This window comes from Staurois parvus, unplaced genomic scaffold, assembly GCF_062004578.1.
Source record: "Staurois parvus isolate SC_StPar_1 unplaced genomic scaffold, SC_StPar_1.0 ptg001328l, whole genome shotgun sequence".
NCBI classification, from domain to species: domain Eukaryota; kingdom Metazoa; phylum Chordata; class Amphibia; order Anura; family Ranidae; genus Staurois; species Staurois parvus.
Window position 1 is genome coordinate 4,205,814 of NW_028319124.1, and position 72,089 is coordinate 4,277,902.

A 72,089-nucleotide genomic window follows, 5' to 3' on the forward strand; every position below is an offset into this window, starting at 1 on the left:
GATTAAATACCACCAAAAGAAAGCTCTATTTGTGTGAAAAAAAATTATAAAAATTTCATATAGGTACAATATTGCATAACCGTGTGATTGTCATTCAAATAAGGAAAGCGCTGAAAGCTGAAAATTGGCCTGGGCACGAAAGGGGTATAAGTGCCTGGTAGGCAAGAAGTTAAAATGTCTGGTGCAATGTTCTTTGATTTTTTCTCTCCCAAATTAATTATATATGAATGCACAAGGAAAACCAATATATGAATTATCTCCATAATTTTTTATTGGGTGTTGTCCCTGAACAGGTTGTATAGCTATACACGCCTATAGCCTAAATTATAGGTTAGCCCAGGGAATGTCCTCGCCAGGTTACAGGGTGTAAATTTCATGGTGGCGGTTACTATAAAAAAGGACTTGTCTCCGTAGCTGTACGGATTGCTCTCTGCTGTGGGAGGTAAGCAAAAGGGATGAGGGAAAATATAGATATTTGTTTTATGTTATGTTATATTATATTCCCTTGATATTTCTTTTTCTAATGAGCTTAGACAGAAACAGTCCCCAAAATTAAAATCAGTTTAAAGGCTTGCATACACCATCAGTCAGAGCCTTTTCATGAAGAGCCGCCCAGACTCATACGTTTGAATGCAAAATGCAGGAAGACAACGCTTGTGTACACAAGCACTTACACAGTCTTCTTACTAGACGTGCAATTCGTTTTGTTGCAAATCAAAATTAGGACTACATTTTCATTATTCAGAGATTTGGATGTACCCAAATTTCTGAATCACAATAGTAACGAACTTTAACAAATCCAAAGCAAATAAAATTATAACTAAACAAATTATCCGAATTCTAAAATTATGTTGAATTCCAAAATAAATTTGAATTCGAAATGGAAACACATTGCAATAAATACAGCAAGGAAAAAAAGTGAAATAAGATGATTCCTACTTAGGCTGCTTAATAAAATAGAATAGAAAAGAATAGAATAGACTAGAATAGAATAAAATAGAATAGATTAAAACAGAATAAAAAAGAATAGCTTATAAAAGAATAGAATAGAAAAACTAGAATAGAATAGAAGATAAAATAGAATAAAATAGAAGAACAGAATAGAAGTTAATAGAATATTCAAATTCCGAAATTTAAACTTCAAATAAATGCAAATTTGAATTGATTAAAAAATAACAAATATACAAACAAATTCTGAAAACAAATCATTCTAACATATCGAATATGACAAAACAATATTATTAACCTAATGAACGAATCCAAATTGAAACAAATTTTTCAGTTGTGCACATCTCTGCTTCTCAGGGTTCGGTATCCTAGGCCATCTTGATGGAGCAGGTGGGATGACATATCTGCATGCACAACTCAGTGCACATTCTAAGGAAGTTTGCAAGCAGGCAGGTACAAACCTTTATTGCTGAGGAGACTTAGGCTGGCCATACATTATACAATTATCTTCCAATTTTCTGCCCAATTTCCTTTAGATTTACCTTCAACTGTGTAGTGCAAGGGCCTGCCTAATTGGATACAACTGAAAGTGTTGTTTAGGTTTGTCCTCCTATTATATGGTTTTTGGTAAATCTAAGCCAAAAATCTGCAGATAATTGTATAATGTATGGCCAGCAATAGTCAGTCCCTTCTTCAATAAAAAAAAACCCTCACTGCTAGCAACTTTTTAAAGCCAAATTTCCAGTTTAAGATGTGTATAGTTCCATTCAATAATATATGGCAATGGTTGCTGTTGAACTGAATTCTTATGATTGCAGAGCTACTGCATGGCAACCCATACATTCATCTTTTTTTTTCATTCAACTAGCGGGTTGAACGAAAATAAGTATCCAGTTCCCCCATCCACATATTTGAGGTGGATGGGGGAATCCAACCGCTGTGCTATTGTGTTCTGACAGCAGAAACAGCCTTCCCCACTGTCAGAACACACATATCAGTGCTGCTGGCTATCGATCAGGAAAAATCCGACAGGCTGGTTGTACAGAAGTCAATCAGTAGATCGACTTCTGTACAACCAAGGTGCCCATACATGGCTATAAATGTGGCCTCGGTCCAGCGCTGTTCTCACCATGGCTGGTTTCACCTGCTATCTTCTCTCCCTGGCGCCGGCATCTTCAGCCGGGTGCCCACTGCGCATGCGTGAGAAGCGCTGTGCTTTGTGAATGGTCCCGTAGTCTTCTGGGACCTGTCACGTGTCCCAGAAGACTATGGGGAGGGAGGGGGGAGGACAACGTCTGCATCTGATCGCCTAGGCGATTGCAGCGGAAGTGGGAGCGGGTACCTATCAAATTCTGGTACCCGCTCCCCAAAGGTGCTAATCCTTAACGGGGAGCAGTGGACAAAGGCTTAAAGCGGAACTTCCCCTTTTGGGTGGCGCTCCGCTTTAAGTCTACAATTTGCATTAGCAAAAAAAGCACTGTCAGTAAGATGTGTTTGTGTACAGTATTTATGAGAAAAATAAATGTTTATCTTCAATTAGAAGATAAAAAATGGACAATGGGAATGGTTAAAAGCCATTTCAAATTTTATTTTCTGTATGTGTCAGATTTCCCTTCACTTTCTGTGCCATAGACAAAACAGGAAGAAAAGGGATGAATCCGCTCTTAGCTGTCTCTGGAACAAGTGTCCCCAATTGATAGATTTCACCTTTATTCCTGTTCAATTAATTATCAGAAAATGTTGGATTTTCTCATTGCCATCAGTATTTGGGGACACAGACAGCCCTTGAACCTACTCTAATTTTTCCATTACTCATATTTGACCATATGAAGATATGATGGTTAAATTAAAGGCAAAATATGGCCAAAGCTATTTTGGCCATACTTCTCCGGTGGGTCATTGGAGTGCACTTAGTTCTGCACTTCTGTGACCCAGCTCGCTAAAGCCCGCTGTTGGTTGATATCACATAGCTGGTCCAGGCTCTGCAGGCATTGTAACAATAATATCGGGATCTGCTCAGATGCCTGACTGGCAGCTGGCTCAGCCTTTTAGAGTGCCGTTGAGAGCCAGCCGCTCCTGCTCTCTCGATAGTCTGGCACTCCAGCGAGCACTAGAGGGGTGGAGCACAGACAGTCACCAATCTCTGCTCACTGAAGACTGAGAACTCGGCAAACAGAGGTCATGTGATCACTCAGTTCTCGGTGTTCATCCACCTAGGTAAGTATGTATGTTTGGTTTTTTGGAACAACCCAAAACCCTAGTGCCCTAGTGCAATACATTTTTATTAAGAGCAACTATAAAACCTTTACCCAATACACTCAAACGGGAGACACCTCCAAGAGGCTAGCTGTCAGCCTGAAATGACAGGAACCACCGTGATTAGATGCTAGCATGCCCTTGCTACTGCGCATGCGCTCGATCCAGCCAGCGCCACGCTCCATTGAGAGAGACCTGCAACACAGAGAAGAACAGGGAGATGAAGACACACATCAAGGTTGCTATGATTATGTGTTTTGGAGGCATGGCCTCCTTTATCAAGTCACTCCCACTCCTCATGTATCATGTGTTAACCAGATCTTAAAGGGACCGCACCAGGAGAAGCTAACTGATACAAAATATAGATAGTGGGACAACAGTAACATTATCATTCTCATTGTTACAATATATCATTAGGAATTTCATTCAGATTATTATTATGATTAATAATAATAGCAAATGCTACATGATAATAGTTACAAAATCTGTTTTCACTGCATAATAAGATTAATAATAATAATCAGTAAATGGAATTAAAATTAAATTGAATAAAATCAAAATGGGGACAGCCAAGCTGACATTATTGTCATCCGCTGTGCAATTAATGGAGATGAAGATCAATCTCCTACAAAAAAATTGTTAAAAATTTTTATATAAGATATTGCTTTTTTCATTGAAATGTAAGATCATAACATACTGATTGAAGTACAGTAGCCAATAAGTTACCGAAAAATAATAAAACACCCTAATAGAAGGGAAATATATTTATTAAATTAAAGTATTAATTTCCAGTTCCTCGTTTGATTAATCAGGGACCTATAATGTCTCCCGTGCACACAATCTGGAAGACCTCTCCCCTGGAACAGACATTGGTATAGCTTCGATACCAAAAAAGCTCTAAGCCCTCTATACTTCCACCATGTACCTGAGAAAAGTGTCGGGGAACACTATGTCTATCCTATGTTTATCCCGGTGCTCCACAAATTTTATGTGCATAGTGCGCACCATCCATCCCACATAGTACAGCCCACAAGGACACCTCAATCTGTACACCACCACAATCTGAGTACCACAATGTATAAATTGTTTTATATGGAATACCCTTCCATCTATTCTTGAAATTTTCTTTTTTCAGTAGAGAGCTGCAGTAACGCTTAGATAACCATACTTCTCTTTTAAATCCGACATTTATATGAAACCACCAGCATTCTTTAACCCCTTGGCGCCGGTGCCTCCCGGCCCTTTAAGGGTTTCAGAAGCCAGGAAGCGGGGCGGGGTTTTAGGGTCATGTTACCGCCGTGATTCGCCGTCAGGGCGGTCACATGGTCGGGAAAGGTCCCAATCGAAAGAGAAGATCGGGACCTTTCCGTGAGTATCGGACATGCGTGCTGGGAGCACGCAGGGCGCGCGATCTCAGTACATATGTTTTTCTTAATTGCAAACAAATGTGCGGCCACTCGGTGTCTAAGCCCAGACGCTGGGAGGCCGCACATTTGTGTGTGGCCGGCGTGAAGAGGTTAAATTCCAAGAATGTTGATTATTCCAGCAAAAGGCACATCTTTGCATACAAATTTAATTACAAGTTTGATTTTTAGCATAACTAATGGCAGGGGTTATAACCCTCAATTACTGTTTAATTACAATAACATTGCACCATATGAGTTAAATAATGATCTTTGCCTTGGCTGATATTCTATGTCACTCAATAAATTTAGGACCACATTTTGTCCAGAGAGTCCTTTTTTTATTTTTGACAAGACGTCTATCAATTATTTATTGCAAATGCTAAACCTGGTGTTTTGGGACAAGATGCCTGTAGGCAGGGTGGCAGAACAGCTCAACACGAATAAAGGTCAGCACAGTGGAAAGGTCAGCACAGTGGCTAAATGATTAGCACTTCCGCCTGGCAGTACTAGGGTCGCTGGTTCAAATCCCAACCCCAGCACCACCTGCCTAGAGTTTGCATATTCTCCCTGTGCCTGCGTGGGTTTCCTCCCACTCTCCAAAGACATGCTGGAAGGTTCATTGGCTCCTTTCTAAATTGGCCCTAGTATGTGTATGTATGAATGTGAGTTAGGGACATTAGATTGTATGCTCCTTGAGGGTTAGGGACTGATGTGAATGTACAATATATATATGTAAAGCGCTGTGTAAATTGACAACAGTATATAAGTACCGGAAATAAATAAGGTTTGTAAAAGTCTTGAAGGTGAAGAAGGTTTTTAAGATACAAGAGGAATATGGAACAAGCTTCACGGGTGTCAAACTGGCGGCCCTCCTACTGTTGACAAACTACAAGTCCCATGAAGCATTGCAAGATTGACAGTTACAAGCATGACTCCCAAAGGCAGAGGCATGATGGGACTTGTAGTTTCGCAACAGCTGGAGGGCGGCCAGTTTGACACCCCTGAGCTAGGTAATAGGAACTCAGTATAGAACACTCAGGCTGGTGAATGCTGCAAGGTAACAGCTCTGCACAAGTATCACACTGAAGTCTAGTACACACTATGAGAAAATTGGACGAACAATCATCTGATTTTCCACGAAACTGCATATCATGATGTAGTTGGAATGGTATTGACTAAGGCCAACAAAGGAAAAAGTAAAAGAAAAAGTGTAAGACCTACTTCTATGTAGCGTACATGCATAGTAGAAGAGGAAGTGTAGGCTCGTTCTATACTTCTGCTCATACACGTTTTTTCTCTGTTCGATTTCCATACGATTACTGTACACATTAGATGAAAATCAGATGTTTTGGTTGCACCCTTGGTATTTGCCGTCTGAAAAGTCAGATTCGGCTGTCAAAAGACATACTCTGTTTACAAAAAAAAAACAAATGGCAAGGTGCTGCATGGCAAAGGTACCAGGAGACATGACTCCATATGAAATCATTCATCATTTTGGTTGCATTTACAGCTATGTGTATGTGATATTTGAAGCAATGGCTCACATGCGCCCATTTTTCTCCTATGGGTCTTTAACAGGCTTCTATGTACCAAAAACCAAGAAATGAATGGGGACATATGCTGAAGTGCATTGGGGCAAAAGAGGTACTAATGCACGCATTGGTGAGAAACTGCCTTAAAAAAGGCACTCCAGATCCTCAGAAAATGCTGTTAAGGTTTCAAGTATCCAAGGAGGTTCAAGTCACTAGTGCACAGGGGCTCTGTATGATTTCTTTCTGCTCATCAGTATTACTGCAGATAACTGTATATTTCAAATGGAAATGGGATTCATCGATTTTTTTTTTTTTCACTCTTGCAGAAACATGGCATCGTTAACACTGTTCGTTTGTTGCCTGTTAGTGGCATCCACATGTAAGTACCAGGAATATTGCATAGCATATACTACTTTTACCTTACATGATAGATAATAGTTTTTGACAATGGGCTGCCTGTTAATACTTATCTGTCCCACTGTCCCAAATCCGATCTTCTTTTCTAGAAACAATGGCCAAAGAATCTTTTGCATCCTACATTTCACTGCATAAAGCCCCAAACACATGATGAGAATATTGGACGAATGATCCATCCATTTTTTTTTTGCATGCTAGTCTCATATCAAAAGTGAAGAGGTTACTAAAGTTCGGAAAATTGTTGTATGACAGAAAGAAAATTCGGAAGTGATGTGCCCGTTGCAGGCCTCTCTCATCTTTTTGGGTGGGAGAACTTGCACAATTGGTGGCTGACTAGATACTTTTTTGCCCCACTGTATGGCTCTGCTATGTGGAGCCGTACGAAGCAGTGTGTAGGAGCTGACAGGGGAGAGATCTGCGTTGTTTATACACAGGTCTTTCCCCCATTGGAGATACTTGGCGATCAATGGGTGTCGGTGAGTAATCACCGGTCGGGATCCGGTGATTGACAGCCAAGGCCACGAATAGCTGGATGGGTAGTGCACCCTCCCAGAACTGCAAAATCACATATATATATACACATGATTTTGTGCACCCATGCTGCCCTGTAGCAGTATTTCTGCTATGGGGTTGCGCATAAGCAGTTAAATTCCATGACTAAGCCCCATGGGCGGTGCAAAACATGTCTGGGTATGTCCAGGACAGAGATAAACTGAGGCTGCCACTATCTCCTTGATGTATGGGATTGCTTGGTTTGCGGCTTGTGGTTCATTTCTTTTGCTCTCATATTGCTCCCACCCCCCTCTGCCAATCCCTTCACTGGCTTCCGATTGTGCAACGGATCAAATTCAAAATTCTAACACTGACGTACAAAGCCGTCCACCACACTGCCCCAAATTACATCACTGACCTAATATCCAAGTACCACCCAACACGCACACTCCGCTCCTCACAAGACCTCATTCTCTCTAGTTCCCTGGTCTCCTCCTCCCATGCCCGCCTCCAGGACTTCTCCAGGGTGTCACCCATCCTCTGGAACTTCCTGCCCCAACCCATCAGATTATCACCTACTCTCCTCTCCTTTAGGCGCACCCTGAAAACCCACCTCTTCAGGGAAGCCTACCCCACCCCCTGCTAATTTGCCGACCTCCTCCACTCTTCCTACCACTCCATCCCCCACAGCTATCTCCTCCTGTACCACTATCCCCTCCCTCCTAGATTGTAAGCTTGAAAGAGCAGGGCCTTCGAACCCCTCGTGTATCGCATTGTATTGGTATTGTTCTGTCGCATGTTCTGTCCCCCTTTGTAATGTACAGCGCTGAGCGAACTGTTGGCGCTTTATAAATACTGTATAATAATAATAATAATGTATTTGTATTATATTTTCAAAAATTGTACAATCTGGAATCGTACAAGAAAAATGTTTGTGCTTGTCCTATCATAGAATTTCGGATTATCATAGAGTCGCTGTGAAAGCAGTATTTTTTGTACGATTTTCTGATTGTGTGTACTATAGGCAGGGGCATCCCTAGAGTTGGTGTCACACAGTGTGATAACACTTAGTGACACCCCCTCCGACGATCCCCGCAGGATGGATCGGATCTGCAGATTGAGCATAATGGATCGGAGTCCGATCCATTATCCTCCCCAATCCACAGATCCGATCCATCCTGCAGGGATAGTCAGCTTGCAACCTATACAGGGTTAACTCTGCACGAGCTCCATCAAAAAGATATTAAATGACGTATGTAACATATGTGAAAATAACTTGGCTTGTGTTTATATTTCTGCAGTTTCACAGCCAGCTTGGCCTAATTTTAACTTATTATTACCTGGCGGATATGGAGGAGGAAATGGAGGATACGGTGGAGGGTATCCCAATTCAGGAGGAAGTGGAGGAAACAGTGGAGGACGTCCAAGCACAGTAGGAAATGGAGGATACGGTGGAGGGTATCCCAACTCAGGAGGAAGTGGAGGAAACAGTGGAGGACGTCCAAGCACAGTAGGAAATGGAGGAAATGGTGGAGGGTATCCCAGCCCAGGAGGAAGTGGAGGATATGGTGGAGGTTATCCCAGCTCAGGAGGAAGTGGCGGATACAATGGAGGACGTCCAGGCACAACAGGAGGTGGAGGATATGGTGGAGAACAACCCAGCACTGGTGGAGGTGGTGGATCTACCACTACAGGAGGATCTCAGTGTAAATGTCCAGTTCCAGATATGAAATGCGTAGATAGTATAGCCAATGGAATGATTGCAAAATGCCCTGCAGGTAAGATATTTTTTTCATGGTAGATTATACTGTTTTAAAGTAAACCTAATCTCAAGAGAAACAATAGATGTTGCAATGTGTTGAGGTGTCCTGAAAAATCTAGTTCCCTGGCTATTATTCTTGTCATTCTGACCATGTTGCCTGGCTGCATCTTGGCCATCTTGTATTAAACTGAGTCACTGTGTGATTGGGAACAAATATGCAAATTAGGACTTCTGACTGAGCACCTCCTATTAGCGGGAAGCATGGAGAATTGAATCCTGGACAGGAAAGGTAATCTGGGAAGAGGGGGTGCAATTACAGGAACCGATCCCATATGTGTCTCTCACTGCAGCAGCTGAAAGCCGATGGGAGGGAAAGAAGGAGAAGCTAGATTTTAGCTGCCGCAGGGAGAGACACCCAGGGGATAAGTTCTTCTAATTACCCCCCCTGCCCCTGCACCGATCACCCCCTCTCCTGCCCATATCTGATTCTTTTGTTGCCTGGGCCCACGTACAGGAGGACTGGTGTCACCCCATTATCAGCAGCCCTGTCTCTGTATGTGCTTGCAAGTCCTTTATTACAAAACAAAAAATAAAAATAAATGTCCCCCGTAGTGAATCCAATATCAGTCATGATGAATCTCAAGTTGATCTACTTCGGAGGACATTTATTTTTTATTTTTTGTTTTTTTCATAAAAGATTTGTAAAAAACGGTGTATTTTTTCTCACTTTTTAATCTTTTTTTGGTGAATGAGTAGAGATACTATGTACCCCATACTCATATTCACATGGGGATGGCGGGATCTGGGGGCCCCCTTGATAAAGAGGGTTTTAAGATTCTGATAAGCTCCTCGCCCACAGACCCACACAACCACCGCCCAGGGTTGTCGGGAAGAGACCATTGCCCCATCACCATGGGGTCAAGGCACTTTGGGGGGCCCAAAACACTCCCCCCCCATGTTGAGGGCATGTGGTCTAGTATTGTTCGAAGGGGGAGGGGGGGCGCTCGCTCATCCACCCACCTTTGATGACCTGCTGGACTGAATGCTCAGATAAGGGTCTGGTATGGATAGGGGGAGACCCCATGCCATTTTATTTTTCATTGCAGGAAATTCTTTTTTTTACATTCAGCTGTCATTGGGGAAACCACTGACAGCTGATAAGTCATCAGATGTTAAAGATGCACTGTCCAGCTTCCCAGACCTCTCCTTAATGACCAGCTATTTTTCACACAGAATCTGGATCAGTCAATAAATTTTCAACCGATTCGAATTTGAATTGTTCTGAAAATTTGGAATTTGTTAGAAACTGAATAAACGAAACAAAACAAATTTGAACAAAATTCATTACTATTGTTATTCAAAAATTCGGATACATCCGAATCTCCGAATAACCAAGAATTTGTTGGATTTAGAATCGGACCGAAGCGAATTGCACATATCCACAGTGGATGCTGCATTTAAGGTATAGCTATAATTGTCACAGTTGCCAGTGGGGCTATATCAGTTATTATGCCATATCTAAACTTATCTTTCAAGCCCTCAAGATTCATAGCTGTTCTATTATGCACCACCATGGCAACTGCAGATCTAAAAAGATGGCACTGTCCTTGGTGAATTGGAGGGTTTAGTCCCACTCAGGGGCGGACTGACCATTTGGAAACTCGGGCACTGTCCGAGGGCCTGGGGCCAGTAGGGGGCCCCATGAGATGCCCCTGGTACCTTTTTCATAGGATTTTTTGAGTTTGGGCAAGGACACAGGGGCCCCATGATCCCCTATTGCCTGGGGGCCCCATGAGTTGTCAGTCCGCCCCTGCCTCTCCATCACCATTTTTCTCTTGGTGCCAGGAAAACCTGTCAGAAGTGACTCATGCTGATAACAGGGAAATGAGGCAGTAGACAGAAAAGACACTTAGTGCTCTGGATTGAGACAAGAACACACTACGGAGGATTATGCTTTGTTCATATTCCATTTCTGAGGTTTGCAACCACTTTAACACAGCATTTCCAGCAAGCACACCAGTTAATGTAGTAAATAGTTAGTGTGGGCCAGCTTGCCCCAAACAAACTGTTTAAAGGGACGTTAAATGCGGAGTTAAGCTTTGAAGCAGAACTAAACCAACTGATCTACAGTACATTCAAGGCATGCCTCTGATGATAACTGTTACAGTTGTCTGTGTGTTTCTGTCAGTACTCAAGAAAAATTTCAAGCCCTCAAATAATTGATCGCACCATTGCAACTGTAGGTCTAACTATGGGCTAAGATGGCACCATCTTTGCCTCGTAAAGGATAGGAGAGTTTAGATCCACTTTAACATTCACACCATTACTTGCTAATGTTTGGAATTTAGTGTTTTCCTCTAAAGGCGATCTAAAGTCATATAATATTCCATTCCCTTAAAGTGTATTTACAGCCATGGCTGTTGAGAATGATGAGAGGTTGAAACCTCTTGTCAGGTTCTTATTTCTGTCTGCGCCCAAGTAAGGAAGACTCAGCCTTTCTATTTGTCCTGATGACCATCATTACAGAGATGGAAAGTGATGGGAAATCCCAAATTTTATAGCTGTCACCAAAACAAGAGGTGGGAATAAATCTTCCAGCGGGCACACCTGTTCTGGTGACAACTGTCTAAAAGGGAAAACTCCCCTTACTTTGCAGAGATTTGTTCCTATTTCCTGTTGTGTCTCTAGAACAGGAACCAAAGAGAAATCTTTTCCATGTGACAAATGGCAAACAAAGAAAAAAAACCCTTCATCAAAATGAAAAAAAAAGAAAAGAAAGTTTTTGCTATAAATAAATGAAATACTTTTGCTATAGTAGTCAGGAGTCTTTGGGAACTGGGCAAACATCCAAACGTATTGCATAGTAACCAATCAGCTTCTAACTTCAGCTTGTTCCATTAAGCTTTGACAATAAATCCTGATTGTGTAAGAACCAGGGGCGGACTGACAACTCATGGGGCCCCCGAGCAATAGGGGATCATGGGGCCCCTGTGTCCTTGCCCAAACTCAAAAAAGCCTATGAAAAAGGTACCAGGGGCATCTCATGGGACCCCCTACTGACCCCGGGCTCTCGGGCAGTGCCCGAGTTTCCAAATGGTCAGTCCGCCCCTGGTAAGAACAGTCCTCCTGCGCTACCAACCTAACTGCAATGACCCCCGAGTGGCCGCAGACACCTATCAGGGGTGGACTGACCATTCGAGCAGTGGGGCACTGCCCGAGTGCCCAGGGTCAGTAGGGGGCCCCATGAAATGCCCCTGGTACCTTTTATAGGCTTTTTTGGGGTGTGGTTTCGAATGTGGGCAAGGACATAGGGGCCCCATGATCCCCTATTGCCCGGGGGCCCCATGAGTTGTCAGTTCGCCCCTGCTAACTATATTCCAAAATAGTGGCCACGTGATGAAACGGCTTTTATATTCTCCTTTAGCTGAGAAAACGAGGGAGATTTACTAAAAGTACTGCACACAGAAGCTGGTGCAGTTCTGCAAAGTAACCAATCAGGATTTATTATAAAAGAAGTGAAGTGGTGCTGCGCTACTCAGTGCATGAACAATATAACAAATAAATCAGAAACTTAATGCACATATGACCCTCATCCAAGTGTGAAAACAACAAATGCAAAAAACACGAATAAGTGCAGACAATACCAAATATCAATAAAGACAGCACAGTGTGCTAATACTGTGCCAGTGACTGACGTGAACACAAGGAAATAATGATAATAAAATTGATGTGATAAAGTAAGTCCCAAAAAGGATAATAGCAGTCCCAAAAAACACAGGAACAAAAAAGAATGTTCAACACAAGCCATGAGACATCCAGTTATGATATATATATATATATATATCTATATATATATATATATATAAAATCAATTCTCCACCAGCTAGCATGCGCGCCCACCTTCAAAATGTGACCCCCAAGGAGTCATAAAGCATAAAGAAACCTCAAATAATGATCCCAAATAGATGGTCCTTGATAGCAATCAAAGAAAAATGGGTCCTCTCCATTGACGATGGCAAACACTCACAGACATGCTCCAGGTATGGCCACAGACCTCTATCACCTCAATTAGTAGGTGTTTCTGTGTAACTTGATTCAAAAATAGACATCCACAAAGCAGAGGCAGTCTAGCCAAAATCAGCGTAAGATCTTTAACCTCTTCGCGTCCAGGCCATGTCGATAAACGGATGGACGGGAGCGCTGCCGATGCAGGTGGACGTTGCTAAACGTGTCCCCGCATCCATTGTCTGTGCGCGCTCACTGGGAGCGCTCAGCAGCACGATCGTGGCTGCTGTGTCCGGAGGACAGATCGCTGTACGGGACCTCTGTGTGAGGTCTCGATTCATGTGATCACTGATTGGCCAGTCAGTGATCACATAAATAATAGTAAACAAGATGTCACTTCCTGACATCATTGTTTAATAGTTGTGAAATCTGTGAATGATCACCGAGGTCACATGGTACAAGGCTATTCACAACAGTCTTGTACCATGTGACAAGCTGTGACCAATCACAGCTCAGACAGTATTTCTCAATGGCTGCAAGAATGCAACCAGAGAGCAGGAGAAATGATTGCTTTTACAGCCTTTATGGGTGTAAAAGCAATCAGTGTAAAAAAAGTAAAAAAAAATCTTCAACACCCCCCACAAGTAGTACAGTATCACTATGGTGACACTGTACTGCTAGGGTGATGGTATGTTAAAAAAAAACCTCATCAGTAATAATATAAAAATGTAAAAAACTGTTTTGAAAAATTATAATTTTTGGTTATAAACTAATTTGGGTTATTTTTTTTTCTTTACTAAAAAGAGAGATTTTGGCCAAGATTTATGAAGGAAGATTATTTATTTACAAAATGTTATAAGAAAAACACTTTTTAAAAAAAAAATTTTTGGACTTTTTCATTTATATAGCAAAAAAATATAAAATCCCAGTGGTGAATAAATACCACCAAAACAAAGTTTTATCCATCTCAAAAAAATGCTAAAAAATTCATATGGGTACAGTGTTGCATGACCGCGCAATTATCATTCAAAGTGTGATAGCGCTGAAAGCTGAAAATTGGCCTGAACTGGAAGGGGGTGAAAGTGTCCGGACTTGAAGTGGTTAAATTCACATCCCCAGCTCTGAAGGGGTTACTGCAAGGATCCCAGTGGGGCATCACCTGAAGGAAAAGCCAATTGGGTCATAGCAGAATAGCAGTCACAGCAGAGGTATGCTCAGCAAGGAAGTCAATGACTTCACTAATTCATGTTTTTTTTGCATTTGTTGTTTTCACACTTGGATGAGGGTCATATGTGCATTCATTTTCTGATTTATTTATTTATGTATGTTTTATTGTTCATGCACTGAGTAGCGCAGCACCAATTCACTTCTTTTATAATAAATCCTGATTGGTTACTTTGCAGAGTTGCACCAGTTTCTGTGTGCAGCACTTTTAGTAAATCTCCCCCATAGTCTCAGATAAAGGGGAATATAAAAGCCGTTTCATCATGTGGCCAATGACCAAGCTCAGCCACATTGCCAGATCGAGGTCTGTCTTATTTAACTATAGATTGGCTTAAAAATATATAAAATTATTGCTATTTAGTGCATCCGACCATTTTCCTTAAACTTCAAGTTGGCGTGGTGCTTCCCCAGGCAGGAGATGATGCTCTTCTCTTTTTTTTCCAGGCTATACAGCTCTTTCATGCTCATGCGCAAACAGCTGTGGTACAACTACGTTTCCGGGTACGGATACCTGCAAATGTGAATGCTTGGAAACAGACTGGGCCTTAGCCCGCTGCTGCAAGATCGTCTATGCTACACAGTAGCACTCCATCTTCATATCTCTTCATTTGCTCCTTTATTTCTGAGCAGATCATTAAAAATATTTTATGTAATAACTGTATGGTATGAATGCATATGATTGATAGAACAAAACATACTACCGTTTTGACAGCAAAATATAGGACAACCTAAAACAAATGAGCTGATTAACTGTTACCCTAGGTTCACACCTAAGCGTTTTCTGCCACGTTTTCCGTTTTGAAAAAATGCACTACAGTCCATTTAACATGATTTCCTATGGGACAGGTTCACATCTCCACGTTTTCACCTGGTGCATTTTTTGGAGAGGTTCAGGGACTTTTTTGAAAACAAAACATTGGATTTTTAGTTCTATAGACTTCAATGGGAATGCTGTTGCATTTTTGATGCATTTTGCATTTTAAATCTGCCTAGCAACAAGAAATATGAAAAAAAAATGCAAAACGCATCAAAAACACATCAAAAACGTGTCAAAAAAGCAAGTGCAAAAATGTAAAACACAACGCAAAACGCAATGCAGAAATGCCTCAAATGCAACCTGCATGGGTGTGAACTTAGACTTAGGCAGTTGGACCGATTTAAAGTGGCTGTAAACCTTTACATATACTCAGTGAAGTGACTAGCCTCAGGCAATAAACAGAGATAAAACAAATCCTCCTACGTGATTTGTACGCGTTTATCTGTAGCCCTCTCTTCTCCACAGCCATTCAAATTACAGAATTTCTACAGCTTGTGGGAGCTTCCAGAAAGCAGGGGACAGATAGCTGAAATTACACAGTGCAGAGCTCAATGAGGAGAGCTGATTGGAGGGAAGGGACACATCTTCCTCTACACAGCAGATAGAAACAGAGCTGAGACTGTCAATCACAGGCTGTGCCCTCCCCATCACCATTTTTCTCTTGGTGTCAGGAATACTTGTTAGAAGTGACTCATGCTGATAGCAGGGGAACAAAGCAACAGACAGATATAACACTTGCTCTTGATTGAGACAAGTGTGACGATCGCGCGTCAGACCCCTGACCTTCTCACCAAACTCATGACCGAAGGACTAGCCAATCTGAAACCGCAATGTCACGTGCGTAACAATGAAACCCTGCACAACGATTTTCCAGCTAATGGACCACAAATTGATGTACCGGCATCCTGAATGCGATTCTTACTGGGTCAGGTTAATTATGCAATTAACTCTTTACACTGCCACCACCTCCTTTTTTGTACAGAGAAAGAGGAAACTCGGCAATATCGGCAATAACACTATGAAGATTGAGATAATCATCTGTATAGCACTGTCACCACAGACAGGTTATACAGAGGGTTAAACAAACAGAGTAGCGCTATTTTAGAGGCAGGAATTCGTAAGTTGCATTAACGAAGCTATAGAAACAGTTCAACATTTTCAGAAAGAAAGATTTATTACTAAAAGGTCAAAAGGGTGCAATAAAAATATTTACAGAGAAAAGATGTAACCAATATATATATAAATACAGAGAACAATAGCACAGTAAAGCGGTAACTAAAAGGAGGTTTAAATGGTTAAAGTACTTGCCAATCAGCCTTGGGTTAAGCAGATCAAGTTTCAGAGCAAAAGGACATGTCTCCCAAGTTGGTTCTGCTGTTAAACGGGAGAATTCTTCAACTCCTCTTAGGCCTGACAGGCTATTTTGTAGTCCCCCAGCAGGGGGTGTCTCTGAAGCCAAGGACCAATGCCTCATTTGGGGAGGGATTGTCTGGGCGGAGACCCAAACTAGAACCAAAATCTCTCCTAGCTCATATTTTGGCTCATAACTTTTCCTAGGCACAAGTACCATTCCACCCGCGGGTAGATTAATATGCATTAATATCTGAGCAACGGTTAGATATGAAATATGAAATACATACTTGAAGGGTTCCAGAGATGTAATTTTCTGCTTTCCTAGGTATTCCTGTCAGGGAGTGTGACCTATCAAACGATTTGTCTGATCGTGAGCAATCTGAAGGCCTGGTTTTTATGTAAGTCTCTCATATTCCAAGATATGAGACATAGGGGAAAAATGGATTTTAAAAGTGTTATCTAGTTCCTTACTTCTCTGGAATGTCTTTGAACTCAGGGGAAAGCTTGGGTTATTTTTTTTACGAGGTTCCAGATTGCTCAGCTTCCCAGCCAACTCGGCACCCAGCTCAGATATGGTTTAAAACTCGGAGCTGCCTGCTGTGCCCTGGCTGACCTGTGACACTTCCAACACACACACACCAACCAAATGTCACTCTGACTCTCAGAGAGGGTGGGGGAGAATGAGGGGAGATATGTTTGTACAAGATGGATGATCCTTTGCCAAGAGGGAGGTTGGAGCCAAAATGGTTGAACCGCGTCCATCTCTGTGGCATGATTGCTACACCTCCCCCCTCAGGTGGTTGCATGGGAGGGGACTGCAATTTCCCTCCTGACGCAACCGACTGCTGCAGCGGGTTTGCCTTACCAGGGCACAGAGCCACTGTACCCAGGGGTTCACCTTGGGGTCATATGCACAGCGGGAGAACCAGGTTCCTTCTGAGAAGGAAGCTGTTCTCCCCAGCAACACTGCTGTGCCAATCAAGTGAGTTGTCACGGGTGTCATATGCTAACATATATCCCTCCTGGCCAGCCTGTGACACTTCCAACACACACACACCGACCAAATGTCACTGTGACTCTCAGAGAGGGAGGGGGAGAATGAGGGGAGATATGTTTGTACAAGATGGATGATCCTTTGCCAAGAGGGAGGTTGGAGCCAAAATGGTTGAACCGCGTCCATCTCTGTGGCATGATTGCTACACCTCCCCCCTCAGGTGGTTGCATGGGAGGGGACTGCAATTTCCCTCCTGACGCAACCGACTGCTGCAGCGGGTTTGCCTTACCAGGGCACAGAGCCACTGTACCCAGGGGTTCACCTTGGGGTCATATGCACAGCGGGAGAACCAGGTTCCTTCTGAGAAGGAAGCTGTTCTCCCCAGCAACACTGCTGTGCCAATCAAGTGAGTTGTCACGGGTGTCATATGCTAACATATATCCCTCCTGGCCAGCCTGTGACACTTCCAACACACACACACCGACCAAATGTCACTGTGACTCTCAGAGAGGGAGGGGGAGAATGAGGGGAGATATGTTTGTACAAGATGGATGATCCTTTGCCAAGAGGGAGGTTGGAGCCAAAATGGTTGAACCGCGTCCATCTCTGTGGCATGATTGCTACACCTCCCCCCTCAGGTGGTTGCATGGGAGGGGACTGCAATTTCCCTCCTGACGCAACCGACTGCTGCAGCGGGTTTGCCTTACCAGGGCACAGAGCCACTGTACCCAGGGGTTCACCTTGGGGTCATATGCACAGCGGGAGAACCAGGTTCCTTCTGAGAAGGAAGCTGTTCTCCCCAGCAACACTGCTGTGCCAATCAAGTGAGTTGTCACGGGTGTCATATGCTAACATATATCCCTCCTGGCCAGCCTGTGACACTTCCAACACACACACACCGACCAAATGTCACTGTGACTCTCAGAGAGGGAGGGGGAGAATGAGGGGAGATATGTTTGTACAAGATGGATGATCCTTTGCCAAGAGGGAGGTTGGAGCCAAAATGGTTGAACTGCATCCATCTCTGTGGCATGATTGCTACAACAAGTACACACTATAGAGAGATATGCTTTCTTCATATTTCATGTCTAAGGTTTACAACCACTTTAAGTACAACTATCATCATGTTAAAGCTGCTAAACTGGGCCATTGTGTCAAAGGTGTGCACCCATGGGTGGGTGCACATATCTCTGTAGAGGGTCTTCAGCCCCCTCCAGCAGCCAAGGCAAATCTTGGATTCTAATGAGAAAATTGGTGGTTTGTCCAACTTTTTCATTTTTCAAAATCCCTACTGGAGTTGCTGCAGTTCATTTGAAGAACCAATATAGGAGTTAGGGTAGAGAGCAAGTCAGCTTTTTATTTTCAAGACTGGCTAATCACAATTTCCCAAATGTAAAGGCTAACATTGGAACAGATTCAGTAGGTAGCACTTTCGCTTATCCTTTTCTCCAGTTTTTAGAAGACAAGCCAATTTTCATTTGAAAACAAACTCTCTTGATTACAAAAAACAATACATAAAAAAGTTAAAGCTACTAATAGCAATCAGAACCTTTATTTTAATTGCCAGTATCTATGCAAAACCTTTTTTTTAAAGGTAGTTTACAAGAAATGTGGAGATTTCCTATTTGATCTAGACCCTTCCATGTCGTAAAATGGATCATATTTCCAGAGCCGCCTTCTGAGAAGGTCTCCCATCTCTCTTTCTGGAAACAATTGAAAGGTCTGAAGACCTACCCTAAGTATATGTATAGTGGTTCCTAAACAGAATCATAGTACTTTTGTAATTACACAACAATACTCAATTTAACTATCAGGCAGTGGTTCAAGTACAAGTGCAGTCATTGTTCTCTTGCAGAGCTAAGCCTAAAAAGAATCTTTTGTATCTAATATACATTTGGGACTGTCAGATGCCTGGTCCCCCTCTACGATCTGTGGTTCTATCCACTGGTTGTTACACCGTTACAGCTTTGCAAGGACACAGTAGTGACGTATTATCCAAGTAGCGGCTGATGTAAGTATCTGATGCACCTTGAAGTGTGCCAAATGCTGAAAATTCTTTAGCTGGTTTAGCTGTGGAAGAGAACAAAAACTGAAAACACAGTGGCCAAGATAGTTTACCTTCATATTACTCCACAGACTTTCAATGGCTTCCTTTTCCTTCTCTGACAAACTTTTAGCAGTGAAAAAGATCTTGTCTTGTCCCCTGTGGACTCCTTGGTGATACTGCCATGTTAAACTTTTTGGAAAATTTTTCCACATTTGTAACATGAAAATATTTTTCCTCCTGAGAGTGTCTCTGGTGAGCTTCTAACACTTGTGTTGATTGTGAAGAATGAAGCAATGCTCATTAATGCACCAATAGCATTTATTACATGTTTTTGAAATGTTAAAAAAAAGCTTCAATAATGCTTGATACAAGCCCATGAAAGTGTTGCATTTCTAGTGGAAAGTGCTGTAAAGGAAATGATCTACTTTGAGGCATGCTTAGGTTGTGGTGTTATAGTCAGGGGCATACCTACAGGGGTTGCAATTGCGACTCAGCCCAATTCTCCAAGGGGCCACTGCGGCCCGCCCTGTACACCTGAATTGGAGGAGCAGTAGGAAGACTGCATACAGAGGAACCGACCTCCCCGTTTTCCTCCTGCAGCCACTGAATGCCTGCAGAAAGGAAAGGAGGAAAAGCGGCCATTCATCAGCTGCATAAGGAAAATGGAGAGATCAGTTTCTTTGTATGCAGCTGCCCTGCCACTCCTCATATCCAGTTTCTTTCTACTGCCCACCTGTATTCCCCCCTACCCCCCTGTGCTCTTTCCCCACCCTTCTGTGATCTCTCTTGGCCCCCCTCGTTTCTGGCAGCTCTTCCAGCTTCCCCCCCCCCTCTCTCCCGCCGACTGCTGTGGGAAATGCAGTCAGGATGGAGAGCAGGGAAAGGGCCATTAAATGTGTCATTTATCTGCCTGTTCCTTGTCTTAATGAATAGATTTAGTGATCCCTACCAATCACTGACTGTACATTCATAATGGAGGCATAGTAAACTGTGTTTATGGTTGTAACAGAACCGACCCAGTCTGCGCTTGGGTACTTCCGTTATAATACCGCTTCCCAGTCCAAACACCGACCACAGGCACCACAGCCAACCAAACAAGACTAGTCTGTCTGAACATGGAACTCTTTATTTGAACCTCAAACTGGCTTTTTATACACTCAGGGGGCAATCCCCCCTCCCTGTATAATGACACAGGGTGGGGAAATCTACACTTAGCAACAAGAGGCACACAGTTATTCAAACTTCACAACAGCGGACAGTCCCATCAGGAGGGAGGGCTGCTGGAGACACCCCCCCCCCCCAAGCTAACACACGTAAACACATCCATCCCATAATTATTTGCTCTCAAGCAAGACACACAATAGAACAATGGGATGCAACCAGATGGCATTAAACAATCAACAACCCCCACCCCAATATTAGAACCGATCACCCTGTACCCTTAACAGGCACAGGGTGACTTACACATAATAGGGATATGGGGAGCTGAGACAGGGGTCTCCCCGCCTCTCCAAAGTGAGCTGGGTTCCATGGGCCCCCCACCGAAAGTGACTCCTGTCACAATGGTGCTCCAGTTTATGAATAGATAGGAAGCTCTGTACACAGCTATTCCTGTCCATTTATTTGGTGCAGCTGAGGTTGCAGAGATGGAGCTTGAGGGCTGTGTCCTTAATCTCCTTTCTCTGTCTCAAAGTTGGAACATCAGAGGTCTGTTTAGACCCCTGATATTTCACCAAAGGCCCTCAATAGGGCTCCTTAACATTTTTTTTTAAAATATTAAAAAAAATAATATGGAAAAAAAATAAACATAAAACAAAAATAAAAACCAGTGGCAAAACTACCAGGGTCACAAAGGTTCACTTGCGACTGGGCCCTGGCATTCCACCACTGGGCTCGGAGGCAAGGACCCCGGCTAGGGGTCAGGGGGGCCCTTCATGGTTTATTGCACCAGGGCCCTGAAGGTTCTAGTAATGCAACTTGTTATAGCAGACATTTTTGTGAATTCTCTGCAAGATGGATTCATATACTTTGATTTCTTTAACACATGGCTTGGTTCAGCACAGCTTTGCTGAAACAAAAAGCTTTGCCACTGGTAATAACTGTCAATGCCTCTGCTCCTGCCTGGCACTGTCAGTATTTCTGGTTGGTTGATGCTTTTGCCCGCACACAGAAGCAATTGGTGTCACCACATGGTTGCACTGTACAAGCAGGAAAAGCCTGGAGCTGCTCTGTCCCAGTTCTCTATTGTTTCCCAGTGCTTTCTGGGATACAGGAACTTCCAGTGCCTCTCCTCCAGCATCCAGCTAACACTTTATAAATGAGTCACTAATACGTCATAAATACTATAGGTGCTGTTACAGAGCATTACCACTGAAATCAATGGAGGTGGCTGACAAGCATTGATGCCTCATTTAAGTGACGTGCTGATTAATTTTTAACACCACGCTACCACTTCTGTGTGTACAGCACTGTGTGGCGCCCATTGTAATATTCATAGCAGGCATTGAAGGGCAGTTATTAGGCTTTAAAAATTCTGAATAAATGCTTAAATACATGGTATTGACGCATGTGTGAAGGAGCCCTAAGTATGACTGCTTGCCACATTCCTCTCACATCAACTTATGCAGGCCATAGACGGGTCGAAAATCGGCCGGAAAAAAAAATCGGCCAATTTTCGCACCGTTAATGGGTTAATTGGTCCGTTTTTCAGGGGTTTGCCACATTTTTTTTATCTGTAAATTTGGAAAAAAATTGGCCAATTTTGCCGATTGACCGATTTTCCCAGCAATGATGGGCAAATCTGCCAATCGTTTTACCGATAAAAAATCTGCGCATGAGCCGTGACCTGCAAGAAGAAGAAAAAGAAGAAGAATTCCAGTCTGCTATTATATTTGACATGAAAAAGTATTGCGGTTGCAACAATGTATCTGTTTGTATCCGAATAAAGCCATCTGTATCTGAAATGGATACAAATAGATACATTGTTGCAACCACAATACTTTTTCATGTCAAGTATAACAGCGGAGCTCTCTGTAAGGGACAGAAGTAATTAAATGCCGGCCGTAGACGGGATGAAAATCGGCCGATTTTTTTTACCGTTGGTAACGTCGGCCTATTGAACAACCGATTTTTCTTTTTTTTAAAAAAAAAACGGACAGTTTTAAACCCGTCTACTGCATTAGTATCAGTCCAAAATTCGTTTACCACAGCCATGATGAATACAAGAATACAGATGCACCTTCTTCAGGTGCCAAGTCAAGGCTTCTCTTGTTTGGTCCCATTTGTTCTGCTAAATAAACCGTTGACAGTGTTTTGTTATATCTGTACAAGTATAAAAAAAAAAAAAACCTCTTGATCCAACCAGAAATCTCAGCAGCTGATCATTCTCTGCGCTATCTGTCTCAGAAGACTGTTCTCAGTTACATTGTTCCCAGCTCTCTCTGTGATCTACAGAACACCTCCCACCAATGTTATAAAGGCAAGGAGCGGTATGCTAAGTTCTTAGCATACTTCCTGATCTAGAGAAACAGCGTTGAGCTTCCATGCATACAGTACAGTGATCACCCTAGTACAGGAAGTAGGTTAATGGCAGGATCACCAGGTGGGAAAAAAAGAAAACAAATGCAATCACCACATTTAAGGACTGATAAGCCGCAATGTATTTTATATGTGTTTTTTGGTTTAGATACACTTTAATACAATGAACAACACATCACCACCTCTTTTTTTACACCCCATCAAGGGTCAATCAATCTGATGTAATTGGGTGGTAGAGCAACACCCATATATATATGCAAAAGACAAGTGATGACATGCATAGCTAAGTACAGCATGTTTCCCAAGTACAATGATCATTCCACTCCTTAGGGTCCTTTCACACGGGTGTTCCATTTTTTTCATCAGTCCAGTTGCGTTTTTTTTTTTTTTTCTAAATTGGAGCTAAACAGATCAAGACTCCACTTTTTACTTCCGTTTTCATTTTCATTTTTGATCCGCTTACATCTGTTTTTTCATCAGTTTCTCGTCATTTTCTCGTCAGTTTTTACATCAGTTTTTTACATCCTTTACCAATGCAAAAACAGATGCAAAATGGACCATATGTCCGTTTACATCCGTTTTTCGTCCGTTCCAGTTTTTTTACAAAAGAAACATTGGGTTTTCTTCAGTTCAAAAAAACGAATGTTAACAGATGTGGACATTAACGGATGTAAACGGATGATCAACCGTGTATATCCGCTAGTTCATAGAAATACGTTGGTGTCTGTTTTTCATCCGTAAATGGATAGATGAAAAACAGACATATGGAACGCCCGTGTGAAAGAGCCCTAAGTGAAATCCAGTCTCAAAGTGTAATTCGGGAGAGACTAAAACATTTAATGCGAAAATGGCTTTATGTAGCTTAACATGTAATAAACTGCCTAAATCTCAATCAATTGACTTGAAACATTGCACAGCGCAAGTTCTCAACATCCCAAACATGTCCTAGAAGTTTCATAGATTTTGGCCTGCCACAAAGAAAATGGGGGACATTAAGCTTGTTTTTGGGGAGCTTAATGTTAAGCTCCCCAAAAAGCAAGCTTAATGCCATTCATTTTCCTTGAGGGAAACCAAAATCCATGAAACTTACAGAATACTTTTGGAAAACTGAAAGCTTACAAAGAAGTTTCAGTCTCCTGTGAAAAAAATAAAAGACAGCTGCTGCAAAAACTTTAGTTGCTGACTTTCAAAAAAACAACCGCTCACCTGTCCCATAATTACATAGTTAGTCTGGCTGAAAAAAGACAAAAGTCCATCCAGTTCAACCATAGGAAAAAAAAAAAAAAGTTATAATCCTATACCCACAGTTGATCCAGAGGAAGGCAAAAAACCCCCCAGCAAAGCGTGATCCAATTTGCTCCTGCTGGATAAAAATTCCTTCCTGATCCCCAGAGAGGCAATTGGATATTCCCTGGATCAACTTTACCTATAAATGTTATATCAGTGACCCATGATCCAGCGGTGTCCTCACCCTAGCCGGTTTCACCCACAGTCTTCTTTCATCAGTGCTGGCATCTTAACCAAGAGCACCTGGCTGTGACAGCTTGCGGCTTCATAGCCTGGTGCCCAGTGTGCATGCGTGAGGAGTGCTGCGCATCGTGAATGGTCAAGCAGTCTTCTGGGACCTGTCATGTGTTTCCCTGAAGACTGCAGGGGGGGAGGGAAGGAGAACTTCCGCTTTCGATTGCCTAGGCAGTCGGAGTGGAAGTGTGAGCAGTTATCTGTCAAAATTGGGTACCTGCTCCCCCCACTTGTGAAAAGTGCCAACAGGAGTGGGGGACAGGCCCTTAAAGTCCTCTTTTGGGTGCAACTCAGCTTCAAGTTGTGCAAAGTTTCCAGTCAATTGATAAAGGTCTAGAAACATTATGGCACATAAAGCTATATTTACAATAAGCTGTTTACATTCATTAGGAAAAAAAATTATTACGTCTGAACAACTTTTGGCATGTTTTATGAAACAACTTGAAATTTTCACAATTGGTTGGTACATGTTGAGCAGTCTTCACTAAATGGCGGACTGCGGTCCGTACATGGACCAAGTGGTAGTTCAATCTTGACCTCGGCTGCACCACCCAGCAGCCTAAGCGGACTCCTCTCCTCCCACCACTGCAGATGTTACGGATTACTGCCCTCCAGAGGGTGGGAGAAATGGCAAGGAGGACAGGGACCTGGACCCCCCCATGCACCTGCTCACGGCAGCAGAGCGGGCGGAAGGAATGGAGGGTCTACAGGGGGAGCAACAGCTTCCCTCCCCCTCCCCCTGAATACACTCGTCGCCACTGAACCCACAGCAAGGAGGACTCGAATCCCCTCCCCCCCACAATCACCCACCTGCCAACGCTGTTGAAGTCACAGCAGAGTGGGCTGGAGGAAATACAGGAATATGCCCAACCTCTTCCCCCCAATGCACTCATCCACCACTGAACCCACAGTAAGGAGGAGGATGGGAGGCATAGAGCCTAATGGCAGCAGCAGGTGTGCGCACCCAGAAGAGGAGTCTACCCTGCCACTCTCCCCACCCTCCACAACACTGAGTTAAGGAGGAGATTATGGGGGGGGCTGTGATGTCAGAGAGGGAGCTGTGATATGGGGGGCTGGGAAGTGAGAGGGGGAGCTGTGAGGGGTGAGCTGTGATATGAGTGGCTGTGAGAGAGGGGAATTGTAATACTTGGGGAGCCGTGGTGTGATTGGGAGAATCTGTGATATGGGGGCTGTGATATGGGGGGGGTGTGATGTGAGAATGGGGAGCCATGATAGAAGGGGCTGTGATGAGAATGGGGAGGTGCTGTGATGAAGGTTTGTGAGAGGGGAGGCAATAATGTGAGAAGGAGAAGCTGTGGTATGGGGGGCCGTGATGTGAGAAGGGGGAGCTGTGATGCGGGAAGGGGAGCTGTGATATGTCGGCCTGTGATGTGAGATGGGGATCTGTGATATGCTTGGCTGTGATGTGAGAAGGGGGAGCTGTGATGTGGGAGGGGGAGCTGTGATATGTCGGGCTGTGATGTGAGATGGGGAGCTGTGATATATGGCGGGCTGTGATGTAAGATGGGGGAGCTGTGATATGCCGGGCGGTGATGTGAGAAGGGGGAGCTGTGATGTGAGATGGGGGAGCTGTGATAAGGTGGGCTGTGATGTAAGATGGGGGAGCTGAGATATGGGTGGGCTGTGATGTGAGATGGGGAGCTGTGATATATGGCGGGCTGTGATGTAAGATGGGGGAGCTGTGATATGCCAGGCTGTGATGTGAGAAGGGGGAGCTGTGATGTGAGATGGGGGAGCTGTGATAAGGCGGGCTGTGATGTAAGATGGGGGAGCTGTGATATGGGTGGGCTGTGATGTGAGATGGGGAGCTGTGATATGGCGGGCTGTGATGTGAGATGGGGAGCTGTGATGTGAGAAGGGGGAGCTGTGATATGAGATGTGGAGCTGTGATATGGCGGGCTGTGATGTAAGATGGGGGAGCTGTGATGTGGGAGGGGGAGCTGTGATATGGCGGGCTGTGATGCGAGATGGGGGAGCTGTGATATGGTTGGGCTGTGATGTAAAATGGGGGAGCTGTGATATGGGTGGGCTGTGATGTGATATGGGTGGCTGTGATGTGAGGGGGGAGCTATGATATGGGGGGCTGTAATGTGAGAGGGGGGCTCTGATATGAAGGGTTTGTGATGTGAGGAGGAGGGCTGTGATGTCAAGAGGGGGTGAGCTGTGATGTGGGGGGTTGTGATTGCAAGGGCGACTGTGATGTGAGGGAGGGGTCTATGATTTCAAGGGGGGTGTGATGTGAGCGGGGCTGTAATGTTGGGGGGCTCTGATGTGAAAGGGGGTTGTGATGTAAGGAGGGCTGTGATTGGAAAAGGGCAATAATTGAAAAGGGACTGTGACGTAAAAGACCTGAGTCATAGAAGAAAAATGAGATTCGGACCTCTGCAGAAAGAAAGTATTAAAAACCGGACCTCCATGAATTTTAATTCAGTACCCGTGATGTAGAGTCTTGTATTGTGTGACGTTTGGGGGAAATTGGTAAACATCTAAACTCTTTTTTGTACGTTAAGCCACATTAAGCTCCCTAAAAAACAAGCTTAATGTCCCTCATTTTCTTTGTGGAAGGTCAAAATCTATTAAACTTCTAGGACATGTTTGGTGTGTTGAGAACTTGGGCTGTGCAAAGTTTTAAGTCAATTGATTTGAGATTTAGGCAGTTTATTACACGTTAAGCTACATTAAGCCATTTTCACATTAAATGTTGTAGTCTGTCCCCAAACTTTCTAAACAAAGGTCCAGAATACCGGGTTTCAGACTTTGGGGGGGGGGGGGGGCTATACTGTGGGAGTAGAAAATGTCCTGGTGTCAGTGGGAGCAAACAATACTCCATTGCTGTTGTCAGTGGTAGGAATAGTGCCCTATTGCTGGTGACATTATGAGGACATAGGACCAATTGTTTGTGTCGGTGGCAGGAATAGTACCCAATTGTTGGTGTCATTAGGAGAACATATGCCCAATTGTTGGTGTCAGTGGGAGAAATAGTGCCCCATTGTTATTATCATTGGGAGGAATTCTGCCCCTTCATTGGTGTCATTGGCAGAACATATGGCCAATTGTTGGTGTCAATAGGAGAACACATGCCCAATGCTTTTGTCAGAAGATGGAATAGTGCTCCATGGGCCAGATAAAAGCAAGCAAAGGGCCACATCTGGCCCCTGGGCTACAGTTTGGAGACCACTGGTTTAACCACTTTACAACCACATTATAGCCGAATGATGGCCACAATACGGTTGTCCAGTACTGGGAAGGTGTCATATGATGTCCTCCCAGAACGCGTCCCCTGCGCCCCCCCATAGCAGCGGGCAGCCGGTGCTGTCAGTAATCGCAGTGTCCTAAGGACACAGCTGATCACATGACTAGTTAAAAGGCCAATCACAGCGGGCTTTTACCACGTGATTAGCTGTGTCCAATGACAAAGCAGATCACAAAGTAAATACAGTTGCTGGTTATCGGGAGCACTTTCTTCACTCTGTGGCAGCACTGACAGTACTGCCGATAACTGGCAAATGTCACAGAGGACATCTGCACCGATAATCAGGGCACTGATGATCAGTGCCACCCAGCAGTGCTGCCCACCTGTGCCCAACAGTTCCACCCACCAGTGCCCATCAGTGTCACCCATCAATGCCCAGTAGTGCCGTCCATCAGTGCCCAGCTGTGCCGCCCACCTGTGCCCACCAGTTCCACCCACCAGTGCCCATCAGTGCCCAGCAGTGCCACCAATCAGTGCTGCCTAGCAGTGCCACCCAGCAATTGCGCCCATCAGTGCTCATCAGTGCTGCCAGTCAATGCCGCCAGTCAGTGCCGCCTGTCAGTGCCTATTCGTGCCACCTGTCAGTGCCGCCTATCAGTGCAGCATCACTAGTGCCTCAATGCCCAACAGTGTTGCCTCATCAGTATCACCTCATCAGTGCAGCCTGTCAGTGCCCACCAGTGCTGCCTATCCGTGCCACCTCATCAGTGCTGCCTATCAGTGCCTATCAGTGCTGCATATTAGTGCAGCCTCATCAACGCACATCAGTGAAGTGAAAAATTACCTGTTTGAAAAAATGTATAATAGAAACAAAGGAAATTTTTTTTGGAGTCTGATCCATTATGCTTCCCAATCCACAAATCCGATCCATCCTGCGGGGATCGTCAGCTTGCTTTACAACTTACCTTTTCATGGAGCAGGTCCGGTGTCACCCCGTATAGGTTGCATGCCAACGATCCCCGCAGGATGGATTGGATCTGCAGATTGAACATTCTGTAATGGTACGGAGTCCGATCCATTATGCTCAATCCACAGATCCAATCCATTCTGCGGGGATCGTTGGAGGGGGTGTCACCAAGTGTTACCGCACCGGGTGACACCTACCCTAGGGACGCCCCTGCTTCTTTCAACCTTTTAAACAATACAACTATATGTACTGACCAGGGGCGGACTGACCATTTGGAAACTCGGGCACTGCCTGAGGGCCTGGGGTCAGTAGGGGGCCCCATGAGATGCCCCTGGTGCCTTTTTCATAGGCTTTTTTGAGTTTGGGCAAGGACACAGGGGCCCCATGATCCCCTATTGCCCGGGGGCCCCATGAGTTGTCAGTCCGCCCCTGGTACTGACAGTTACTAAGGTAAAACTGGTTTTTCAGCTGTGGATAAATGCACAGTTTAACCACTTGCCCTCCTGAGGATTTCCCCCCCTTCCTGACCAGGCCATTATTTGTGTTACGGTGCTGCGTTATTTTAACTGACAATTGCGCGATCATGCAATGCTGCACCCAAATGAAATTTATGTCCTTTTTTTCCCCACGAATAGAGCTTTCTTTTGGTGGTATTTGATCACCTGGGCAGTTTTTATTTTTTGCGCTATAAAAAAAAAAAAGACTGACAATTTTGAGAAAAAAAAACAATATCTTTGACTTTTTGCTTTTAAACAGGTCCAGTAAAAAAGTTTAAAAAAATCTAATTTTGTCATAAATTTAGGCCAAAATGTACTCTGCCACATGTCCTTGCTAAAAAAAAATCCCAATACGTGCAAATTAATTGGTTTACGTGAAAGTTATAGTATTTTGCAAATGGCGGTATATATACTGGAATTTAAAAACGTTTTTTTATTGTTACTAGTAATGACGGAGATCAACAACTTATAGCGGGACTGTGACGGACATTCTGACACTGGGGGGAACTGGCTTGGTGTCACTGACATCCCCAGTGACACCAATACAGTGATCAAAGCTAAAAAAAAAAAAGCACTGACGCTGTACTAATGGCACTGGGCAGGAAGGGGTTAACATGAGGGGCGATCAAAGAGTTAACTGTGTAAATGTGCTGTGTCCATGTGCTTCACTGTAATCACACTGCTTTGCATGGCTGTGCACAACCATCCAGAGTAGTGCGCACGAGCTGACAGGGAGAACTGCTTTGTTTATATACAGTTCTCCCCCCCTCCGTCGGAGATGCTCGGCAATAACCGGGCACCAGCCAGTAATCACCGGCTGGGACCCGGTGATTGACTGTTGCGGCCATGAATGGGTTATATATACGTGATTTTGCGCACCCATGCCGCCCTGTAGCAGTATATCTGCTATAGGGCAGTAGGAAACTGGATGTGAAGCCACAAGGCTTCCCTGACAGTTTCCCTTAATCATGATGGTAGCGCCAGAACCCGGTAGTCGATTAAAGAATCCAGTAGTCGATTGAAGAACCCGAATCGGCTAGGGGTGTGGACACCGTTGGATCCCTGGACAGGTAAGTGCCCTAATATTAAAAGTCAGCAGCCACAGTATTTGCAGCTGCTGACTTTAAATTTTTTGGGAGGGGGGGGGCTGGAACTCCTCTTTAAGTGACAGATGCTGAGGAGAAGCAGGTGGTACTTGTGATTTCAGCACCCTGTGAGACAAATCTTATTGTTCATGGTCTGTGAGTGTTTTTATGGTTGAAAAGGAAAAAATTAAGAAAGAAAATAAACAAACAAAAATGAATGTTTTAATTCCATTTTATTCACACATTATTATTATTATTATTATTATTATTATTATTATTATCACATAGTTTAATCTTTAAATAATTTTGAAAGTATAAAGTGTATCTTCACTCTCTCAATCAACATGGACTATATTTAATCCTTATGCTGCTAGCACTAGTAAATAGATAGGAATGTATATCATATTTACTTGTTTTAAACTTTATATATATATATATATTTCTTCAGTTACCTCCTGGTTTTCGTGCCCAGGCAAATTATGTTATACATCCAAGCAGTCTTCAGGAGGGGAGAGAAGGTTCTCAGCTCAGGCTATGCCTGAGCTAAAGGCAGATGGATTCCAGCAAGTAAGTGATACATAATCATCTGCCCTTACTCAAGATGGCCACTGCCAGAAATGCCAGGGGGTGTTTTTCAAAATTATTTCTCAGCAAAAAAGCATGTAGACATGGATTGATGGGTGACTTTGCTTAAATATTAAAAATTAATTAAATAGCATTTTTGGTTTGTAGTGCTCATATGCAGTGCAGTTCCGCTTTAAGTACAGTTTTGAAATGGAAAATCATGACAATAAACACAAGAGACATTTTTTAATCATAATATTAACATAATATTAAGTATATAAATTTAATATATAAACATGATTTTAGCTCCTTACAATGCCATGTTAAATGATGAAAAATACAAATATGTGGTGTTAAAATGAAGCAAACAAACAAAAAAAGTGCTTCATGTGAAAGGCAAATATGGCTTGTTCCAGGGGCGGACTGACGACTCATGGGGCCCCCTGGGCAATAGGGGACCATGGGGCCCCTGTGTCCTTGCCCACACTCAAACCACACCTAAAAAAGCCTATGAAAAAGATACCAGAGGCATCTCATGGGGCCCTCTTCTGACCTCGGGCAGTGACTGAGTTCCCACATGGTCAGTCCGCCCCTGGCTTGTTCCTCATATCACCTCTCCCTTAGTGACATAGTTGGCCAAAAGATTTTAAAGTTTATAGTTTTTCAATACAATATACATAATTTGGTTTAGAGAAGTGGAATTGTTAGACTATTTATTCTTTATGAGACTTTTCTTTTACATGTATACTGGAGAGTACAATCTAAACCAGGGTTTTATGGTCATTTATGGTAATTTGTGGTATTATATGTTGTGTTGTATTATTTGTACCGGTGACTCCTCCAGGTAATTATTCATGTCTATATGGTGGTACGTTGTGAATTTCCCTTTTTTGTTAGACAGAAATGGAACCATCCAAGGTGACAGGATCTCAGTGATATTTGGCTACGTCACTGTACACTAAGAATGGTTGAAAATCTACACCAGTCTATGTAACATGGCAGTTGTGAAGCTATTGCCCTCAGTGTAAACTTTTGGTTTCCAAATTGTGTGGGTAGAACTGATACCCTAAGTGTACAAAAAATTGGTATGCTGTGCTGAGGCAGCAGTTCCTGACCGTATCTGGCTAGGGTCAATGCCACATCATACGCAATATGCAAGCTGGAGAACATACTTTCTGCCCTGTTGGAGAGTTTATAGAAATGTAGATGTAAATGGATAGAAAACTGGCTAAACGATTGTATTCAGAGGAGTAGTAGTTAATGATTCATACTCTGAATGGTCTGGGGTCGTCAGTGGTGTACCCCAAGGTTCAGTGTTGGGACCCTTACTTTTTAATCTAATTATTAAAGATATAGGGTCTGGGATTAAACATTCAATTTCAGTCTTTGCAGATGACACCAAGCTATGCAGTGGAATAACGTCCTTACAGGATGTCTCCAACTTACAAGCCGACCTCAATGCACTGTTTAACCACTTGCCTACCGGGCACTTATACCCCCTTCTTACCAGGCCAATTTTCAGTCTTCAGCGCTGTCGCAGTTTGATTGACAATTGCGCGGTCATGCAAGATTGTACCCATATGAAATTTTTATCATTTTTTTCTCACAAATAGAGATTTCCTTTGGTGGTAATCGCCGCTGGGCGTTTTACTTTTTGCGCTATAAACAAAAAAAGTGCAAAAAATTTGAAAAACAAAAAAAAAGTTTCTTTGTTTCTATTATAAAATTTTTCAAACAGGTAATTTTTCTCCTTCACTGATGTGCGTTGATGAGGCAGCACTGATGGGCACTGATAGGCGGCACTGATGGGCACTGATAGGCAGCACTAATGAGGTGGCACGGATAGGCGGCACTGATAGGCAGCACTAATGAGGTGTCACGGATAGGCGGCACTGATAGGCAACACTGATGATGAGTACTGATATACAGCACTGATAGGTGGCACTGACTGGCATCACTGTTGGGCACTGACTGGCGCACTGCTTGGCACTGACTGGCACAACCACTGGGCACTGACTGGTGGCACTGACTGGCAGCACTGCTGGGCTGCACTGATGGGCACAGGTGGGTGGGCACAGGTGGGTGGCACTGCTGGGCACAGGTAGGTGGCACTTCTGGGCACAGGTGTGTGACACAGCTGGGTGGACCAGGTGGGTGCACTGCTGGGCACAGGTAGGTGGCACTTCTGGGCACAGGTGTGTGACACAGCTGGGTGGACCAGGTGGGTGCACTGCTGGGCACAGGTGGGCGGAACTTGTGGGTGGCACTGCTGGGCACCGATCATCAGGGCACTGATCATCAGTGCCCTGATAATCGGTGCCGATCTCTGCTCTAACAACTGCCCGTTCTCGGCAGTACTTTCCTCACGAACTGACAGCATGAGGAAAGTGCAGCTGAGAACCGGCAATTACATTTCCCGGTGATCACCGTGTCATTGGAGGACACAGTGATCACGGAGATCGCCAGGTGCGCGCCAGCGCGTTCTGGGAGGACGTCATATGTTGCCCACCCAGAACTGGCAGGCCGCAGTGTAGCCGTCATTCGGCTATCTGCAGTCGGCAAGTAGTTGATTGGGCAACTATGTGGCAAATGAGGTTTAATGTTGATAAATGTAAGGTTATGCACTGGGGGGCTAAGAATATGCATGCATCATACATACTAGGGGGGGTACAACTGGGGGAATCAATGGTGGAGAAGGATCTGGGGGTTCTGGTAGATCACAAGCTTAATAATATTATGCAATGCCAAGCTGCGGTTTCTAAAGCGAGCAAAATACTCTCTTGTATTAAAAGAGGTATAGACTCCAGGGAGAGAGATATCATATTACCCGGTACAAATCATTAGTAAGACCTCATCTGGAATATGCAGTTCAGTTTTGGGCACCAATTCTCAAAACGAACATTGGGGAACTGGAGAAAGTACAGAGAAGGGCAACCAAACTGATAAGAGGCATGGAGGAGCTCAGCTATGAGGAAAGATTAGAGGAACTGAATTTATTCTCTCTTGAGAAGGGGAGATTAAGAGGGGATATGATCAACATGTATAATACATAAGGGGGGATATGATCACCATGTATAATACATAAGGGGGGATATGATCACCATGTATAATACATAAGGGGGATATGATCTCCATGTATAATACATAAGGGGGGATATGATCTCCATGTATAATACATAAGGGGGGATATGGTCACCATGTATAATACATAAGGAGGGATATGATCTCCATGTATAATACATAAGGGGGATATGATCACCATGTATAATACATAAGGGGGATATGATCTCCATGTATAATACATAAGGGGGGATATGATCTCCATGTATAATACATAAGGGGGGATATGATCACCATGTATAATACATAAGGGGGGATATGATCTCCATGTATAATACATAAGGGGGGATATGATCACCATGTATAATACATAAGGGGGATATGATCTTTATGTATAATACATAAGGGGGGATATGATCTCCATGTATAATACATAAGGGGGGATATGATCTCCATGTATAATACATAAGGGGGGATATGATCTCCATGTATAATACATAAGGGGGATATGATCTCCATGTATAATACATAAGGGGGGATATGATCAACAATATATAAATACATCAGTGGTTCATATAGTGAACTCGGTATAGGGTTATTCACCCTGAGGTCATCACAGAGAACAAGGGGGCACTCTTTACATCTGGAGGAAAATAAATTTTATCTCCAAACACGGAAAGGTTTCTTCATAGTAAGAGCTGTGAAAATATGGAATAGATTCCCTCAAGAGTTGGTTCTGGCCAAATCAGTGGATTGCTTTAAAAAATTCCTGGATTCTTTCTTAGATACACAGAATATAACTGGATACTAACATTTATAGGTAAAGTTGATCCAGGGAATATTCGATTTCCTCTCGGGGGTTTAGGAAGGAATTTTTTTCCCCTGCAGGAGCAAACTGGATCATGCTTTGCTGGGTTTTTATGCCTTCCTCTGGATCAAGTGTGGGTGTTGGATTATAACTTTTTTTTTTTTTTTTTTTTTTAATGGTTGAACTGGATGGACTTTTTTCAGCCAGACTATGTGACCGCACAATTGTCAGATGCTTCTACAGCCCGAGTAGTTTAAGGCAAGACTGGAAAGACTAGAAGCCCGGGGAGACCAGATATAGTGAATGCAGGGTCCAGGGAGAGCAGATATAGTGAATGCAGGGTCCGGGGAGACCAGATATAGTGAATGCAGGGTCCGGGGAGACCACATATAGTGAATGCAGGGTCCGGGGTTTAGTAACACTTTAAATTGTATGCAAACCCTACAAATGAACTCCTGGTATTTGCTCTATTTTGGTCCATTAAATGTACAGTTTCATGCATTTTGTATGTCTGTTTGATAAGTGCTAAAAACCTATTGTTCTTTGTCTAATTTAAATTTACCAGCTATCCCATGTCTTCTGCACAAGTCAAGATTTAAGTTGAGACTAATCAGTGGTTGGGGGGAATATGTCCCTTAAAAGGGGATGGCAGGGAATGGAAAACACCCACGTGGACACAGGCTTGTATTATTACCAGCACTCGCGTTTCTTGGGTGCGACACTGCTCAGCTATGTTAGTTTATTGCTTTAAAATTCAGGGATTTCCAAGGATGGACTGCATTGTGGTTTAGAAGGCCAAGGAGGTCCAAGAAGTAGTGGTATTGAGGCTGCATGTCAGCACTGGTAAAAAATAAAAACGATCAGCACCCATTCTAAGCAAGGGGGTACTTTGCCATTCTTGAGTCTTGGACAAATTTTCTACTTTCCGTCAGTCTTTAATGATTTCATTTCCTCTTAAATCTCAGTACAGTTTTGCCAATCACTGCGTGAGATCTCAGAGAAAGAAACTCCATATAATGAAGCAGCTGAAACATAGTTTTTGTTTCATTGTGAAAAACATTGAAGCACTCTGTAAAGGAACAAAAAGAGAGATAAGATAATTAAGGAATATTCTCAGAAACCCTCTGTTTGCGGGAATTGTTTTTGTATACAGATAATTTAAAACGACATAATAGCACACATCTATATAATATAATGCTGTAAAGGAAGAGGGTAGGGGAAGTAGGACTTGTATTTTTTGGCAGCTTCCCACTTTCCCTGTCTACACTTTGTTTTTTGAAGTAGTAGATTGATAACACTGGAACCTTAAGGTAATGGTAGGTGATACTTTAGTGCTGAAAAATCATTTATTCAAGTTGTGCTCTGGGTGTCCCTGTGGGGCATTTGAGTGATATGCTAGCAGGTTCTGAGCACCAAGGAACTACCACAATAACCTCTGGACGAAACGACAATATCTGAATGGAAATCAAAGTGCCACACTGAAATATTAGAGTCCAACGTTAGGTTCTATTTCTGAACATTGGCCAACTGGGGGAAGTAGCTGCTAGCAGCAGCCATTGCATTTAAGGAGCCTGTGTTCAGATGGTGAGTTAGGATGAAGGTCCTTGGGAAAGGGGTTTATACATCCCCGAAACGTTGGGTTCTTTCTCCTCCTCTTTCAAGGTCTGGCTCTGCTTTCCTTTTCATTATTTTATTTTGGATACTGAATTCTTGTATATATTTCTGAACATTAGTACAGTGTCTTGGGCAGCCTATTCTCTCCAATTTCCACAGTACTATCCTTTCTGTGTAATGTAGTTTATAAACACTGTCACAAATGTCTTCCTGACTGATAGTGGAGACAAACCCCCAAGCAGATGTTAAATGCCACTTGACATTTCATGAACATTCAGGGGTTCTACAGTCCTGCCTCTTTCCTGTAAGTCAAAACCATTTAACCAATTCTGAGTCCTTATTGTATGTGTATCGTGGCTGGTGCAAACTGTTGCACCATGACCCCTCTTCTTCTAGGAATGTATACATGTATACATGACCCCTCCTGCCAATCAGACTTTTTACTGCTTTATCTCTTCACTCTCTTGTCCATGATCAGGGCTTCCTCTCCCCGTGGAACATGTTCAGCTGACCATTCTCTCTCTCCTCCACCTCTAAGGAACATCCAGTTTAGATCATGCTCTGTGGGACTTTCTCTTGTTGTGGTCTACTTGATGGTCCCTGTCCAGGACAGATATGACATACAAGATCCGAATGCTGAACATCAGGATTGAGGGGGCACTTGCTCACAGCTGCTAAAGTCACACTGTAAAAAGTGATAATGGAATGCCAGACAACCAGCACTAGGGTGACTGTGGCTTGGAATGATGATGAATAGTAACCATAATTCAATTCCATAAAGGGTATGCTTAATAATAACCCTACTTCAATTCCATAAAAAGGTATGCTTTATTGCGTGCAAATTGGGTACAATGTAACCAGAATAGTTCTGGATGCTGCGGTGTGGGCCAGGCACGACTGGAAGAATGTCCGCTCACCTGCGTCCCCAGGCCTGGGAGCGGTGTGGACTCAGATGGCTAACCCAGCCAGGGACCACGGCGCAGCCGAAGGGATGTCACACCACCGGAGGGGAAGTGGAAGTCAAGCACTGGACGTGGACCTGGACATTAACAAGCCAGGACAGTACAAATACCCCCAAATGAGTCCTTTTTGGAAGAACGTAGACATTCGAAAGTATTTAGTAAGAGACTTGACAAAGCACATGCGCGTGAAACACGTCCTAGTTACCAGATCCAGCTTGGGGTCCACGTCCAGTGCCTGACTTCTGCTTCCCCTCCGGTGGTGTGACGTCCCTTTCTGGTGAGCTGTGGTCCCTGGCCTCTCATAGGACTTATTCAAATTTCTCCTCTTAGCACAAATCCCCCATCATCCCTACTAGCACAATTTCCCCCTCCCCTCAAATCCCCCTTCCTAGCAGAAATGCAATCTATTAGCACAGATCCTCCCTCCAAATTTTGCATTCTAGCACAACCCACCAAAATCCCCACTGCGCCCAGGGCAGCCACCCTTCCTGCCCACCCCTTGTCCTGGCCCTGCACCTGAGTCTCAGGTATTGACTGTAGGGGATCAAGGCTATCGGGGATTGGATGAAAACAAAGTGTAAGACATTGTTCCAGGTGGTTTCTTTTGGTATAAATTTCTGCCTAAATACCCATTATTTTTCAAATTAACTTCCGCATCTGGGAAGGTATTTTGTTTGTATGATGGGTAATCCCTGTACTCTAGTGGGAACGTTCCAATGTGGAGGATGCAACTTCTGTGAATTTATCAATACACAAAAGCAAATCATACTACCTAATGGGGAACTCTTCAACTGGTTGCAGAATTTGGGTGTGCTACACATGCCCAAAAAAACCTTCATGATTGCACACAGGGCATGTGCAGCATGTCCAGTCTCTCTGCCCTGCTGGCATTACAGAATACTCAGAGGAAATGTCAAAAAACAAACAGTCTGTATAAGTGTTTATATACAGTACTGAACAACACTGCTCCAGCAAAGATACAATGTAACATATTGTTACTTTTGTATCTTTCTGTTCATTCCTCTGCAGATGATGTCAGTTAAAGCAAGTAAAAAAAAAAACATTTTGTTTTTAAATAAAATGTTCCTCTATGTAACAGGGAGAGACTGACAACTCATGGGGCCCCCGGGCAATAGGGGATCATGGGGCCCCTGTGTCCTTCCCATACTCAAAAAAGCCAATGAAAAAGGCACCAGGGGCATCTCATGGGGCCCCCTACTGATCCCGGGCCCTCGGGCAGTGCCCGAGTTTCCAAATGGTCAGTCCGCCCCTGCTATGTAACCTCTTAGTATCACTTAGTTTACTCTAATCGGCCCTAAATAATTCCTTAGTCTCCCTTTCTCTTCAGCTATTATTTTCCTACAAAATGTTTGTTTCTATTTTATTAACATTTAAACTTTTTTGTTTTTGTTTTGTTTGTTAATATGTTTACACATTTCCCATTTAAAAAAGAGAAAAATACACTTAATTTCATTTGTAACTTTGCAATGCTTTGTACCAGAATCATAATGTTATTGTAATTTTAAACAGGATAAATTACAGAATAAAATCTGCAGTTTTTATCTGCAGTAACTCTTTTTCTTTTTAAACACTGCTCAGAAAAAAAAAAAAGTTAAAGTGTGTTGTGTTTAGTTTTGTTGTGTTTTATTGTCTAAGAATTGCGAAAAAAAATAATTGATGTAAGACAATACCATAAAAAGAAAACCTTGTTTGTCCTTAAAAAAATAATATATTTATTACTTTGTTATCTTTAGTAATGACAACGTTAAGGCCGAATAAAGAGGTCTATAGCAGAAATGTAAAAAATTGCTCTGGGCCATTGGGGGTGGACAGGTGTGAGAGGCGAAGTGGTTAAACTACTTCACAAACTGCAACACCATGGGTGTCATTTATTGATGACTCCTTAGTGAGGTTGCTTCTATGAAGACAAGAGGAGAGAGATCTGGATTACAATGTATGATCACATACATGCCATGAGGTTGGGGAATCTTTATCTCCCCCTTGGATGACATGCAGAGGTCTCCCCCGCCCCATTTCCCTTTCAGTATTTAAGAGGTGGGCACTAGACTCCAGCCACCAACATTGTTCCCAGAGGAACCAGTATGGTCAGTTGGAATTCCGGACCACCTCTTCCAAATCGCCAATAAGCTTCGCTGTGAACGTTTTTGATTTTTTTAAAATTGATATTTCTTTTATTTCATTATTATTTAGGGGTGGTATTCCCTTTCTTCACTTATCTGTTTTCTCCCATATTGCACATACACAGCTGACTGACCAGCAATGCACTGTGGTTTTAGTAGCATTCATTATATTTTCCACTATAGAAGGTGAGTTATACAGCACCATGGAATAGGTGGTTGTGTACTTTTTCTGGGGGGTTCCCTAACATGTGTTACTATTATTATATATATTATTTCGCAGCAATCACATTTGCATGTGCATGTCTCCAAGTCCCTTCAAGAGTTTCAGCTCTCACACATCTCTCTGAGCATCTTTTGGGTCCACAGGCTGGAAAGACTTAATTTATCCTTGGCTGATACGTATAGAACTCCCATAAGCTATGTAAGTCTTTCACAGAATGACACCAGGTTGTTATATATAATATAGCTAATGCGGAGTTTATTCATGCTCTCCATTGTGTATCATAAAGATATGAATCTAATGAAAAAATAAACATCCAAGAAGGGCTGGGACTTTGATATGAGTTTACGCAAAGTGGTGAGAGGCAAAAACATTTGAAGAGCCCACTGGCTTCAGGTTAGGCTGCTCACAGCAGACAAGCCTACCCTCCAGTGGGTACCAGAGCAGGTTACTAGAACAAAAACGCATTGGCTGTCTGTTAGCACATTGCCATTAAGTGACTTTGGACTTTTATCTTTTGGTCTGGCGCACCTTCCATGTATGCACATATAGATATGAATGTCCTCCTTCCCCTGTTGAAGATCTTTTTGAAACACGTTGAACTTGGACGAGTCTCATGGGCACCACTGCTATATGTTAATGGTGCACTGAAATGAAAATTCTGGTGCCGCAAACCAAAAATTCAAAATGCACTTGGCTGAAAACCGAAACCGAATGCGCAGTTTTTAAAAATAAATATATATTTTTTGGAAAAAAATACACTTTGATTAAAAAAAAAACAAAAACTATATATACTCCAATTTTGTTTTAAAATATGAAAGAGGATATTACGGCGAGCAAATAGATACCCAACATGTTACGCTTTAAGATTGTGCACACTCGTGGAATGGCGTGAAACTGCAGTATTTAAAAATCTCCATGGATGATGCTTTAAAAATTTCTGTGGGTTAGCAGTGTAAAGTTACAGAGGAGGTCTAGTGCAAGAATTATTGCTCTTGCTCTGACGTTTATTTCACTGTCCCTTTAAAAAAAAAATGTAATCACTTTTATTCTTATCACAAGAAATGCATGCATCCCTTGTGATAGAAATAATTAGTGACAGGTCCTCTTTATGCAGAGATATGGGGTCAATAAGACCCCACATCTCTCCTCTGCAATGTAAAGCATTGGATCAAAAAAAAGCATTGATCTAGTGCTTTAAAAAAAAAAAAAATATCCGGAACGGGAAGTGACATCGCTCCGGTCCTCCAAGGGCATACAGATGAGTGGAGGCCATCTTTCCTTCACCTCTATGCCCAGCGCCGGGATCGTTCGATGGTTTCTCAGGCAAGGCTGAGAACTACCGAACAACGGCAGCGGCGGGCAGCGGCAGGGGGCGACAGTGGGTGTGCAGCAGCGAGGGGCGGGGTTTTTTTGGCACCTGTATTGGGTTTTTTTTTCATTTTGGCCAACGGCCAAAAGGGGTGTTTTCGGCCGAGACGTTTCGGCCACCGAAATTTCAGTGCATCCCTACTATATACAGTATATATCTTGTATGCAAAAAAGTGGATTTTTTTCTTGTACAGTCAGCCAATATTTTTATTTATGGGACAATTAGGGCTGGTTCACACCGCGATCGCACAGGAACCTGGTACTACAGTACACACTACATCTGCGATCTGCCTATGGGGTGCAATTAACAATACATTGGCACCTGCACGCAGATTGCAAGAGCACCTCCCTCTCTCATCAGCTGACACGGTCTCTCCCCCCGATCAATTTAGTGAAATACTATACTTGACCAAATAATATGAGGCCAGCTTCAAAACTGACACTCCTATTAAATGTCATTCTAAAGTTCATTCTCACAAACATATTGATAGCCAATAATTAGAGTAGAAATATACTTACACTTGTAAGCAATGTGGGCAGCAGCAACATATTTCACAACACATAAAGTTACCGAGAGCTGGAAAATCAGAGCAAAATGGCATTTAGTCCTGAGAAACAGATCACTTGTTAAAGAACCGCTATTTTTAACGGTAAAGCTAAACTTTAGGCTGACTTAAAAGACGCAAATTTATGTGGTTGTTTTAAATTAATACATAATTCCAGAAAATACAGCGGCAGATTGACCCAGGACAAAACCCTCATAGGATTACATACAAGTGATCTTTACACTATCAGAGTCAGTTGCCAATTGCTTTGTGTGAATTTACTTTCCTTAAACACTGCTCTTGATTTGGCGCCCTCTTGCTGTCTTCCCAGTTGCCACAGGTGACTCTCCTGCCAGTGTTCCTACTCCACCTATTCACTGATGCCTCATCTGGACAAGACCCCTTCCTGACTGTGATGACAAGAATTTTACATTCATCTTTATGCTAGTTGCTAATTGTCGCTGTTTTAATCCATTGTTTAACATCTACTACACTTAGTCTGCACACTCTACTGTGTTTGATTGCTATTTTAGACAATGCTTTACATTCTAAGAACTTGTCCAGAGCACGCATTTTCAATTAAGTTTCTGGTGCTATCTATTGAGTCCTTCCCTTCCCAACTACACCATATTAATCATAATTTACTAAATACATAGAAAGTAAATAAACAGGGGAGAAATCCAAATCAAATCAATATATGGTGGGACCACCATTTGCCCTCAAAACAGCATCATTTCTTCTAGGTACACTTGCACACAGTTTTTGAAGGAACTCGGCAGGTAGGTTGTTACAAACATTTGGAGAACTAACCACAGATCTTCTGTAGATGTAGGTTGCCTGTCAGGATTCTGCGGCAGAGATGGCCAGGTCTATGTAGCTACACAAGGAAACTGAGTCCAAATGATATACAGTCAGGTCCATAAATATTGGGACATCGACACAATTCTAACATTTTTAACTCTATACACCACCACAATGGATTTGAAATGAAACAAACAAGATGTGCTTTAACTGGAGACTGTCAGGTTTAGTTTGAGGGTATTTACATCCAAATCAGGTGAACGGTGTAGGAATTACAACAGTTTGCATATGTGCCTCCCACTTGTTAAGGGACCAAAAGTAATGGGACATAATAATAATAAATCAAACTTTCACTTTTTAATATTTGGTTGCAAATCCTTTGCAGTCAATTACAGCCTGAAGTCTGGAACGCATAGACATCACCAGACGCTGGGTTTCATCCCTGGTGATGCTCTGCCAGGCCTCTATTGCAACTGTCTTCAGTTCCTGCTTGTTCATGGGGCATTTTCCCTTCAGTTTTGTCTTCAGCAAGTGAAATGCATGCTCAATCGGATTCAGGTCAGGTGATTAACTTGGCCATTGCATAACATTCCACTTCTTTCCCTTAAAAAACTCTTTGGTTGCTTTTGCAGTATGCTTTGGGTCATTGTCCATCTGCACTGTGAAGCGTCCAATGAGTTCTGAAGCATTTGGCTGAATATGAGCAGATAATAGTCCCGAAACACTTCAGAATTCATCGGGCTGCTTTTGTCAGCAGTCACATCATCAATAAATACAAGAGAACCAGTTTCATTGGCAGCCATACATGCCCACGCCATGACACTACCACCGCCATGCTTCACTGATGAGGTGGTATGCTTAGGATCATGAGCAGTTCCTTTCCTTCTCCATACTCTTCTCTTCCCATCACTCTGGTACAAGTTGATCTTGGTCTCATCTGTCCATAGGATGTTGTTCCAGAACTGTGAAGGCTTTTTTAGATGTGGTATGGCAAACTCTAATCTGGCCTTCCTATTTTTGCAGTGAACCCTCTGTATTCACTCTGGTGAAGTCTTCTCTTGATTGTTGACTTTGACACACATACACCTACCTCCTGGAGAGTGTTCTTGATCTGGCCAACTGTTGTGAAGGGTGTTTTCTTCACCAGGGAAAGAATTCTTTGGTCATCCACCACAGTTGTTTTCCGTGGTCTTCCGGGTCTTTTGGTGTTGCTGAGCTCACCGGTGCGTTCCTTCTTTTTAAGAATGTTCCAAACAGTTGTTTTGGCCACTCCTAATGTTTTTGCTATCTCTCTGCTGGGTTTGTTTTTTCAGCCTAATGATGGCTTGCTTCACTGATAGTGACAGCTCTTTGGAACTCATCTTGAGAGTTGAGAGCAACAGATTCTGAATGCAAATAGCACACTTGAAATGAACTCTGGACCTTTTATCTGCTCATTGTAATTGGGATAATGAGGGAATAACACACACCTGGCCATGGAACAGCTGAGAAGCCAATTGTCCCATTACTTTTGGTCCCTTAACAAGTGGGAGGCACATATGCAAACTGTTGCAATTCCTACACCGTTCACCTGATTTGGATGTAAATACCCTCAAATTAAAGCTGACAGTCTGCAGTTAAAGCACATCTTGTTCGTTTCATTTCAAATCCATTGTGGTGGTGTATAGAGCCAAAAATGTTAGAATTGTGTCGATGTCCCAATATTTATGGACCTGACTGTATATTTAGGTCTTCTCACGAGCCTCTCCCATCCTCTGGAACTCCCTACCACAGTATATCAGGTCAGCCCCCACCCTGTCTGCCTTTAGGCGATCTTTGAAAACTCACTTATTCAGGGAAGCCTACCCCACCTCCACCTAAGAACTGTACTTGAATCACCTCCGTCAGATCATCCCCTGCAGCTATTACTTTTTGTACCACCTCCCCCTTCCTTTAGATTGTAAGCTTCACAAGCAGGGCCCTCATATTCCTTCTATACTGAAATGTATTGTAATTGTACTGTCTCCCTTATCTTGTAAAGTGCTGAGCAAACTCCTGGTGCTATATAAATCCTGTATTATAATAATAATAATATCGGGCAGCACAGTGGCTAAGTGGTTAGCACTTCCGCCTGGCAGTACTAGGGTCGTCGGTTCAAATCCCAACCACAGCACCTCCTGCCTGGAGTTTGCATGTTCTCCCTGTGCCTGTGTGGGGTTCCTCCGGGTACTCCGGTTTCCTCCCACACTCCAAAGACATGCTGGTAGGTGAATTGGTTCCTGTCTAAATTGGCCCTAGTATGTGTATGTATGAATGTGAGTTAGGGACCTTAGATTGTACGCCCCTTGAGGGTCAGGGACTGATGTGAATGTACAATATATATATAAAGCACTGCGTAAATTGATGGCGCTATATAAGTACCTGAAATAAATATAGTAAAGTAAGTTTAATAATAGTAAAGAAAAAGACATGCACAGGTCAGCAAACATAAAAAAAAGTGAACCACAACCCAACCTAACCAAAATGCCTAACAAAGTAACAGAAACCTAACAAATATATATATATATACAATATATAGGGACATGGGTAATACCAGGGATACAAAGGGAACAGGACTGGGTACAGGAACAAGGGGAGCAGAAGTAAGGCAGCAGGGCGCAGTATACAGCATGCAAGGCTAGATCAGGAGCAGGAGATAAACCAGCATTCAGTATCTGGTAGCAAGCAAAGCAATCAAAACACTGGTGTGAGATGAACTAACAGAAAGAGGCTTAGAGTGGTTCTGTAGGTTGCAGGTTTTTTACCTTCATGCATTCTATGGGCCAGCTCCCCCCTCAGCCCCCACTAATACTAACCTGAGCCCCATCACAATCCTGCGCTGTGCACGGGAGCCACGGCTCTTCCGTGTCTCTCCTTCTTCATTGGCTGAGACACAAAAGTGGGAGCCATTGGCTCCGGCTGCTGTCAATCACAGCCAGAGGGGATGGAGCAGGGGGCAGGACTTATTCTGTGTGTCCCATAAAACACATAGAGGCTGCTTTGAAGTGAGCACGCACTATTGTCCTCAGAGCAAACAGCTTGCTCTGGGGGCACTTGGCAAGGGGGAGGGATCAGTAGCGCCGGCGGGAGACCCAAGAAGAGGACCAGGGCTGCTCTGTGCAAATCCATTGCATAGAGCAGGTAAGTGTGACATGTTTGTTATTAAAAAGAAAAATTGCAACCTTTAGAATCATTTTACGTACCCTCCCAGCAGCTGGGCCAGGTGGAGCTGATTGCTGGAACCTGTTAGCTGCTGGGAGACACCTGCTTGGGCACACAGGAGCTACAGCTTTCCACCCAGGGACCCACAGTGCCCCCAGCAAGTGAATTAGGTCCTGGCACTGCCTCAAATCCTTCTTTGTCGTCATGTGATTACAGACAGACTCGATGTTGAGATCAGGGCTCTGTGGGGGCCAAACCATAACTTCCTGGACTTTTTGTTTTTCTTTATGCTGAAGAAAGCTCTTAATGACATTGGCTGCATCTTTTGGGGTTGTTCTGCTGCAGAAAACTTTTGGGGCCAATCACACGTCTCCCTGATATGGCATGATGGATAAGTATCTGCCTGTTTTTCTCAGCATTGAGGACACCATTGATCCTGACCAAATCTCCAACTCCATTTGCAGAAATGCAGCCCCAAACTTGCAAGGAACCTCCACCATGCTACACGTTGCCCGCAGGCATTCATTATTGTGCCGTTCTCCAGCTGTTTGGTGAACTGCTACAGCCAAATATTTCAAATTTTGAATCATCAGTCCAGAGCACCTGCTGCCATTTTCCTGCACCCCAGTTCCTATGTTTTCATGTATAGTTGAGTCGCTTAGCCTTGTTTCCACTTTGGAGGTATGGCTTTTTGGACACAATTCTTCCAGGAAGACCATCTCTGGTCAGACCTCTCCATACAGTAGATGGGTGTATCTGGGCTCCACTGGTTTCCACCAGTTATGTGCTGATGTCCAGGGGAAGTAAGCATGAAGTGTCTTTCATCTGCTGCATTACGTTTCCTTGGCTGATCACTGTGTCTACAGTCCTCAAAGTTTCCCATTTCTTTGTGCTTCTTCAAAAAAGCTTGATTAGCACATCTTGAAGCCCCCGTCTGCTTTGAAAGCTCTGCATGGAAGCTAAATGGCAGAGTACAAAGTTTTCTGTGGTGTTTTGAGAGTATCATCACAAATTGCAGGTTCTATTTGGAAAAAAATCTCCTCCCTGACGAGATCAGCCAGGACTATAACTGGGTGAAAGATTGTTAGCTCGCTTCGGCATTACTCCAGAGGCTCACCGTTCGAGGTTTCGCAACCTTTGTCAAAAGGGGGAACAATCGTACACGGAGTGGGCTCAACAAATGACCCGAGCAGCAGAGAGTTGGATGACCAGGAGCAAAGCTGTTACTATGGCAGATGTGCTCCAGCTAATCCTCCTGGAACAATTCTACAATCATGCCCCAATTGCAGTTAAAGACCGGAGGCTGCTCACAGTAGATGAAGCTGCCACCCTAGCTGACCAATACTCAAGGCAGTCTGGGACTGTTCAACCTGAGTCTAAGGTCCCATCTTGGCCTGTCCCCAACTTTCATTGGAGCGCTGCCCCTCCTCACCAGCCATTGATCTGCTGCCCTGCTCAGCTACCATCTTCACGGAGGCCGGGGGACTGCTGCTACAGATACAACCAAGTGGGCCATGATAGGAGATATTGTCCACAGAATTCTTCCCAGGACACTGGGAACCGCAAGCCCCTTGGATTGGCCCGGGCTACTACACACTGTCTGGAAAGAGGTGATGTGACTTACCCAAGCGAGGAGAATATTGGAATTTTACATGAGGAAGACCCTGTGCAAGCTGCCGCTGCGGATAATCATTTGCACCATCAACAAGCTGTGTGGATTAATGGTTGGGCTGCCCAGGGACTGTGGGACACGGGGCCTACTATTACCCTGATGCAGCCCCAGATGATAACCCTGGCAGAGCAGATGGGATGGTGTGTCGCTGTGCGAGTGGCCAGGGGAAATGTTATGCTGGTCCCCACTGCCCAAGTTCACCTTCATTGGGTTCAGGGGCCAAAAAATTGGAATTAATCTATCTTCATAGATTCCTTGAGGGAAATTGTTGATAAATATTTCTGTCACAGGATAATAGGTCCCTTTGGTGAAAAACATGTGGCTGCAAGCAAAGTAGACATTCAAATGCCATTTTATTTTACATGTGAGCCTTGATTTCTGTCCAGAAGAATATATGTTTGGCTCTGTTTTACATTTCTAAACTCATTTGTGCCCTTGGCATAGTGTTTAGTTAAAATGGTATTATATGTGCATAACAGATACCATTTTAAGGATGTTTGTTCCAGTGACATAGTTGGTTTGGTTTACAATCATACATAAACAGGCCATTGACACCATCTTGCCTCTGGTGACCTGACCACAATTGCATCTATGGGACTCAAACTATTAGCATCAGTCCCACACTTAATGGCAGCATGGTGATTGGTTTATGCAATTAGGACAAGAGGTTTTTAAAGATGTTTACATCTCCATTTTTGTTTTTGAACAATCAACAATTGCTTGACACATTTCATGGGGATTGGATTAAGGTGACTGAATTACCCATGGGGCTCTAAATTCTGGGGTATGTTCCCGACTTTCTAAAACTGGCCATACAAATCTAGATTTTTCTTGTTTAGCCCATCAGAAATCTAGCTGTATTAATCTAGTTTTTCCTAATTTAGCCCATCAGTTACTTAGAAATGTAAATGACTGGCTTTCCTTCTTGCAGTTACCCAACTGTTCACCCCGCACTCCCCCATCTTCTTACAGGCAGCTACAATGGTCAGTCAGGAGCTGATAGGGATGACCAATCTGCAGTCTAGCAGGGTCGAATGCTCTGCTGTGAAAAAGATCTCTCCTCTACTGAAGATGGAAAATCCAAAATGGTGTATTGGGGGCAGTGAAGGGACAGGTATGGGGCCTCAGAAATAGTTCTCCATCATACATTGGCCCCCCTAGTCACTGGTCTACCCTGTCTATATATAAAACATGTCCATTTATGGCCACTCTTATACTTAAAAACCCACAATTATTTACAATTTAAATTAAATTTTATCTGTGAAACAATATTCTTTACCTTCTGATCCTGTTGTTGTCACTCCGCCTATTGGTACTGCTGACACTGGTGTTTGTGCTTCTGCAAAATAAATACAAAGTACAGTAATGTAAAGTGTGTTTAGGGATCTGCTGCCCTCCTCTGTCTAAATTTGTAAATAGCTTTTGTTTATTAATTACCACAGAGTCATTTGGTTGTAGATGGGTACTTCCTGTCCTTGCTATCTTGGTCACAAACCCAGATTAGAGGACAGTTATATTTTATACAAAGGGGAGGTATCAGGAAGTAGACACAGAAGTGAGCCTCATGACCTTCCACACAGGAGCTGCTGTTGGTGTATTTCACCCAGACCACAAGCAAAGACTATTAGGTATGTACCCCTATGTCTTAATAGTTTAACTGCAACTGCCCATAACTTCTTGATCTGAATCCTAGTCACAGTTGCGTCTCTGTCCTATTGTTATTATCTCACATGCACAGTGCCAACATAGCTAGGTTTGTGTTACTTTATATGTGTAGTGTTCATCCAGTGCATCTTCCAGTATATTAGTAGGTGCACCTGTCTATTGCAACAGAGTTTATATGCAGATCTTGTAATTTTAGTTAAAGTGGTTTTTTACCTTGCATTCTCTGTATTAAGGTAAAAGACCTTCCAAGATTAGCTCCCTGTGTCCCCTGCCCCCTTTAAATATGTACATGAACCCGAAATCGATCCAGGTCTGCACCCAAGAGCAGCGTCTCTCTCCTCACTAGACATGGAGGTGGCAGCAGCAGGAGCCATTGTCTCCTGCTGCTGTCAATCAAATCATCCAGTGAGGAGGGAGTGGGGGACGGGGTCGAGCTGTGCTCTGTGTCTATAGACACACAGAGCCTGGCTTGGAAGCGAGCCTACACATCTGCTCCCATAGCAAGCACTTGCTATGGGGGCAGACACTGAAGAGGAGGAGTGGACGGGGACAGGGACGGTGGGCAACCCGAGAAGAGGAGGTTCTGGGCTGCTCTGTGCAACACCATTAACACAGGTAAGTATAACATGTTTGTTATTTTAATTAATAAAAAGCCTTTAGTAACATTTTAATCCTGTCCCTTCTGGTTTGGGATTATATAGCTAGTTTTAGCCTAGGGCTTGATAACCAGCTTAGCCTAGAGTCAGGTTAGGCATCTGATGGCCACTTGGTAGTTAGTGGTCTGGTTGCATGACAGATTAGAAGCTACTAGGGACTAAGGACAGTAGATAGGCTGAGTACCAATGCCACACCAATGTTCCTGCTGGTGAGAAGCTGCCTTTCAGGCTGGCTGGACAACAGATGGAGAATTTTGTCAGGATCACTGCTGACCTTGTCTTTAGGTGTCTGACACCACGACAGATGCAGCATTGTGATCATTCTCAAGGGCATTTGCTGCAACTTTCATCTGGAGGTATCTTTATGAATAACTATATATGCTCGGGTATATGTGCACAACATCACCAGGACTCTTGTTGGGCTAATATTAGCTGTTTGTACATTGGATGTATGTATGTATTATTAATATTTGAGATATAAAGCTGACAATTATAGGACTGAATTATATATAATACAGTTTAAGCTGAACATTTAATATAAATTTGTCTTCCTACATGCATGCATACAACGCAAATCATAATGACATCATACATTATGTTTGATACATATATAGTCATTCACAATACATACAATACATGCATGTGTTCTTATCTACCGATTCTCATCACCTACCTGGCTGCTGAACCACAGCCTGTTGATTTACATCTGGACAGTATAAGATAAAAACAATAATACAGTTAAATTGTGTCATCTTTTGTGTTAGTCTCACTTACAGAAGGAGATTTCTAGCCTATATGGAAATGAATATATACAGTATATATCTATACAGGCAGTCCCCGAGTTACAATCATCCGCCTTACATCTGACTCATCTCATACTTATAGCGGAGTTCCACTCACTCTGTCAAAAAATAAAAGTCAGCAGCTACAAAAACTGTAGCTGCTGACTTTTAAAAAACAGCCACTTACCTGTCCCTCGGTCCCGTTGTGTGTCCCCTGCAGCCCGTTTCACCAGCTGTCCTGTATTCCAGGAGGCCGGCATCTTTAGTGTGGGCACCCGGCTGTGATAGCTTGCGGCTTCACAGCCGGGTACCCACTGCGCATGCGCTAGTAGTGCTGTAGTCTTCTGGGACCTGTTACGTGTCCCAAAATACTACAAGGAGGGAGGACACCTTCTGCTTCCGATTGCCTAGGCGATCGGACCGGAATTGGAAGCGGGTACCTGTCAAATTCGGGTACCCGCTCCCCCATTCCCCAAAGGTGCCAATCCTTAATGGGGAGTAGTCCTTAAAGCGGAACTTCCCCTTTTGGGTGGAGCTCCGCTTTAAGAATGGAGACAGTGTGAGGTCATGCTGGTCCCAGAAAACCGCCAGGTGGCCATCTTGCTGCTCAATGCATGCTGCCACCTACTGTCCGGTGGACCTGTCAGCAATCCCATATTACTGCATAGCCAGTTAACTCTTCCCTATGCTATTCAAAATGTAAAAATCATTTTTTGTCTAGAGTTACAATTAAAAGATTTACCTGTTCCAACTTACATACAAATTCAACTTAACATCAAACCTACAGAACCCATCTTGTTCATAACCTGGAGACTGCCTGTAAGCAAATATGAGAAATATTGATGTGAGGTTGGCAAAGCTGTGAGAGGCAAACTCACTGATCAGGGTGGGCTCATTGGATTGTATTACCTGAAGTAGCAGGATCGATCTCCATAAGCTGTACTCTTTTTGCTCTGTTCGTTCTTACTAAGAATCTGTGCAAATCTGCAGTGTTCTCTGGATATAATTCTCCCAGTTTTTCCTGCTTTAATCTTTATTTTCTAGTAGATCATGTCAAACAAATGAACAAGATATTCTTTTTTTTAATGAATCTAGAAAGGGTCAGTGTTGCGTCAGCCTTTTAAACCTGCAAATGTCAACATAAATGCAAAGGTGATAGAACACAAATAAAGTTAAACATTGTACATAGACAAGTCATAAATAGATAAGTATGACTACATTTCCTATAGCTTCCAAATTAGTGTGATGAGAAATTGCACTTTACAATTTTGCAGCTCATTTTATCATTAATACTTTAGACCAGGGGTCTCCAAACTGTCTAAACAAAGCGCCACTTTACTGTCCTCCAGACTTTAGGGGGGCCGGACTGTGCCCAGTGGGAGTAAACAATGGCCCATCTTTGATATTGGTGGTTAAATAGCTGGTGTCAGTGGAAGGAATTATGCCCCATCGCTGGTGTCAGTGTGAGGAATTGTACCCCGTTGTTGGTGTCAGTGGTGGGAATAGTACCCTATTTTTGCTGTCAGTGGAAGGAATTATCCCCCATTGCTGGTGTTGGTAGCAGGAATAATGCCTCAAGGGCCGGAAAAAGGCAAGCGAAGGGCCACATCTGGTCCCAGGGCTGCAGTTTGATGATCACTGTTTTAGACAATCATTAACCACTTCCTGTTCCGGACACTTTTACCCCTTCCTGTCCAGGGCAATTTTCAGCTTTCAGCGCTATCACACTTTGAATGACAATTGCGCGGTCATGCAACACTGCACCCATATGAATTTTTTTCCATTTTTTTGAGACAGATAAAGCTTTATTTTGGTGGTATTTATTCACCGCTGGGATTTTAATTTTTTTTGCTATGTAAATGAAAAAATCCAAAAATTTAGAAAAAAGTGTTTTTCTTATAAACTTTTGCAAATAAATAATATTCCATCATAAATCTTGGCCAAAATTTATTCCGTTATCTTTTTAGTAAAAAAAAAAAAAACGCCAAATTAGTTTATAACCCAAAATTATAATTTTTAAACATTTTTATTTTATTTTTTTATATTATTATTTATGGGTTTTTTTTTACATACTGTCACCCTAGCAATACAGTGTCACCATGGTGACACTGTACTACTTGTGGGGGTTGATGAAGTTTTTTTTTTTCTACAGTGATTGCTTTTACACCCATATAGGATGTAAAAACAATCATTTCTCTTTCTCTCTGTCTGCATTCTTGCAGCCATTGAGAAATACTGCGTGAGCTGTGATTGTTCAGAGCTTGTCACATGGTACAAGACTGTTGTGAATAGCCTTGTACCATGTGACCTCTGTGATCATTCACAGATTTCACACGTAGTAAGCAATGATGTCACAAGTGACATCTTGCTTACTACTTTGCATGTGATCACTGATTGGCCAATCAGTGATCACATGATTGGGACCTCATACAGAGGTCCCGTCCGACGATCGGTGTTTCACTGTGGAGGAGGACACAGCGGGCACCGGATCACGGTGCTGCGCGCTCCCAGGGAGTGCGCACAACTAGAAATAGTGGGTGCCGTTTATGAACTGCAACCCGCCCCTGGAGTGCCACCGTCCTGACGTTTAAAAACAGTAGGCGGACGGCAAGTGGTTAAAATGATGATTTACACCAATCAGCCATAAAAATATGACTACTGACTGATAAAGCGAATAACAACGGCATCTGAAAGTGGGTGGGAAATATTAGGCAGTAAGTAAATATGTTGCCCGTGAAGCTGATGTGTTGAAAGCAGAAAGTATGGGCAAGTGTAAATGACTTTGACAAGGGCCAAATTGTAATGGCTAGATGACTGGGTCAGAGCATCTCCAAACCTGCTGCTCTTGTGAGATGTTCCTGGTCTGCAGTGGTCAGGACCGACCAAAAGTGGTTCAAGAAAGAAAACCAGCAAACCTGATACATGGGCAGCCAAGGCTCATTGATGCAAGTGGGGAGCAAAGGCTGGTCTGTGTAGTCCAATCCAATAGAAGAGCTACTGTAACTATATGCACAGACAACAGTCCATATTCCCATTGCACATGTTTCTGGAATGGGCTCTCAAAATACCGGGCACTACAACGACCACCAGCTGGATACTGGAGCATACATGACAACACAAATATTCATCAACACACAATGGATCTTCAATTAAGTCCAAACTGTTTTTATTGAAGAAAGATCACATCACAGATTAGTGTAACATTATCAATTAACAAAAAGTAAACGAACAGAAGAAAATCCTAATCAAATCAATTAATCAGTTCTTCAATTCTTCTAGGTCAGTGTTTCTCAACTCCAGTCCTCATGGACCCCCAACAGGTCATGTTTTCAGGATTTCCATTATTTTGCACAGGTGATTTGATCAGTTTCACTGCCTTAGTAATTACCACAGCTGTTTCATCTGAGGGAAATCCTGAAAACATGACCTGTTGGGGGTCCATGAGGACTGGAGTTGAGAAACACTGTTCTAGGTACACTTGCACTCAGTTTTTGAATGAACTCGACAGGTAGGTTGTTCCATACATCTTGGAGAGCTAACCACAGATTTGTGGATGTAGGCTGCCTGAAATCCTTCTGTCTCTTCATGCAATCCCAGACAGTCTTCATGATGTTGAGATCAGGGCTCTGTGGGGCCAAACCATCACTTCCAGTACTCCTTGTTCTTTACACTGAGGATAGTTCTTACTGACATTGGCTGTATGTTTGGGGCCATCGTCTTGCTCCAGAGTCAATTTGGGGGCAGTCACACACCTCCTTGATGGTATGGCATGATGGATAAATATCTGCCTGTATCTCTCAGCATTGAGGACACCATTGGTCCTGACCCAATCTCCACCTCCATTTGCAGAAGTGCAGCCCCAAACTTGCAAGGAACCTCCACCATGCTTCACTGTTGCCCACAAACACTCATTATTATATCAATCTCCAGCCATTTCAGCATACAAACTTCTCCTGCAACAGCCAAATATTTCAGATTTTGCCTCTTCAGTCTAGAATACTTGCTGCCATTTTTCTGCACCCCATTTCCTGTTTTCTTGCATAGTGGAGTCACTTAGCCATGTTTCTACGTTGGAGGTATGGCTCTTTGGCCACAATTCTTCCATGAATACCACTGCTGGACAGACTTTCCCGGACAGTAGATGGGTGTACCTGGGTCCCACCAGTTTCCTCCAGTTCTGTGCTGATGGCACTGCTGGTCATCGTCCGATGTTGAAGGGAAGTGAGCATGATGTGTCTTTCATCTGCCGCATTAAGTTTCCTTGGCCAACCACCGCTTCTGCAGTCTTCAACATTGCCCGATTCTTTGTGCTTCTTGTGCACATCTTGAAACCCCAGTCTTTTTGCCATTGTGTATGATCTGTGACATGAAACTGTCTTCCACAACCTCACCTTAGTATCGGAGTTTGGCTGTTCCTCACCCAGTTTTAAGCCTCCTACACAGCTGTTTCTGTTCATGACTGTATTTCAGCCTACATATGAAATTGATGATCATTGTTTGGTATAATTGGTTAATCATGCACCTGAATCTAATCCTAAAAGATCCTTGACTTTGTGCAAGTGTAAAAATTAATTTTGGTTTGGAGCCAAAGAATAGGCACAACAAATATTGATATGATTTAAAATTTTCTTCTGTTCATTCACTTTGCATTTTGTAAATTGATAAGAACAATTAAAATATGTATCTCTGAAAGCATTCTAGATTGTAAGCTCGAAAGAGTAGGACCCTCGAACCCCTCGTGTACCACATTGTATTGTTATTGTACTGTCGCATGTTCTGTCTCCCTTTGTAATATACAGCGCTGAGCGAACTGTTGGCGCTTTATAAATACTGTATAATAATAATATATATGCACTATATTAAAAAGTATTGGCCTTTACACGCACATTAATTTTAATAGCATCTGTCTTAGTCTGTACGGTTCAATATTGAGTTGGCCCCACCCTTTGCAGCTATAACAGCTTCAACTCTTCTGGGAAGGCCATCCACAAGGTTTAGGATTGTGTCTATGGGAAGGTTTGACCATTCTTCCTAAAGAGCTTTTGTGAGGTCAGGCACTGATGTTGGACAAGAAGGCCTGGCTCACAGTCTGTGCTCTAATTCATCCCAAAGGTGTTCTATCGGGTTGAGGTCAGGACTGGTCAGGATCAGAGGTTGACAGACAGCAGGGCTCAGTATCAGTTCTCCAGGAAGAGGTGCGGAGATGTCTGCTCAGGGCACAGGAGCTTCTTCAACCTTTACAGCCCTGAGTGATTCCTGTGTCAGCTCCTGAGAGCGGGAACTACATCTTGGAAAAGATTTCTCTGACCTGCTGGACCACATCTTCACCACACGAGGGCGCTTGATCTTCATTCTTTCCAGCTATTCCTGTGATCATACCAGAAAGGAGAGGGGAATCTTCAGGATATTTATTCACATGCGTATTACCCATACGCTTCTGGTTAGTGCGCATTTCTACCATTTGCTCCGGGAATCAACGAGCACCTTTTACTGGACTGTGTCTTATTATTATCCATTTATTAATACCACCACAACCATTTATGATATATTAATAGCGCTGCATTTTACTTATATATATATAACGCTGAAAGAGTGCTGCGATAGATAGGAGGAGAACCAGGAGAGAGCAGAGTCTTGCAGGCCAAGAGAGTGGAGTTTTTTGAGGAGGAGGGGATGGTCAACAGTATCAAAATCTTCAGAGAGGTCAAGTAGTAAGAGTACGGAGTAGTGGGCATTGGTTTTAACAGTTAGTAAATCATTAGTGAGTTTTAGTAGGGCAGTTCCAGTGGAGTGTAGTGAGCGAAAGCCAGACTGTAAAGGGTCAAGAAGGTTGTTGCCAGTGAGGTAGGAGCTCAGGCTATTGTAGACTAAGCGTTTTAAGAGTTTAGAGGTAAATGGCAGCAGGGAGATGGGTCTTAAGTTGTCCAGGTTGGTGGGGTCCAGCGAGGGTTTTTTTTAAGTATGGGAGTGATGTGCGCATGCTTTAGAGGGGAGGGGAAGGCACCATTAGAGAGGGAGAGATTGAAGATGTGAGTGAGGCAGCATAGGACAGAAGAAGGTGACCGTAGTAGTTGAGAAGAGACAGGATCCAGGAGGCAGGTGGTGAGATGGGCTTCTGAGAAACGTTTGCTAACCTCTTCAGTAGTAGCAAGGTCAAAAGAAGAAAGTGTTGAGGGAGGTTTAGTATAACATATGCTAAGTGGGATAGATGTCTGTGCAGGGGCGATGCCCCTACGAATTGCATCAATCATGTTTTTGAAATGATTTGCAATCTCGTAAAGCAGTGAGTGAGTTACTGGGTTTAGGTGGAGAAAGTAGAGCGTTAAAAGTAGAAAAGAGACAATGAGGACTGGATGACAGGGTATTAATAAGAGTGACAAAGTAGGCTTGTTTGGCAGCATGAAGGGAGGAATTGTATGTTAAGAAAGATTTATATAGGGTGAATGCTTGCTGAGATTTGGTTTTATGCCAGAATCGCTCCAGTGCACGACTATGTCGCTTATGATTTCTGGTGTCGTCAGTCTGCCAAGGTTGTAACAGTCGGGGCCTGATGCTTTGTGTAGTTAGAAGAGCAAGTGAGCCTAGTGTGGATGAGAGCGAACTATTGTAGACAGGAGTGGCCAGGTCAGGGCAGGACAGGGGAGAGATTCTGTCATAGAGGCAGTCAGTTGCAGAGTGGAAAAGAGAAGGGTTTATGTTGTGAAGGTTTCTGCGGATAATTGTTTGCTGCTTGGAGGGATAAGTGTTTGAAGACGAGGACACTGTGAAGGTGATGAGATTGTGATCAGAGAGAGGAAAGGGGGTGTTTGTGAGGTTGTCGGAAGTGCAAAGACGGGAGAAAACAAGGTCTAATGTATTCTCATGAGAGTGAGTGGAGGACTGTATACATTGTGTTAAGGCAAAAGATGAGGTTAGGTTGAAGAGTTGGGATGTAGCCGGGTTGTTCACAAACATTTTTAGATTTCTTGTGCTCCCCCTTCACTGCGTGAAGGGAAAGAGATGGAAGATCATCACTGTGCACAGCTGCATCAGGAGCTATTGGGGGGGAGGGGGGGGCTAAGTCCCGCTATGTGTGTCTATGGAACTACCGTCAGTGTAAAGAAGAACAAGGTGTCCAGAAAGTGATGGTTTGGACCCCACAAAGACCTGATCTCAACATCATGGAGTCTGTCTGGGATTACATAAAGAGACAGAAGTATTTGAGGCAGCCTACGTCCACAGATGATCTGTGGTTAGTTCTCCAAGATATTTGGAACAACCTACCTGCTGAGTTCCTTCAAAAACTGTGTGCAAGTGTACCTAGAAGAAATGAAGAATTGATGCTATTTTGAAGGCAAAGTGTGATCATACCAGATATTGATTTGATTTGGATTTCTCCTCTGTTCATTTATTCTCCACTTTGTTAATTGCTAAAAATAAACTATGAACACTTCTATTTCTGAAAGTATTCTTCATTTACTGCATTTTTTCACACCTGCTTAACACTTTTGCCCAGTAGTATGTATATATATATATATATATATATATATATATATAGTAACAGTGCAGGGCCCTGTCACAGGATAAATGCAGGTGGAAGTGGTCAGGTAATGGACACAGGGTCTGCACATGTGAGGAGTGCAGAACTGCAGAGCATAGATTTTAAGAGGAGAAAACTTCTGTTGCAGGTTTCTCCAGATTTTGGTATTTCTAGATGGGGCTCCGTAGTTTGGAGATTTCAAAGTGCGTTGGGAGGGAAGAAATCTCCAATCCAGTGTCCAGAGTTTGGAAGCAGCCAGCACACTAATAGTACAGGTGTGTGCAGGGCTTTAAATGAGTGTCTCTGTGTGAGACTGATGCTGGGTGCGGTTCAAGGACTTCATGGTTGTGTGTGGACCAAGGACTCCACGGCTGTGTGCGTTGGAGGGCACCACCCTGGCAGACAGGAGGTCACTGCCTTGGAGTCAGGTGGGCTTCACCTAAGAGAGTAGCCAGAGTAGCTGTGTGCTAGTGGCTAGCTGTGTACGAAACAGCCATTTATGGAAAGAGTCTGCAGGAGACAGACATAAAACTGTGTACAAGCCAGGAGGCTGAACATTTGTTGCATTTGTTTTGATGGTGGATACCCCTGCATGGGAAACTAATGTTACGGAACTTTCTTTTAAATAAAATTGGGCAAAAAGGGTCTTAAAAAGAAGAAGCGAGTTGCTGTGTGCTCTACCATTTGATGCAAGTTCCCACAATATATATATATATATATATATATATATATATATATATATATATATATACATACACACACACACACATACATATACAGTATATATCCCTTTTCTATATATGCCCCATCCCCCAGCACACTAAAAAGGTGATGTGTAAGCTTGTTGATGGAGTAAACTCCCTATATAAACAATCGCTTACCAAATGGCCATGGCCAAGAATGAACAGAAAACTGGTAATTAATATGAGGACAGTAACCATATAATGGTAACAAAAAAGGTTCCTCCACCTTACTAGGAGAAAATGTCATTCTAGATTATTAATAATAATAATAATAATAATAAAAATAATAATACTCACCAGTAGCTCTGATTCTCCTTGTCTTGCCTTTACGTGACAGTCACATTTAAACTGAGATCACGGGAGAATTGTACATTGTATAGTTTGTAATCTGATGCTGCAGAGTGCATAGGAAAGCCTGACTCTTGCTAAAGGCTTTTGTGTCTATATTATTTCCATACATTTCACTGACACTGCTCTGCACTCATTGTCATGTGTTCTTCTTTTCTGTATTGTCTGTCCACCTTTATAATCAGGCCCTATATCAACCTTTTCAACCAAAGTGACGTAGCACCCTTTTGGGCTCTTCAGGGGTGCCTTGGCAAAATGTCTACAAAATTGCCCAAAATTGCAAAAAAATTGTCAACAAGCCAATGGAAGTATGAAGCTTGCTTTTTTCTGTTACACAAAGCCACAGGTTTTTATTGTGCAGGATTACAACCTCTGTGCAGGCCAGTGGCTGGCATCCTAACAACTGATGGTATCATAGGTTGGTAAGGAGGACTTTGGTAGCTGAGAGTGTCCTTCTTTGACCTCTCTATTAGCACTGAGTTCATGTTAGCTGATTGAGGGAGGGAAACTGAGGAAGAAGAGAAACGCTGCAATGTTAGTACCTGTGGGCATACACTAAAATCATCATTAGCAGACACAAACACAATATAACGTACACAATTCACGCTAAAGCTAAACGATGAAACTGTATTGAATAAATAAAGCTCTGTGTGGAAGTGAGGTCTTAGGGCTCATTAACATTTTTTTTTTTACGTGGCTGATGTTACACAGCCATAAGTCCTAATTTGACATTCATGTGGGTGTAGGTGTGTGGCCCTGAAAAGAGACAATGTACATTCAGGACCACTTACCTGCACTTGCACACCTGTCAAATTAGGACTTGTGGCTGTCTGTACAGCTACTGCCTCCCCATAGAGTAACAGGCATCTCCGACCGCACAAACAAACCTCTCATTCACACTGTATGGCCCAAAAATTTCTTGTGAATGAGCCCTTAATTTGTTCATTATTCAGTACGTTGAGCTTAAGGAATTTCTGCTCATTTTAAAGTAATGATGACCTTAATTTATACCATGTGTGCAGATGTGTACTAAATTCCTTTTCTTGATGTCAAGATTGTGGTAGAGAAGTCCTGGAGGCAAGTATGGGAGGAGGTGACGAGGGAGTGTCACACCTACCCCTAGCATTGGTGGTCAGGCACTATAGTTGGCTCTGTATTATTCACCTATAGCAGCTCCCTTTCCCACTTCACAAGCAGGCCTACCACTGCTTGGTTACCTCCAGGTCTTATACACAATGCTATAGTGCCTGGCTACCTCGCTGGGGCAGGTGCAAGCTAAGCACAGCAAACAAGTACTTGTGGTTGGCAGACAGGCAGAGTGGTCCAGTGGCAGTCCAGGTTCAGGGCAAGCAGCATTAAGAGAGTAGTCAGGGTCAAATCTGTGGTCAAAAGGCAGGCTAAGTGAGTAGTCCAAAGTTCAATCCAAGGTTGATAACAAGGAAATCCAAACTAGCTGGTAGGACAGGGATCGAGCAAAGGCAGAGGTCAAGGCAAAGGAACAAGGAAGGTAAACAGGGAGTTTGAAGCACATGTTGCAAACACTATCACAAGCATGACACTAAGGGCTTGGCTGGCTTAGAACAAGTTTGGACTCCACCCAGAGGGTGCCTACATCAATCATGCTGCAGGTAGACAGTCAGGAGAGTGCAGCTCAGCTAAAACCAAGATGCTAGAATGAGACCAGCAGCTGCCATGGAATGGGAGCGTTACATGCTTCTGCCAGGTAGCTAGAGAGCGGGAGGTTTTTGAAGGGGCATAGAGAATGGTTTGGTTGCAATTCTGAGATGAGGTTGGTGATGTTGAGTTGTGGATGGTTTTGTGGAGGAATTGGCAGAGAAGGGTAGTGAACACTAAATGGTTGGTAGGATGGTTGAGTCTGGTGTGAGCATTCATGATGGACTCTGGGAATTGGGGGGGGGGGGGGGGAGGAGATAGCTTATGTAAAGGCTTGCCAAGGAGCAGGGAGTTGCAATAGTTGAGTCAAGAGATAGCCAGGCAGCATATGATTGCATGTCTCTGCCCTTACTTCTACCTCATAGGACCCCACCCCTATAAATGTAAGGCCTATCTAGGCTGTGCACTCCATAACTAGTCTTCTGAGCAAACTGGGAGGGATCCTTTGCTGCCTTAAGGCTGGTACACACAAGCCAAATATCGGTCTGTATTGGCCGGTCCAAAAGGGATTGCCCGACATTCGGCCTGTGTGTATGCAGCCTTTCCAGCTTCTGTCAAACGAGCATGCTGGAAAACCAACATCAAATCAGACCCAGCAGCCAATAGCTGTAAACGCTGATCAGTGTGTTCTGGTGTGTGGGGGGGGGGCTTTCAGAACACAAATAGCTCAAGGGGGGGGGGGGGGGAGATCACCGCATTATTGCTTAGTTAGTACGGCAACCTCTCCATTTTTTTTTTCATTCAGCCCACTGGATTGAACGAAATAGAAACTTCTTGTGTGTACCTAGCATTAGAATTAATAATGAAAGGGAAATTATGGTAAGTATTTGACAGGGAATTTTACATTTCCTAACACAATGGCAGCATATGATTGGGAAATAACTCACCACAAACAAGAGTACCATGCAGAACTAGAAATTTTTTAATCACAGCTCTTTATTGATGGAATTTTGAGGCCAAAACTAAAGCTGGCCATAGATGGTTCGAATCTCGGCCAGTTCAGTAGGGACCAGCCGAGATTTGAACCATCTATTGACAGGCTAATTGTATCCAAATCGAATATTGTATGACTGAGTACCAGCCGGTTGGATTTTTCATGCGATTATCTCCAGTGGCCATAACCGCTAGAAAAAATCACTGTGTTCTCCTGGCAGGGACAACTACCTCCTGCCTCCCCGCTGAGAGAACACAATAGCTTCACGGGAGAGATTCCTCCATCAACACTGACTGTGTTCGTGGGGGAATTGAGCAATTTTCTTTACTGCAACCTGAGCCTTCAGAAAAGAAAATTGCATCAGCTATGGCTGCTTAGCAGGATAAAGATGCTGGCTTCATGCCATAGTGAGCCATAAAGGTATTAGTTGAGGACAAAATCGCTGCCTTGCAATTATTTCCGGTTCCACATGATGGGAAGCCTTCAAGAAGGCAGTGTGCTGGACTTTTTGCAGAAAGACCCCCGACCTAGGATAAGTTACAGTTCACTGAAAGTGCAAGTGTCACTGATAAGACTACTCTTCCCAGTTTGGATCTTCCACCAGGACTGGGTTTCTTGGCCACAAAACAATTCAGCCCAGATCACCACTTCTTTGTCTGGCAACAAGTTTGAAAAAAGCCTTCCTGGTGGCAGTCAACTCAGCAAAGAGAGGCTTAGAAATTGCAGCATTAGGGGAGCAAAAGAACCATTCATATATTGATATAATTTTTCCCTGATTGAGTAATGTTACTGGCAGTGCTGGGGTTTACCCAAAAATTTCTTCAGCCTTCCATATCAACTAACTAATAGTTTGTCAGGAAAACACTGAAAGTGTATACCAATGCAACTTCATCTTTCAGGTCTTCAGATCGCTTGTTTATTGTCCCCTCGGGCAATAACAAAGTTAACCAGGTGTCAGTCAATTCATTACTTCTTGAATGCTCATAGATATTTGTCCCTCACAGGGCAAAGGGCTTGCCTTTTCCTGAGCAAGTAACAGCATGGTCTGCATGAAGCCTTCCACTTTGTGGGCAGCTGCCAGCAGAGTTTCTCCAGAGATGATTTGTAAAGCAGCCACATGGTCATCAATGCTCAACTTTATATTACAGTATTGTGTGGAGCCGAGAACACTAATGATTGGCAAGTTCAGACAGAAAGTTAGGTCTACTGTATTGTGCTGTATATGTTTTCTGCTTATTTCCCACTCATATGCTGACATTGAACTGTAATGAAAGCCAGAAATTTGATGCTCAATACTTGCCGTAATTTTCCTTTATGATAAAACTCACTCACTGTAATGTATGGAGAAGCAGCATTGTCACCCTAGTAGAGGGCTTCAGAACCCCTCTCTTCTTCCCGATAACATATATGGGGAGGAGTTTTGCAGGCCACAGAGATAACTGTAAACCAATAGGTATTTTTCCATCTACTGAACAGATATAACAAAACCTTTTCAATTATATTTTCAAAATAGAGAAGTGTATGATTAAAAAAAAAACAAAACAATTATACTCACCTGGGTAGATGCAGCATCAGTCTGAGATTGAGAGATCAAAGACTACTGATGGCTCAGCTCTTGGTCTTCAGTGAGCAGAGACTGTCAGTCACTGGCTCTCTTCCCTGCCACTCCAGCGCTCACTGGAGTACCAGACTGTGGAGGGAGCGGCTATCATAGGCTCTCATCAATTCACTGAGAGGTTGAGCCAGCTGCCGGTCAGGCATCTGGGTGGATCAGGTCATTAAAGTCGGGATCCCTCCAGAGCCTGGACCGGCTAAGTGATGTCAAGCAACAGCGGACTTTAGTCCATTGTCACTGAAAACAGGTCATGGAAATGCAGAACTAAGTGCATTGCTGTGACCTACAGGAGAAGTAGGGCCAAGAGAGGTTTGGTCCTACTTCTCCTTTAACAGACCAAAAGGGAGTAAATATGAGAAGTTAGGGTTTACATACACTTTAGTGGTCTCAGGGATTATGAAAAGCAGATCTCTTTTTGCAGTAGTCATATCTTGTTCAACTTTATATAAAGCAGAAAGGACACTTAGCAGTCCTGAGAGGTGGTGGTGATGACACCATTGTCTATCAATATACAAAGAACAAAACATTAACAGATACACTATATTACCAAAAGTATTGGGACACGCCTTCATATCATTGAATTCAGGTGTTTCAATCATCTCCATGGCCGCAGTTGTATAAAATCAAGCACTTAGGCATGCAGACTGCTTCTACAAACATTTGTGAAAGAATGGGTTGCTCTCAGGAGCTCAGTGAATAGGTTGCCACCTGTGCAATAAGTCCATCCATGACATTTCCTTGCTGCTAGATATTCCACGGTCAACTGTTAGTGGAATTATAACAAAGTGGAAGCAACTGGGAATAACAGCAACTCAGCCACGAAGTGGTAGGCCATGTAACATGACAGCGGGGTCAGCGCATGCTGCGCAGGAGTCAATAGCTAACGACCTCCAAACTTCGTGTGGCCTTCAGATTAGCACAACAACAGTGCATAGAGAGCTTCATGGAATGGGTTTCCATGGCCGAGCAGCTGCATCCAAGCCTTACATAACAAAGTGCAATGCAGAACGTCAGATGCAGTGGTGTAAAGCATGCCGCCACTGGACTCTAGAGCAGTGGAGATGTTCTCTGGTAATCTGATGGACATTTCTGGGTTTGCGGTTGCCAGGAGAACAGTACTTGCCTCACTGCATTGTGCCAAGTGTAAATTTTGGTGGAGAGGAGATCAACGGTGTGGGGTTAGTTTTCAGGGGTTGGGCTTGGGCTTCAGGGGTAAGGGAAGTCTTAAGGCATCACCATACCAAGACATTTTGGACAATTTCATGCTCCCAACTTTGTAAGAACAGTTTGGGGATGGCCCTTCCTGTTCTAACATGACTGTGCACCAGTGCACAAAGCAAGCTCCATAAAGACATGGATGAGCGAGTTTGAGGTGGAGGAACTTGAGTCCTGACCTCAACCCGATAGAACACCTTTGGGAAGAACTAGAGCGGAGACTGTGAGCCAGGCCTTCTCGTCCGACATCAGTGCCTGACCTCACAAATGCGCTTCTGGAAGAATGGTCAAACATTGCCATAGACACACTCCTAAACCTTGTGGACAGCCTATCCAGAAGAGTTGAAGCTGTTATAGCTGTAAAGGGTGGGCCAACTCAATATTGAATCCTACGGACTAAGACTGGGATGCCATTAAAGATCTTGTGCATGTAAAGGCAGGCTGACCAATACTTTTTACAATACAGTGTATGTACCACAAGACCCTCACCAGCTTCAGAGGAAAATAGAATGACTTCATTTACATAGTCATAAAATTGGTAAGACTGAATAAAGACATTGGTCCATCCATTTCAACCGGAGAGTGTGTGTGAGACTACTGTATTGTGTTTGCTAAGCATCACATCTAAAAGTTCTTTGAATTTGTCTCCACTTTCCACTGACACCACCCACTGTGGAAGGAAGTTCTATATCCTTATCACTGTAACCACTTACACAGCACAAGACTGAACCAATTCTCACCTAGATTCTTTGTGTGGCCTTATGGCTTTTTTAGAGACCTAAGGTCAAAATGTTTCCTCTCTCACAGCTAGAGTCACCATTCAAGGATCTGTATATCGCTATCAGGGGTGGACTGACCATTTGGAAACTCGGTCACTGCCTGAGGGCCCGGGGTCAGTAGGGGGCCCCCATGAGATGCCCCTGGTACCTTTTTCATAGGCTTTTTTGAGTTTGGGCAAGGACACAGGGGCCCCTTGATCCCTTATTGCCCGGGGGCCCCATGAGTTGTCAGTCCGCCACTGATCGCTATCATATCTCCTCTAAAGCATGTCTTCTCCAGGGAGAAAAAGTTTAGTCTTTGTAATCGGTCCTTATAACTTAGGTCCTGCAGTCCCCTTTATTAGCTTTGTTGCCCTTCTCTGGACTCTCTCCAGTTCCAGCACACCCTTCCTGAAGACTGGATGGTATACTCAAGATGTGGCCGAACCAGTGTTTTATAAAGTGGTGGAATTATAGTTTTATCTCTTGAGTAAATACCCCTATTAATGCACAAATCATTGGCTTTGCATGCATTTGCTGAGTCTGTCATCTACCAGGACCTCCAGCTCCTTTTCAATCCTTGATTCCCCCAGAGGTTCTCCCCTTAGTGTGTAGGTTGCATTCATATTTTTAGGCCCTGAGTGCATCAAATTACGTTTTCCTACACTGAACCTCATTTGCCATTTAGATGCTCACTCCTCTTATCGAGGACTTCTTGCAAAGTTTCTATATCCTATTGTGAAGTCATTGTCCTGTTTAGTTTTGGATCGTCAGTGAACAATGAGATTGTACTATTTATTCCAACCTCTATGTCATTTATGAACAAGTTAAACAGAATTGCTCCCAGGACAAAGCACCATCAGAGAAACAAAGAAAACAACAGGAACACAGAAACTGGAAATGAGATCATATCCATGTACTTCTACTATGAAGAACAATACATAATGCAAGCATTAAACACTACCATCTAGTGGCTGAACTGTAGTTATTTTTTAATATAGGAGAATTTTTTGCACCTTTGTCTGTATATACATATAGCGTGCAAACACATTATCACCAACCAAGGTTTCAGCAACTTGTAGGGCCTCTTTCTCAAGGCAAAGTAAGGGGCCCTACAAGGTCTCAGCATAATTGATGATTTTTTTTATGTCTGAATAAAGACATTCCATTTTCATGTAGGGATGACATATTTGTAGAAATAAAAATAAAATTGTATACTGGTGGAGACATTATATAAACATTGTACAGATTTCCAGCACAGAATCTTATCCTTATTAACTGCAGGGCAATAAGTTAGCTTATTTCAGCTAGAAATTGTAAAATAAACTGTATTTTTCTGTACACAGATTATAGAAATTGTACAAATTTGTTGGACAGGATTTCATACATTTTTAGTAAAGGCAAATTTGGAGGCAGTTAGCTTCTTTCAGCCATAAAATAATAAATGTATCAAACTGAGTACCATAAAATGTTGTCCATTTTTAAAGACAGTGCACTGCTATTCAAAACAATCATTCATGGCCATCACAGTATTTCCCCTGCCAAAAACATGATCAATGTGTAACAAAGCTGCTTAAAATCAAGGTTTTGGGTACTGCTGGTGCCAGTACACTTTAACCCAACACAATTATTGGTACAGTAGAGGAGAAAGTGGAGTATCAATCTTGGCAAAAAATTTTAAATTTTCTGCCACCATGACAAAAGTTACTCAATTTTAGGGGTTGCTTTGCTGCTGCAGGCGCTAGATGTCTTGACCGTGTACATGCAATTATGAAATCTGAAGACTACCAAAGAATTCTGGGGTACAAAGTAGGGCCCAGTGTCAGAAAATTGGGTGTCCATCAGAGGGCATGAGTCTTACAGCAGGAAAATGACCCAATGCACATGTCAAAAAGCACCCAGAAATGGTTTAATACAAAGCGCTGGAGAGTATTGAACTGGCCAGCAATGGGTACAGATCTAAATCCCATAGAGCACCAGTGGAGACATATCAAAACAGAAGTTGGGAAAAGGAACCCTTCCAATCTGAGAGACCTGGAGCAGTTGGCGAAAGAAGAGCGCTCCAAAATTCCAGTAGAGAGGTGTAAGAAACTCAAATTGATGGTTATAGGAAGTGACTGATTTCAGTTATTTATTCCAAGGAGTGTTCTACCAAATATTAAACTGAGGGTGTCAATAATTTTGTCCAGTCCATTTTTGGGGTTGTGCGTGGAATGTGCCAGATTTGTTTTTTTGTTTCTCCACTTTTTTGTGTCATACCAATACAAGCAAAACAAATAAAAACATGAGAATGCCTAAACATTTGTAATTGCAACAATATTCTGCCCGAAGTGGTGCCTTGTCTGACAAAAATACAGGAATGCCAATATTTTTTGGCCATGACTGTAAAAGAAGGAATGAATGGTGGCCCGGTGTGCACATATAGACAGGAGATGACAATCGTGGCAGTATGTGTGATCTACTTCAGGTCTGCGGTGGTGAAGTTTGGGCTGTACAGAAAAAAAAATATTTTGGTGAAAGAATCCCCCAAAATGTATTTAGCATCATCTGCAGAAAGGGCTTGGTGGTTGTTGCTGTTCATTTTAACAAATGTCAGCCAGTCAATTGTGTCTGGGGACATAGGATTCTTTTGTATGTCATCAAGCCCCCAGCAGCAGTAAGTGTATGTTCAGAGAGCATGCTGGCTGCAGCATAGTCCTGTTGGAGATACAACAGCATGTACTATATAGTATTGTGTGTTGATATCACTTGACCAGTAGATGGCACTGTACAGTAAGGTTACTAGCTGTGCATATGTGTAAAACTTGTTGGTTCTCTCTCTTCAAAACCAAGATGTCTGCTGAAATGTACTCTGTATGTTTGCAACTTAAGCCACACAAGTAAAACAGTGTTCTGCCTCATCACAAGCTACCAGTGTCTTCTTTAACACATAACCAACAAGTCCAGCAGCTCAATTGTATACTAAGCAAGCTCTGGCTACTTGTCTATCTTCGTGACCCAGTAGTCAAGGGGGTCATTCATATGAATAATGTCAACATCCTTCCTTGACCCCATATAATCACTCACCATGTGATGCAACTGCTGGCAATAGCTGCTGGCAGCAAACATCCATGGGTGCTGAGGACTGCACATTTTTTGAACCCATCACTTATGCAGCCACAACCACCAGCGCTGCACTTTTCACCAAGAAGCTCTTGGCCACATTGTTTGTGAGACGGTATACTACCAGCCTTTGGAAAGGTGGTTAACAAGTTCCTCTGCGGTAGTTCTTCCACGTGTTTTATCTTCTGCACTCTTAGAGGGCAGGATGAGTTCGGCAACTTGACCTTTGTAATGTGGATTAAGGATGGTTGCCAAGCAGTAATGGTTCTAACCTTACAGCCATAATTCCTAGGGTTCTTTTGCATGTTCTGAAGCATGAAGGTACTCATGCAACACAACTTACTGGAAATGGAGCTATTTATCCCCAACCACATAGAACTCCTGAGGTTTGTGAGAGATGAAACCCAGCTCTGCAAGCCTGCCCCATGCCATCCTCCTCCTCAGCAGTGGAGATGTATTCTCTGGTGTGACAAATCGCGCTTCTCTGTCTGCCAATCTGATGGATGTGTCTGGGTTTGGTGGTTGCCAGAACAGTACTTGCCTGACAGCATTGTCCCAAGTGTAAAGTTTGGTGGAGGGGGGATTATGGTGTGGGGTTGCTTTTCAGAGTTGGGCTTGGCCCCTTAGTTCCAGTGATGGGAACTTTTAAGGTATCAGCATACCAAGACATTTTGGACAATTTCATGCTCCCAACTTTGTGGAAACGGTTTGGGGATGGCCCCTTCCTGTTCCAACATGACTGCGCACCAGTGCACAAAGCACGGTCCATAAAGACATGGATAAGTGAGTTTGGGGTGGAAGAAACTTGACTTGCCTGCACAGAATCCTGACCTAAATCCTACAGAACACCTTTGAGATGAATTACAGTAGAGACTGTGATCCAGGCCCTCTCCTCCGACATCAGTGCCTGGCCTCACAAATGCATTTCTGGAAGAATGGTCAAACATTCCCTCCTAAACCTTGTGGACAGCCTTCCCAGAAGAGTTGAAGCTGTTATAACTGCAAAGGGTGGGCCAACTCAATATTGAACCCTACGGACTAAGACTGGGGGGCCATTAAAGTTCATGTGCGTGTAAAGGCAGGTGTCCCAATACTTTTGTCAATGTAGTGCACACGCAAAGGACAACCAAACCGGAAAACTGCTAGATAGCCTAGGGCAGGGGCCAGCAACCAGTAGATCATGGCCAGATGACTGGTAGATTGAGGTCTGGGCTTGCTGACCCGCCATCCCAGAGCATCACACAGAGTGCAATGCAAAGGGAATACTTGTAAAGTTGGAGCTGCAGTAGGGAGCAAGAGCCGCATAAGCTGATGCCTCCTCTATAGTGGTAGTTCCTGTCCCATGCGGAGTGATACTAACTGCACTCCACACCTTATCCCGGCTACCAGTCTCCAGAGTGGTGCCAGTATCAGGAAAGAAGAGATCTTCAGGTCAGTGTGAAGCAATACACTGAGTATAATAGTATAGGGCTGCTTTCACACTGATGTGCTGCGGTTTACCCACACCACAGCTGCAGTGCACTGTACCTGCAGCTTTCCTACGGGTTAGCTGCACATAGCTATAGACTTCTGCATTCAGGAGTTTTGAAAGTGCACCAAACCCACAAGATATAATCGGAGTTTTTGTGTGCTTTCATAAAGTGTACAACACCTGCAGGATTTAATAGAAGTCTATGGCAAAGCACAGTTTACCCAAGAAAGTCGCAGATGCACTGCACTGCACCCATAGTGCAGGTAAACCATAGCACAACAGTGTGAAAGGAGTATTATAGGAGGTTCAGAACAGTAAGGGTTACTTTACATTTGTAATTCAGGGGTGGTAAAAACCCCATAGTTAGGATGTGTTTTTACCACCCGACCCCCTTTAGCTGCAGTTGCCAGGGTTGTACACATCACAGCTGCAGGAGTTATACGCCCTGTCGTGGTTGGTGGGTGTAGCACCTGCCAAGCATGACCCATTCAAGTAAATGAGGCCGCTCTGCAAGTGCCCTGCAACCTTGTACAGTACAACATACAATGGATTCAAGCAGGCAGCGGCGTGTTGCTTTCTCACCACCTCCTTTAACCCTTTGGACCCCACATAAGCATGCACTTGCAGGCTGCTTGCAAAGTGACCACATTTACTTGAATAGGACGCAGTTAGCAGGTGCTAGCACCCACCAAAAGCAACAGGGGGTTTAGTTCCTGCTGAGGCATGGGTACACCTTTGGCTGCTGCCTCAGTAGCTAAAGGGGTTAGGGCTTTATGGGCAGTAAATCAGTGACTCCACCATAGGGTTTTACCACCCTCCAACTTTACATGTGAATGCGCCCTAAGGGTGCTGCCACCAAATGCAACTAAAGGCTCATTCACAAGTGCAGCAGACACTGCTGTTTCTATCAAAAACTATCCAAGTATGTTTGAAAAGTGGTGAGAAAGTAACATATTGCCTCACCACCCAATTTAAACCCATATTTGCCATGCAGTTGCAAGACGCTAGTTCGGCAATTAGAGGATTGAATCAGGTGTGAGATGACACTGTGCCCAGTGAGCTTTGACTTCTCCCATGGTTTTCAGGTAGATCTCCACCTCATTAACCTCTTCAATACCGGGCACTTATACCCCCTTCCTTCCCAGACCAATTTTCAGCTCTCAGCGCTGTTGCACTTTGAATGACATTTTTTGCATTTTTTTCACACAAATAGAGCTTTCTTTTGGTGGTATTTAATCACCACTGAGTTTTTTTATTTTTTGCTAAAAAAAACACACCTGAAACTTTTGAAAAAAACCTGCACTTTTCTTAATTTCTGTTATAACATTTTGCAAATAAATAACATTTCTTCATAAATTTAGGTCAAAATAAATTCTGCTATCTTTCTTTGGTGAAAATAATAATAATTGAATTTGTATTTTTTTCAAATGTTTCTAGTATTTTTTTACTTTTTGTTTACTATTTTATTTTTCAGCACACTGTCACCAAAGCAATACAATGTTACCATAGTAACTTTGAACTACTCTGGGCAAGTGATCAGGATTTTTTTAAACACATTATGATTGCTAATACCAATGTATTTCATTGATATTTGCAATCATTGTTATGGAATTAAACTGATTCAGTCTATTTTTGTGATTAGCTGTGACTGGGCAAAGCTGATCACATGATACAGATGGGCTGTGATTGGCCCTATCTGTATCATGTGACTGCCTTGACCAGTCACAGCTAACCACATAATTGTATACAATGGATGGCATGACAGGAAACCATCCATTGTATACAATTGACATGTGATCTGCTGTGATTGGTCAGCGGTTACATGACACTGGCAACGGGCCGGTGTAGCGATACGTCATTGGCTGTGTCCCGTGGACACAGCCGGTGACGGATCTTGCCGTTGCGCGTCCCCGCGAGCAGCTCGTTTTGACAGGATGTCATATAACGCCCAATCACAATGGCGAGTGTCCTGTCTGGCTGTCAATCTGCTATAGGCCAGGCGGGAAGGTGTTAAGGTTGCCTACCCCTGGCCTAGGGTGTAAGCAGTTAGAGGTTTTAGAGAAAGAAAGCTGAATGTGAAAAAGAAAAAATAATCCTCTAGAGAACAGGTCCATCACCTAAAAACAGTAGTAAAAACTGGGTGGGATTATACGGGTGTTCCGAGGGGGGACTTAGCAAGTCTGTTTCACCAGTGTCCACTCACCTGAAGGTAGCAACATATAACCAATAGTCTAAGAACATCCTAAAAAGGTTACTTGCAGCAACTCATTCAAATCTATTATGGACAAATGCTGTATGCTTTGAACGGTTTTGGCACTTCCCCTCCGTCTCACATACATACCCTCCTTGGCTAAGGAGCTCACCCACCATGGTGGGCCAATAACGATGTGTGAGGGTGGGAGAGAGTGGGCTTTTCCCATTCAGAACGGCCTGGCATTCTGCCATAGCAGATGTGAATGACAGGTGCAGTAGCGAAGGGCAGGCTTGTCTGGGTGCCTATATACTTTAAATTTAAAAAAAAAAAAAAAAAAAAGGAAGATGCTAGCAAGTATAAAGTGACTTACTTAATGAGAATGTGACTCTTTCATATATTGT

General features: G+C 43.3%; 1 protein-coding gene across 1 annotated transcript; it reads left to right on the plus strand.

Annotated features, from left to right (window-relative positions):
• Positions 1-351: 351 nt before the first annotated feature.
• Positions 352-14,698, plus strand: RETN (resistin). Its single transcript, XM_089661287.1, has 4 exons — positions 352-442; positions 6,469-6,521; positions 8,353-8,829; positions 14,487-14,698. The coding sequence occupies exons 2-4, from the start codon at positions 6,473-6,475 to the stop codon at positions 14,624-14,626; spliced, it is 666 nt and encodes a 221-aa protein (XP_089517413.1). The 5' UTR covers positions 352-442; positions 6,469-6,472; the 3' UTR covers positions 14,627-14,698.
• The last annotated feature ends 57,391 nt before the right edge of the window (positions 14,699-72,089 follow it).

What these genes read in the sequence shown, in the direction of transcription:
- RETN (XM_089661287.1), top strand. Translation starts at nt 6,473, where the DNA reads ATGGCATCGTTAACACTGTTCGTTTGTTGCCTGTTAGTGGCATCCACA. An exon ending in CCTGTTAGTGGCATCCACAT is followed by an intron (nt 6,522 to 8,352) that starts GTAAGTACCAGG and finishes ATATTTCTGCAG; the next exon opens with TTTCACAGCCAGCTTGGCCT. An exon ending in GATTGCAAAATGCCCTGCAG is followed by an intron (nt 8,830 to 14,486) that starts GTAAGATATTTT and finishes TTTTTTTTCCAG; the next exon opens with GCTATACAGCTCTTTCATGC.